At 42.9% G+C, this 72,089-nt stretch overlaps 1 protein-coding gene and 1 pseudogene across 2 annotated transcripts; both read left to right on the top strand.

Annotated features, from left to right (window-relative positions):
- Window positions 1–45,479: 45,479 nt before the first annotated feature.
- Window positions 45,480–51,964, top strand: LOC108524485 (protein FAM205A-like; annotated as a pseudogene). The gene is made up of 4 exons (XR_001884061.1): window positions 45,480–45,736; window positions 46,360–46,405; window positions 46,932–46,992; window positions 48,024–51,964. The product of XR_001884061.1 is annotated as a protein FAM205A-like (transcript).
- A 13,187-nt stretch (window positions 51,965–65,151) lies between these two features.
- Window positions 65,152–66,303, top strand: CCL21 (C-C motif chemokine ligand 21). The gene is made up of 4 exons (XM_017865573.1): window positions 65,152–65,314; window positions 65,417–65,537; window positions 65,634–65,807; window positions 65,881–66,303. Exons 1-4 carry the CDS (start codon window positions 65,248–65,250, stop codon window positions 65,912–65,914), a joined length of 396 nt encoding a protein of 131 aa, XP_017721062.1. The 5' UTR covers window positions 65,152–65,247; the 3' UTR covers window positions 65,915–66,303.
- The last annotated feature ends 5,786 nt before the right edge of the window (window positions 66,304–72,089 follow it).

Here is a 72,089-nt window from a genome sequence, read left to right as displayed (position 1 = left end):
CTTCTGCTCAAAATCCTCCAAAGGACCCCAGTGCCAATCATTCATCACCCATTGGTTTGATCATCTTATTCCTTGACTTTTTAGCAATTATGTATTGGATAACATGCCCTGTGCTAGAGGTTGGAGATACGGCAGTAAAGAAAATAAGTGTGGGAATCCCAGCATTCTTAGAGCTCACATCTTGTGTGAGGACAGAAATTAAGCTAATAATTTTAATATTGTAACACTATACAGATCTGTATTTTTCCTTGATATCTCATACACAATTATGTTTCCAATATCTAATTATGTTCCCCTGCAACCGTTCCACCAATGTAGTCCCAGGAAATGGGAATGATGAATGTCTCTTTAGAAAGAAACATATGATAAAAGGAAACCCTCTCCAGAAAGGAAGACAAAGTAAAAGGAAGCACATTTTATTAAAGGCTAAAGTATAAAGGTGGAAGGATGCAATAAAAATCTTCAGGTAGGGAAGATGGTGACCTGAACTTGGTGGCAGACTATAAGCCTAGAAGCTCCATATTTGATACGGGGGTGTATATTAGTTCCTATATCTATTGAAACAAATTACCACAAACTTAGTGGCTTAGAAAAACACAAATTTATTCCCTTACAGCCTTGCATTCCTAGGTTATTCTTCAGTTACTTGGAGACTTCAGAGGAGAAGATCTATTCTAGGTTGTACAAAAATTAATACTTTGGTAGTCTAAAATGTGTTTTTAAAAAATTGGTAGATGCTATGGTTTGAATGATTCCCCTCCAAAATTCATGTGTTGAAACTCAATCCATGTTATGGAGGTATTAAGAGTTTTGGACCCTTTGGGAAGTGATAAAGTCATGAAGGCTCTGCCCTCATGAACGGATTAATGTCCTTATGGAAGAAGCTTCAGAGAGAGAGTTTGTCTCTTTTTATTCATCTGCCTTCCCCTATGTGAGGACACAGCATTTGTCCCTTCTGGAGCACACAGCAAGATGCCATCTTGGATGCAGAAAGAACGGCAAACAACAAACACCACCAAATAGACACTAAACCTGCCAGCACCTTGATTTTAGACTTCCCAGCCTTCAGAACTGTAGGAAATAAATCTCTATTATTTATAAATTACCCAGTCTGTGGTATTTTGTTACAGGAAGGCAAGCAGACTAAGATAGTAGAGGACACATTTAAGTTTGTGTGCTGCTGTGTATTCACATTTTTAAAAGCTAAAATACATTTCAAAATTAAATTAAAACTAAACACTTGTGGAACAGCTGAAACATTTTAGCTAAATTTTACAGAAGACCACATTTTTAAAAAACTGGTTGACTCAATATAAACGATTCTTGGTGTAATTCAATTTCTAGTATTCTGGTATTTCTACAAAATTGGTCTTAATCCTTTCACTATCTTGAAACTAAGAAAATACTATGTCTAACAAGGAGGATATTTGCACTTAATAATCACTGAAAAGTTGGAAAGCATTCATTTGGTCTCATCATATTTGTCTTCTTTGCCACCTGTTAAAGATCTGGAGCACAAAAGCAGGATAGCGGAAGTCATCAGATAAGTTTATGTTAAGGAATAGCTGTGTATAACACTGTCCTGGTCATGGAAAATTAAAGGTCAGAAAACAGACACTTTCAGACTATGCGTGTGAACTATGTGTTAACAGTGCTATCACCCTGTGCCTACCATACCACCTTATGGTACCATTTGAGGCCGAACATTATTCAAATTGGAATAGGATAAGGATTTCCTTCACTCCTTACAAGATAAAAAGGTCATAGTATATTTAAAAATATTTTCCCCAGATATATTATGCAAATTCTGATATGGTAGAATAAGCAATCATTTCCTTCTCCCTGAAGCATGAACTCCTAGTTGAGAACATCACTAACAAGTCGGATGCATACCTGCCCACGCATGTCTTCTGCACTTTCACTTGTGCACATACAAAAACCATATAACTTCTTGTACAAGAAAACTTAATTACTAGGCAAGACGCCTCCACCAGCTCTAGCAGCAAGCCTATTTATGGAAACTCTTCCTTAGAGAATATCTTATATCAAAATGATATTGCCAGCCAGCCATGCAGGGAGATTACCTACAGAAGCTGCCCTGGCACTGACTCAAGCACAGAGGAAATAGCTGTCAAACCCACTAGCTGCGGGCTTCTTGGAGGCAGTGTTCAAAAACTATCTATGCTAAAAAACACAGGGCAGAAATTTCAGCAAGTAGATGGAGAGTTTCACTGGTCTAAGAAAAGTTTTAATGATGCCTAAAAATTACAAATGGGCTAGAACGGGAAAAGTAATATTATATATCAATTAAAAAGTTAAACTGGAGTTCAGGTTGTATTCCAGAAACTACTTTTCACTTTATTTGATATTCTTTATAAGGGAACCTTGAGGTTATTAAGTCACTGCCTCCCAATGCAGTATTACATTTTCTGGAATCTGTGGGAAATAATATCAGGAAATTGATCAAATTCGAAGTCTCTAAATATTACCAGAGCAACTTATTGATAAGAAAAAGATTATTTTATTTCTTACAGTGATATGGGAGACGTAATGTGATCGTTTCTTGGAGGAGGAAGAACAAGATCTGATTTATTCAGATTTTGAAGTCTAGTTCAAGGCAGGTCTGTCAGAGCCGGTGTGAGGGCAATAGAGAGGGCTTAATTAGGATAGGGTAAGGGCTATGATAGAATATTAGGATTGGCGAAAAAAGAAAAGTGGTCATTTTGAAGCTAGGAGTACAAAGTCTTGAGATGTGAAGACAATTGAAATTACAGTCATGTTAATGAGCTGTGTAGGAGTAGATGGTTTCAGTTCTCAATATTAAAAGTCCAGAGAAGGGAGGATCTATTTAATAAGTTATCAGGCCCTTTCATGAAATCCATGTGGATAAGATGGAGCAGTGTAACTTGCTTCCTTTCATGCTTATGACTAAACCTGGTGGTCCTGGTTGAAGCATCAGCCAAGTATATCACTCTTAGGATTTAAGTTCTAAGGACTGAACTGGGATGGGGCAGCAAGCAGCAGGAAGATCCAAAGTGAGTTTAAACAGAATTCTTAAGCAAAGCTGAGAGTCAAGCTGAAAAATGAGGATCAATCGGGAGTTCTGAAGGCTGGAGCAACGGTACAAATAAGAAAAAAAACAGATCAGAAACAGGTCAGAAACAAAATGCAACCTAGTTGAACATAGTTGGCAGCTAAATTAGGAAGGGCTTAATGAATGTTTCCTGGGATTGGAGTTCAAGTATGTGAGGCTTTTCTGATACCTGGTGCTTGGATAAGTCAGACTAGCTTAAAGGTACAGGTTTGGAGCAGGGATCCATCCCTCACCCTACCCCATCCCCAAACCCTACCACTGCTATTTAGGCCTCTCCCAATCAAACAGTAAGTTGGATGTGAAGCTTTCTCAAGTTTGTTTTGCATAAGACTTGGCATGTTTGGGAAGTTCTTCCAAACATGGAAGAAGAGCTACTTCCCATGAATTCATAATGCCTCTCTAAACCAGATCTGCCTCAGGGATTGGAGTAGTCTATATTGCTGTTGGAAGTCTAGTACTTCTACTTCATGCTCTTGCTCTCTACCTCTAGCGACAGGACGAGTCATTGGACTGGAAGGCAGATTGGATCTGTATTTTTAGCCACATGGCATTCAGATATCTCTGTGACCTTGAATCAGTCCAAGAAATAATCCTCAACTTTTCATAAGGGAGGTATGGGATTTGATGGGATGAAGGAGGCAAAACTGCTAGAAAATAGAGGAGCTGTGGATGGAGTGAACTAATGAATTTTTGAGAGTTGTGTCTCTACCAGAAAACAAACCACAAGTGGTTATTATTATAGGAAATTGCTGAGAAATCCTCCCCTGTCCCTCCTCTACCAGAATCACTGAGTCTTGCTCTTGTTTTCAGGCCTCTGACCTGTGACCTTCCACTGATTTGCTAACTGCCTCTGTGATCTCCACTAATAATTATCCACTGAGCACTTCAGTGAGTTTTGTAACCCAGCTCTCATGCAAGTTCAAGGACTTCATTTACTCCTTCAGTTTTCATCATTCCTCCTTCTTCAGGAAAGAATCTCACATTCCAGAGCTAGCTCATGTCCCAGTATGAGGTGAAGATTTGGACATTTTGCCTAGAACCCCTTATTTCAGGAGGTTCTTCTCTCCCATGTGGGGACAATGAATGTAATTTCAGCCATTCTGTTCTTCCTGTTCCTGGGAAATGTCACATTAATAGTAGAAAAAAATACAGAGTCTTGCAGATAACTGCTGTACTTACCAATCTATTGATTGCAAGAGTGGAATTCACTGGCACATGCATTGTGGCTGCTTTCTCCCCCTACAGAAAATGATGGGGTTGAACTAACAGATTTCCCAACTACTTCCTACAATTTTTTTTTTTCCTAACAGGCTTATTGAGATATAATCCACATACCATAATTTCAGCCATTTAAAGTGGACAATTCAAGGGGTTTTGCTGTATTATTCATTATTTTAAGTTGTGGTGATAATAGATAACATAAAATGTGCCATTATAACCGTTTTAAGTGTATAATTCAGTAATGTTAGTTACATTCACAATGTTATACAACCATCACATTATCTATTTCCAAGACTTTTTCACCAACCCAAACAAAAACTCTGTTTCCTTTAAGCAATAATTCCCCACGCTCCTTGCCTCCAAACCATTAGTTTATCGATTCTTTCTGTCTCTATGAATTTGCCTATTATAGGTACCTCATTCAAATGAAATCACATAATATTTGTCCTTTGTGTTTGACTTATTTCACTTAGTGTAATGTTTTCAAGGTTCGGAACTTCATTTTTTATGATTGAATAATATTTGATTGTATCTATATCCCACATGTTGTTTACTTATTCATCTGTTAATGGACCTTGGGGTGTTTCCATCTTCTGGTTATTGTTGAATTATGCTGTTAAAAACATTTATGCACAAATATCTGTTTGAATTCCTGTTTTCGGTTAGTTTGGGTGTTTATCTAGGAGTGGAATATAGTAATTCAATATTTAACTTTTAGAAAAATTGCCAAACTGCTTTACACAGTGGTAGCAGCATTATTTTACATTCCCACTGGCAATGTGCAAAGGTTCTAGTTTCTCCACATCCTCATTAATAATTGTTATTTTCTGTTGTTTTTGTTTTATTGTAGACATTCTAGTAGATGTGATAGTGGTATCTCATTGTGAAAGGGGTATCTTACTGTGGTTTTGATTTGCATCTCTGTAATGACTAATGGTGACGTTGAGCATCTTTTCATGTGCTTGCTGGCCATTTGTGTATCTTCTTTGGAAAAATGTCTATTCAAATCCTTTGCCCATTTTAAAAGTTGGGGTTTATTTTGCCATTGTAGTTGAGCTGTAGAATTTATTTGTATGTTCTGAATGCTGGGCTTTTGTCAAATGATTTTCACTCCCTTGATGGTGTCCTTTGATGCACAAAATGTTATAATTTCTATGACAACAAATTTACCTAATTTTCTTTGTTTCTTGTGCTTTTGTTGTAATATTTAAGAAACTATTGCCGGCTAGGTGCAGTGACTCATGCTTATAATCCCAACACTTTGGGAGGCTGAAGTGGGCAGATTGCTTGAGCCCAGGAATTCAAAACCAGCCTGGGCAACATGGCAAAACCCCTTCTCTACAAAATACAAAAATTAACCGGGTGTGGTGGTGTGCTTCCGTACTTGGGAAACTGAGGCAGGAAGATCACTTAAGTCCAGGAGATCGAGGCTGCAGTGAACTATGAAAATGCCACTGCACTCCAGGCAGGGCAACAGAGTAAGACTCTGTCTCAAAAAAAAAAAAAGAAAGAAAGAAAAAGAAGAGAAGAGGAGAGGAGAGGAGAGAAAGAAAAGGAAAGAAAAGAAAAAAGAAAAGAAAGGAAAAGAAAAGAAAAGAAAAGAAAACCACACCTGGTTAATTTTTGTATTTTGTAGAGAAGGGGCTTCGCCATGTTGCCCAGGCTGGTTTTGAACTCCTGGGTTCAAGCAATCTGCCCACTTCAGCCTTCCAAAGTGTTGAGATTATAAGCATAAGCCACTGCGCCTAGCTGGCAATAGTTTCTTAAATTCTACACTGCTTTTGCCAAATCTAAGGCTATGAAGATTTCTCGCCATGTTTTCTTCTAAGAGTTTTATAGTTTTAGCTTTTAAATTTAGGTTTTTGATACAGTTTGAATTACTTTTTGAACAGCATGTAAGTTAAGGGTCCAACTTCATTCTTTTGCATATGGAGATCCATTTTTCCCAGAACTATTTGTTGAAAGATTGTCCTTGAGTGGTCTTGGGGCCCTTATCAAAAATCAACTGACCAGCTGGGCACAGTGGCTCATGCCTGTAATCTCAGCACCTTGGCAAGGAGGCTGAGGCAGATGGATCGCCTGAGATCAGAAGTTTGAGAGACCAGCCTGACCAACATAGTGAAACCCTATCTCCACTAAAAATACAAAAATTAGCCAGGCATGGTGGCAGGCACCTGTCATCCCAGCTACTCAGGAGGCTGAGTCAGGAGAATCGCTTGAACCCAGGAGGTAAAAGTTGCAGTGAGCCAAGATTGTGCCATTGCACTCCAGCCTGGGCGACAAGAGTGAAACTCCATCTCAAAACAAAACAAAACAATTGACCATATATGTGAGAGTTTAGTTGTGGGCTCTCAATTCTATCCCATTTGTCTATATGCCTACTATGCCAGCAAAACAATATTTTGATTTCTGTAGAATTGTAGTAAGTATTGAAATTGTGAAATGTGATTCCTCCAACTTTGTTTTTCTTTTTCAATATTGTTTTGGCCATTGGGGGGTCTCTTAAAATTCCATCTAAATTTGAGGACTAGCCTGTCAATTTCTCCAACAAATTCAACTGAAATTTTTATAAGGATTGTGTTGAATATGTAGACTAATATAGGGAGCATTGCCGTCTTAACAAGGTTAAGTCTTCTGATCCTCAACATAGAAACACATAGGAAAGTTAAAGAAAACATAGCAGATTTTCTTCGCGGGAAGCTTTTTAATTACTAATTTAATCATTTCAAAGAATCAAGTTTTGAGTTTGTTGATTTTTCTATATTATTTTATTTTCTCTTTCATTTCTTGCTGCTCTAATCTTTACTATTTTCTTCCTTCTGCTTTCTTTGAATTTAGTTTGCTCTTCTTTTTCCAGTTCCACAGGGTGGAAAATTATGGATTTGAGATCTTATTTCTCTTTTAATATAGATGTTTATCACTATAACTCCCTTTCGGCACTGCTTTTGCTGCATTCGATATGTTTTGGTAGTTATCTTTACCTCAAAATATTTTGTAATGTCCCTTATGATTTTACTTTAACTCACTGTTTATTTAGCAGTATGCTGTTTAATCTCTACGTTTGTGAATTTTCCATATTTCCTTCTGATATTGATTTCTAATGTCATTCCATTGTAGTCAGAGAATATATTTTGTGTGATTTTGATCATTTTAATTTATTGAGTCCTTTTTTATGACCTAGCAAATGGTCTCTCCTGGAGACTGTTCCATGTGCACCGAGAAAGAATGTGTATTCTGCTGCTGTTGTGAGGGGTATTCTGCAGGGGTCTCTTAGGTCTGATTGATTCATAATGTTGTTCATGTCTTCTGTATCCTTGTTAATTTTATCTCTAGCTCTTCTATCCATTATTTGAAGTAGGTGAGTCTTTAACAGTTATTGTTGAAATGTCTATTTTTCTCTTAAGTTCTGTAAGGTTTATCTTCATGTATTTTGGGACTCTGTATAAGCACTCATACATTTATATGTGTTACATCTTCCTGAGGGATTTACCCTTTTATCATTATAAAAATGTCCATTATACCTAATGGCATTTTTATCTTAAAGTCTGTTTTGTTTGTGACGAGTATAACCCACTCTAGCTCTCCTATGGTTGCTAGTTGCATGGTATACGTTATTCTATCCTTTTATTTCCACCTATTTGTATCTTTGTCTATAATACATCTCCCTTAGACATGATAAGGTAGGATCTCATTTTTGTAACCCAATCTGACAATTTCTGCCTTTTGATTGAATTATTTAATCCATTTACTTGTTATGTTATTATTGATATGGTTGGATTTATGTCTGCCATTTTGCTTTTTGTTTTATACATGTCTCATGTCTTTCTTCTTCTGTTCCTCCTTACTGTGGCTGATGAGAGACATTTCACACTCACCTTATCCACTAAGAAGAACCAAAATAGTGAGTAGATAATCACACTTTGAATAGATCATCCAAGAGAGAACACTGGAATCCAATAGAAAAGTGACAGGTAATACCCAAAGCAAGGAAGAAAAACAAAGCATGGCAGCCTGCTTGGCCAGAATTAGCTAGAAGCCAATGTGGGGAAAGGATAAGTGAGAGACCTTCAGCAAGCCACATTACCACCACGGACTTCTGCAATCCTAGCCACTGGAGAGTTCAATGACTCTTGTGGGCCCTAAAACTAAAGTAGGAAGCTGTCAGGAGATTGTGAAATGACACTGCTCCAGGGAGGGAGCTCACACTGGGTCCCCTATGCTCCCTGAGACCTAAACAGCTACAGAAAATTGCCAGTACACTGTCCTGGAGCCCAGAAGTGCTGGGGCCGAGGAATGAGAGAAGCATGGGCTTCTGTCTCCAGGAATTAGGCACAAGCTACCATGGGCTACCACATCCCAGGCTGAGGGCTGAGGTACTTCCATTGGGGCTGAGGCATGAGCAAAGCACTACTTTGCTACTGCAGCAAGGGCTGAAGCACAAGTACCACCAGAATTGAAATGTGAGAGGCATGCACATTTTCTACCCACTGGCCTAGGCTGCCATCACTGAGGGCAGCACCACCCTCCCTAGCGGTAGGGCATCAGTATGGCCACTACCAAACTTCACTGCCCTCACCCTAGCCACAGTCTGGGGGCTAAGGGATCTCCCAGCCCAATCCACCACCATTGGCACCTGAACATTCCTCGCAGGCTACCTGTGGGCCTAGAGACTGGCCTGCCCAGACCATCACATTCACTACCAATGCCAGCACACACCAATCAGGGCCCAGAGAGTCGTCCCGCCACTGCCATCACCCTCACCATGCTGGCTTCCCAGGGTCCTGAGAATCTCCCCACCCACCCAGCCTACTGCTGCCACTACTGGCATCTGACTAAGACACATAGAGGCCCAAGAATCAGCCCACCAGGACCCTCTAAAACCAGTACAAGCATATACCACCCTGGGGCCCAAGAACAGACACACTCAGTCACTGTTGCCACCAATGGGGGCCAAATACTGCCCTACCTGGCATCCCCATCCCAGAAAATCTTCACTGCCTCCTCTCATAACTGCATCCGAAGCCACTGAGGAAATTACAGATACCACTGATGCTATTTACAGCCAAATAAATCCTACAAAGACTATGCTACTGCATGCAGAATCAAACCAACACCGTAGATACATCTTCAGGAAAAAGCCCTCCCCTATGAAAGTAAATTCAAATAATTGGAAGAGGGACCAATTGTGTTATCCCAATTGTGCAGACACCAGTGTAAGGACATAGGAAACATAAAAAAAAACAAGGAAATATTACACCTCCAAAGGAATTCAATAATTCACCAGCAACAGATCATGATTAAAAACAAATTCACAAGATCTCAGAAAAATAATTCAAATTATTGATTTAGATGAAGCTCAGTGAGATACAAGAGAATTCTGAAAAACAACACAGAGAAATGCGAAAACAATTCAGGATATGAATGAGAAATTTACTGAAGAGATAAATATAAACAAGAACCAACAAAAATTCTGGAACTCAAGAATTTATTTAATGAAATGCAAAATACATTCAAACACCTTAACAATAGACTAGGTCAAACAAAGAAAGAATCTCACAACTTGAAGATAAGTATTTTGAAATAATCCAGTCAGATAAATGAAAGAATATAATAGGATGAGCAAAGTCTTCATGACATATGGGACACCATGAAAGAGCTAAATTTATAAATTATTGGGGTTCCAGAGCAAAGTTCTGGGTAGAAAGAGTGGCATATAATCTTGGATTACTCCTCCAGTTGTGGAATTTCCATCCTAAAAGAAAGTTTTAAGAGTACAGTTAAAGTATACAATTCCATGATTTTTAGTATGTTCAGAATTTTGCAACCATCACCAACATTATTTTAGAATATTTTCTTTCCTCTAAGAGAAACCCACCAATGCCCATTGGCAATCACTCCTAAAAATTTCCTTCAAACACCCCAGCCTCTGGCAGCCACTAATCTATTTTCTATCCCACAGATTTGCCTATTCTGGACGTTTTATATAAGTGGAATCATATAGTATGTGGTCTTCTCTGACTGGCTCCTTTTACTTAGCACCTTTTCAAGGTTCATCCATGTGGCAACATATATAACTACTTCATTCCTTTTTATCACCAAATATATTTCAATATATGATATACAACAATGAATGGATATTCAGTGCTGGGCATTTAGGTTGGTTTCATTTGGAGGCTATTATAAATAATGCTGTCATCAGCATTTGTGTGCAAATTTTTGTGTGGACATGTTTTCATTTCTCTTGGGCAAATATCTAGGAATGGAATTGCTGAGTCCTGTGGTAACTGTGTTTAACCCTTTGGGAAACAAGGATTAATTTTTTAAAATAGACTTCATTTTAGATTTACTGAAAAAATGAGAAGATAGTACAGTTTCCATGTACTTGCATATATATTTTTATTGTAGTAAAATATACCAAACATAAAATTGGTCATTTTAATCATTGTTGAGTGTACAGTTCACTGGCATTAAGTACATTCCCACTGTTTTACAACCAGCACCACCATCCATACCCAGAAATTTTCATTATCCCAACCTGGACCTCTGTACACATTAAACAATTGCTCTCCATTACTCCCTTTTTCCAGTCCCTGCTAACAAGTATTCTTTCTGTCTCTATGAATTTGACTATTCTAGGTACCTTATATAAGTGGAATCATATAATATCCATCCTTTTGTGTCCTTATATCACTTAGCATAACATCTTCAAGGTTCATCCATGATGTAGCATGAATTGGAATTTCATCCCTCTTTAAGGCTGAATAATATTCTATTATATGTATATATATTGTTTATCTCTTCATCTGCTGAAGAACATTTGGATTGTTTCCACCTTTTGGTTATTGTAAATAATACTGCTACAAATGGGTGTACGAATATCTCTTCAAGTCCCCATTTTCAGTTATTCTTGGTATATTCCCAAAAGTAGAATTGCTGGATCATATGGTAATTCATTAATTTTTTGAGTGCTTCCCCCAACAACTGTAACATTTTACATTTCCAAAAGCAGTGCACCAGGGTTCCAATTTCTCCACATCCTCACCAACAATTATTATTATTATTATTAGCCATCCTAGTGGGTGTGAAGTGCAAATCACTGTGGTTTGGATTTGCATAATTTCCCTATTAATTCCTGATATCAAACATCTTTCAGTGTGGTTTGGTTTTTTTTGTTTGTTTGTTTGGTTGGTTTTTTTTTTTTTTGTGAGACGGAGTCTCACTCTTGTCACCTAGACTGGAGTGCAGTGGCAAGATTCTGCTCACTGCAACCTCTGCTTCCCAGGTTCAAGCGATTCTCCTGTCTCAGCCTCCCGGGTAGCTGGGATTGCAGGCGCCCACCACTGCTCCCAGCTAATTTTTTTGTATTCTTAGTGGAGACAGGATTTCACCGTGTTGGCCAGGCTGGTCTCAAACTCCTGACCTCAGGCAATCCACATGCCTCAGCTTCCCAAAGTACTGGGATTACAGGTGTGAGCCACCGCACTTGGCTGGTTTGACTTATTTCTGTATCTTCTTGAAAGAAATGCCTTCTCAAGTCTTTTTCCCATGTTCACATTGGATTGTTTGGATTTTTTTGTTGTTGTTGCAGTGTTGTAGGAGTTCTTCATATATTCTGGATAGCAATCCCTCATCAGATATATGATTTGCAAATATTTTATCCCGTTCTGTGGGTTGACTTTTCACTCTGTTGATAGTGTCTTTCGATGCACAAAAGTTTTTAATTTTGATGAAGTTCAAGTTACATCTTTATCTTTTGGTATCATCTGTGCTTTTGGTGTCATAGCCAAGAAATCATTGCCAAATCCAATGTCATGAAGTTTTTCCCTGATGTTTTCTGCCAAGTGTCTTATTTAGCTCTACATTTAGGTCTCTGACTCATTTTGATTTAATTTCTGTATATAGTATAAGGTAAAGGTCCAGCTGCATTTTTGCATGTGGTCACCTGTTGATGACATCTTACATTAGTATAGTACATTTGCTACCATTAATACACTGATATTGATATGTCATTATTCATTAGGTCCACATTTTATTCAAATTTCCTTAGTTTTTACCCAATGTCTCTTTTCCATCCCTGGATCCCATCCAGGACCCCATGTCACGTTTAGTTGTTATAAATCCTCAGGTTCCTCTTGCCTGTGACAGTTTATCAGATGTTCCTTGTTTTTTATGACGTTGACAGTTTTGAGAAATATTGGGCAAATATTTTGTAGGAGGCTCCTCTACTGGAATTTGTTTGATGTTTTCCTCATAGACTGGGGTTATGGGTTCTGGGGAGAAAAACTACAAATCTAAAGTGCCATTTTCATGATATCATATCAAGGGTACATACTCTTCTCTCCCATTTACTTATTTATTCTCCCCATTTATTTGTTTATTCAATCATTTATTTCAGTGTAGACTTGTGATATTTGTTTTATCCTTTGGATTGTAATCCAACATGGCTTTATTTATTTTGTTTCTCAAATTATTTCAGGCTTAGTCATTGGGAACTCTTGCAGTTGACTTCTGTATTCCTTTGGCATCTCCACCATTTTTTTTTTTTTTTCTTAGCACTTGTTTCTTTCTGGCACTAGAAGATGCTTCAAGCTCATCTTGCATGTTTTCTGACCCAGTCCTAAAACAGCCATTTCTCTAAGAAGCCCTGCTTCCTTTTATTGGAGGATGGTATTAAAACCCAAACTCTGGGCCGAGCACAGTGGCTCATGCCTGTAATCCCAGCACTTTGGGAGGCCAAGATAGGTGGATCACCTGAGGTTGGGAGTTCGAGACCAGCCTGACCAACATGGAGAAACCCCGTCTCTACTAAAATACAAAACTAGCTGGGCGTGGTGGCACATGCCTGTAATCCCAGCTACTCGGGAGGCTGAGGTGGGAGAATCACTTGAACCCACAAGGCGAAGGTTGCAGCGAGCTGAGATCGCACATTGCACTCCAGCCTGGGCAACAAGAGCAAAATTCCATCTCAAAACAACAAAACAAAACAAAGAACAAAACTCTGGGAGCTGGATATGCTCATTGCTACTGGTGCTCCTGGTCTTTTAGACCCTCTCAGCTGACAGAGCAAGGAAATCGGTACTTATACTGACCAGTATATATATACGTATTTGTAAATATTTCTACATATTTCTATTTGTAACCATATGTATCTATATTAAGCTAAACATGAGGTCATACTGGTATTGCCAACTGTAATCCACTACTACATGGATCATGCTAGCCTCCTCCCCTGCTCATCTGTAAGTTCCCACTCCAGTAGTAAGAAACCTGGCTCCACACTCCATCATCCACTTACTAAATTTAGTTCAGCAAGGATTCCTTTTTAATGTGTAATTTTAAATAGAATTTTGAGATTAAATGTGTATTTATGCATAGAAATAATATTTTCCATTTTATTTTCCTACTTATTTACCTACTTTTTTGTCATTCTTTAATCATTTTTAGTCATTCTTCTTTAATCATTTATTTTTTATATATCTTGTATGAATACACATAGCTAACTATTACTGTATAAAAGGTTTTTGTCCGACCTTCCGCTCTGCGAGTCCTCAGCCTTTTGGGTTCAAATCAGTCACTTAGGTTGTTTCCAGTTTTCCTCTCTTAAATCATTTGATGAACATACTAGGTAATCAATTTTTATACACACAATTATTTCCTTAGGAAAATTTCAAAAGTGAAATTATTGAGTCTAAAATTGGCATATTTTAAAGCCTTTGATATCTCTAAGGAAATTTCCCTCCAGAAGAGTTTTACAATTCACATTCCCATCAGCAAAACTCTTATGCATTGTTGACTGATCCTGGAATCAGTCTCTTGGGGAGTTTAATTTAATTCATTATAACCTGGGGAGTTTAATTTAATTCTTTATAACTGGTTCTTACGGTATAAAGATACTGAAAAGCTGAGCTGAAACCTCAGCTGAAACCTGAGTTGAAACCTTTGTAAGGCTGATTTAACGTTCAGAATTAAGAATCAGCTTTCAAATTAGCTTTCTTAATATTTAGCACCTGGTGTTATTTAATGGTTATTGCCTTGATGAATTTCCATAATAAAATGCAGCTTTTAATCTTAAATCCTAGCATGTCTCAGCCAATCTCAAAATGAGGAGGGGGACAGAGACATGTTATTGATCTATTTGACTGAAGCCTCTGCAACCTTACCCTTGGAGAAATGCACCACAAAATGTTTTCTTTAAAACAAATCATTCTGGGTTTGAGCCCTGGTTCAGACCTAAATTCCTAACACCACAGCTGTCAGCTTTCTCTCTAGCGTGTACAATCAAAATCTTTCTCCTGATTATTTATAATGATGGAATAGTTCTGTACCTTGATAGCAGTGGTGGTTACACACATCTACACATGTGGTAAAACGGCATAAAACTATCACATACATTATGTAAATGTAAGTTTCCTGGTTCTGACTATTTTACTATAGTTATATAAAATGTAACGATTGGGGAAAACCCAAGCAAAGGGCATATATATCCTCTCTGTACTATCTTTGTAATTTTCCATGAGTCTGTAATTATAGTCATGTACCACATAATAACTTTTTGGTTAATGATGGACTGCATACACAATGGTGGTCTCGTAAGATTAAACTGTATTTTTTCTGTACCTTTTCTATGTTTAGGCATACAAATACTTACCATTTCATTACAACTGCCTACAGTATTCAGTACAGTGACATGCTATATAGATTTATAGCCTAGCAGCAATAGACTACACAATATATAGCTTCAGCATATAGTAGGCTATACCATCTAGGTTTGTGTAAATATAGTCTATGATGCTGGCACAACAATGAAATTGTCCAGTGACTCATTTGTCAGAATGTATCCATGTCACTAAGTGACACATGACTGTATTTCACAATAGATTTTATTTATTTATTTAATTTGAGATAAAGTTTCGCTCTTGTCACCCAGGCTGGAGTGCAATGGCCCAATCTCGGCTCACTGCAACCTCTGCCTCCTGGGTTCAAGTGATTCTCCTTCCTCAGCCTCCTGAGTACCTGGGACTACACACGTGAGCCACCGCACTTGGCTAATTTTGTATTTTTAGTAGAGACGGGTTTTCACCATATTGGTCAGGCCAGTCTCGAACTCCTGACCTCAAATGATCCACCCACTTCAGCCTCCCAGAGTGCTGGGATTACAGGCGTGAGCCACCATGCCTGGCCACAGTAAATTTTAAAAATCTTTCTGCAAGAGTTACCTTAAGAGCCTTTAATATTTTTTTGCATAGGTAATACACTCACATGGTTTCCAAATTGTTGCCCTCTTCCCTTTCTCCACCTAACCCATACCACCACCCCATTTATATTGCTTCCCCTAACTTCTTTTCTCCTATATCTTTCTGGGTTTTTTTGTATAAATATAGGCAAATAGGAATATATTCTTATTTTTTCCACCTTTCACACACAAAGGGTATGTGTTAGTTCGGGTCCTCTGATAAACTGTTGTCAAGACAGACTTAAATGTGAGAATAATTATCAGAATTGGGATTATTGGGTCAAAAGGAAAATGTATTTGAAATTTATAATAAATACTTCTAAAATTGTTCTCCATAGGAACTGTACCATTTTGCACTCTCACCAACGAAGCATGAGATTGCAGTATCTCCTCATCTTGCCAAAAGAGTGTGCCGTGAAACTTTTGAATTTTGTCAGTCTGCTGTGAGAAAAAAGGTGTGATTTTAATTTGCATCTATTTTATAAGTTTGACTATCTTTTCATGTCTTTAGGGGTCATTAGTATTTCTTTTCCTGTGGACTGTTTATGTTGGTTGCCAAGCTTTCTGTTGGGTCATTGGGTACTCTTTACATATAAGGCAAATCAGTGTTTTGTCTAATAAGGTTTACAACTTTTTCAGGTTGTAGTTTGTCTTTTGGCTTTGCTTATGGTATGTTATACTATGCAGAATACACTATATTTATACTACATAGTAGAATAAATTAATTCTTTATTTTATAGTTTCATTGTCTTAACTAGAAAGTCTTTCCTCTCAATAAGGTTCTAAAAGAATCATTCCATGTATTCTTCTAGTATTTTCATGTATGCACTGCTTATATATGATTTTTTTCAAATTAAATCCTCTATTAATTGAATTTAACCCAAGTATATGATACAACCTATGAATTTGCCTATCTTTTTTAAGAAGGCTAGCCAGTTGTCCTAAAACCATTTACTCAAAAGATACATGCTTATTCTACTGATTTGAGATGCTACCTCTCTCATATACTAATATATACATGCTGTATTCCTGGACATTTTGTTCTGCTGTGTTTGTCTGTCAGCCTCTTTATGTATAACTACCATACCGTTTTAATTATTAAGACTATTAGTCTCTTGTTAACTGACAGCACTAATCTCAGTGCTATCATAGTTCTTTCTTTTAAGAGTTTTCCTGGATATTTTTGCTTACCTTCAACCATAAATTTAGAATCAGCTTGTCTAATTGGACCCTCTAACCAGAGAAATCTATTGGCATTTTTGTTGGGATCGCATTAGCATATAAATTAACTTGGGAAGAATTGTTGAGTCTTTCTATCCCTTAGAATATGGTATATATATTTGTTCAAGATTGCATTTATGGCCAGGCATGGTGGCTCACACCTGTAATCCCAGCACTTTGGGAGGCCGAGGCAGGCATATCACCTGAGATCAGGAGTTCAAGACCAGCCTGGCCAACATGGCGAAACCCTATCTCTACTAAAATACAAAAATTAGCCAGGCATGGTGGTGGGCGCCTGTAATCCCAGCTACTAGGGAGGCTGAGGCAGAAAAATAACTTGAACCCGGGAGGCGAAGTTGCAGTGAGCCAAAACTGCGCCACTGTACTCCAACCTGGGTGACAGAGCAAGATTCTGTCTCCAAAAAAAGAATTGTATTTACATATTTGAAAATGGTTTACCTTTTTTCTCAAAAAGGTTTTACATATTTTGTTTCTGGGTATTTATTCCTTGTGTTGCTATTGTAAAGGGGATTTTCTCCTCCAATATATCTTCTAATTGTCATTTGTATATACAAAAGTTTTTTATTTCTGCATATTAATTTTTGTATTCTGCTACCTGACTGAATTCTCTCTCGCGCGTGCGCGCTCTCGCTCTCTCCACCTACTAGTATTAGTAAATTTTAGCTGATTACCTTGGGTTTTTCGGGAATGCAGTCATACCACCTTCCAATAGTGACAGTTTTACTTTCATTTTACCATTTTTAATGCTTTCAATTTCTTCCTGTTCTCCAGTTGTGTTGCTCCCTCCACTCTCTACCAAACAAAGACAATGAAGAGCAAGATAAGCAGGTAGCGGGGCCAGAAGTCTTTAGTGAGGGTGTTCCTTAGGTTTGTGTTTTGCCATAACTTTTCTTCTATTATAGCCACCAACTTATGCCAGGTAAAGTGCCAAACTTAATTTACAACATCCCATTTAATCCTACAAACATGCTTTGACGTTTATATTACTATTGGCTCCATTTTACAGATTTTTTTAAAAGTCTGAAATGCAGAAAGGGAAAAAAAATTGCCCAAGGTCACAAAGAAAGCGGTAAAAGTAAGATTCAAATCTAAGTCTAATTCCAAAGAAACCACTCAACTACCATGCTAGTTGTGTACACCCCAGAATAGCATAAGGTGCCCTTTGCTGTAACTTCCCAGGAAAGAAGGACTCTGGTCTTGCTGAGGCCCATATTTGAGCTGTAGTCTGTGGTTTTGGCAGGATCCAGATTCAAGCTTCTTAAACAGCTTGCATGGGATAGCCCTACAATATCCCTGAATGGGTTTCCAGTTGCCCATAACCTCAGAAAGAGAACAAGCTCTGGGAGTGCAGAGTCTAATTTTGCCTTTGAACTTGTCATTTGTAAGCCATGTCCAGTGAAATAATGTAGTGTGCGCATGAGCAGAGGAGATACATGCAATATGTCTGTCGCCATTCATATATAGCATTTGCAATGCCCTATAAACACAGAATTCTGGTGGACCCATGTCTGAGTTCAGCAAGACTCAAAGTGAGTACAAGGTAAGCATACTATGGAAGCCACTGACTTCCACAGTGTCGGTAGATGTGCACAGATCCAGAATATGAATTCTGTAGTGTTGGTGATCCCGCATGAAAGTTAAGTACTCCGATATTTACATTGAAAACTAACACTGTGCAATATAAAGATGAACAGTAAAATTCATGCCAATTATTTAAAGTTTTAATTTTCCTTTATTTACAACAACATTAAATAACAAATAAAAAACACCAGAAGTTGAGAGAGGAGAGAAACTAAAATAAAAAGGGAAAAGAATTATATTTTAATAGTCCTAATGGCATATTTTCCCTACTTTTTGAACAAAGGGCCTACATTTTCATTTTACAAGCACCACATATTCTAAAGCTAGTCCTGTTTTTAACAAACCTCCCAGTGATTCTGATGTAAGGACAGGATTGAGAACCACTGGAGCAGATTACCTTCTCTCTTTTTTTTTTTTTTTTTTTTTTTTTTTTTGACACAGAGTTTCGCTCTGTCACTCAGGCTGGAGTGCAGTGGCGCGATCATGGCTCACTGCAGCCTCCACCTCCTGGGCTGAAGCAATCCTCCCACCTCAGCCTCCCATGTAGCTGGGACTACTGGCCCTCGCCACCACACCCGGCTAACTTTCGTAATTTTTGTAAAGACCAGTTTTCGCCAAGTTGCCCAGGCTGGTCTTGACCTTCTGGGCTGAATCAAGTCTCCCACCTCAGCCTCACAGAGTGTTGGGATTTCAGGTGTGAGCCACCGCGTTCGGCCCAGGACTCCTGGCGGGGCCGAGACGTCGCAGGACTATGAGTATTGGATGGGGGCGTGCTGCCCTCTAGTGTCTCTGGCTGAGGTCTACCGCTACTCGCCACGCTTCTGCACCGGGCGGTAACCGGCTTTGTGAGCTCCGGTGGTTTTGCTGCCTGACACTGCTCTGGGACTTCCTGCCCAACTCCTTGGAAATTCTAGCTCTTGGGCATTAACAAAGGTGCTCATCTATAAAAGTGTTGCCGCTGAGCCGCAGCAACTATGCATATCTGTCCCCGGCACCTTGGTATATTTGAGATGTTCACTAGTATTTTCTGAGTATGAGACACAGCGAAGCTCTTTCGTAAAGCTTGTGTGCAGGGACAAGTATCACATCAGTGGCATGTCAGTCACATTTTTCTTTACAAGGCGATAGGACTCATGGTACATATGAATTGGTAGCCATGAACAGTTCCTTGAAGAAATTCTATTGCAATCATTGTGGCTCTGCAGCATTTTAATGAAAGCAGAGTCTGGCTTAAAGCAAGTTTTCTAGAAACAAATGAAGAAGAATCCTTGATAGTTGTGCAGCCCTCCAGCGTCCGCAGAGGCTTTTCATGTACTTCATCTCCCTTGTTTGCTGTTCGCTCTCAACCACGAGGCAGGAAGGGCAAATGTGATGATCCACATCGTGAGAAATGCCAGGCTTAGCTGTGTTCATTACATGAATGTGCCCTTGTTTAGGAAGACACTGATCCCACCCACTGTCCTGTCCGCACAAGCACCCTTCATCAGTGAGTCCAAAACCAGTAAATAAATAATCTGCAAAAAGGCATGACACTATTTTTGGCTCAGCCATTGGCTGAGCTCTGAGGCAGAGGAGCAAAGACCAGGCGAGTTGCTGGAGAGGAGTTTGCAGCAGATGGTTTTAATGGCTTGGTGGGAGGGCAGTGGCTGCAGGTTATCTGTGAGGTGAGTAGTGCACTGGCAGGAGCAGGTGCAGGATTTGCAGAACATGGTGATTCTGCTGGGGGCAAGAGGTCAGGCTAATGGGTGATAGAACTGTTACAGCCCCATAGAGGGCGGCAGCAGGTGCAGGGAGCTGGAGCTGTTTGGATAGGTAATGTGGTGTTCTGCTCACCTCTTTTTCAACTTATTGGTGAGGAAGAGGGTCCCACTCTAGGATTCTGGGGATGGCTGAACACCCTACACCCAACACTGGACAGAAGAGATTGACAGCATTTTCTAGTCACATGTACATTCACCACTCACAGAAGGAGGACTCTGCACACTATGCAGGGCCACATGGGGTTGCACTCAGTAGAGTGAAAAAACAGGGGCCATAGGAGGCAGGTTTTATAATAACATGATGAGGTGTTGGTGCCTTAGGGAGGATGTGAATGGCTTGTTTGAATAATTCTGTGGGTTGGGTACAGCTGGTCCAGCTGATAGAGAAACTAGTGAGTGAGGACCCTTTCTCACGGGGTGGTGAACATATCTGGGCAGAGCTGGTGAATTCATGGTTAGGCCTTTGGAGTCCTTTAAGGTTCTAAGATATCAAGGCAGCACGTTTGAGGCCTAATAATACATACAGGGCAGCTCAGTGACAGCAGCAAGATGGCTGATTAGAAACACCTGGCATTTGTCTCCACTACAAAAAAGAACAAAGCAATGAATAAACAGCTAAGATTTGACTAGAGTATTGAGGGGAGAGCGGTGGAGTGCAGTGGGGGAGTGGAGATGCGCCTGTGGTGACGGGAGCAGTAAGGAGGCACCCAGCCTCTGAAGCCCCACCTCCCTCGCCCAGTTTGGATTGGCCTAGAATCAGGTAGGACTTCCCTTTGTGGGGAAAAGGTAAGCAGAAGATCCTCACCAGAGCCCACGGCCACTGCAAACACCCACAGTCCTTACTACAGGAGAATCCCACAGTCCTCACAAGTCCTGAGCCCAGTATAGAGAGCTGCCTAATATTCACACAGCGACACTGCCCTGCGTTAGAAGAGCAAGATGTGTACTGCCTATCCCCCACCAATCCCCTGTGAGCAAAGCTGCTGCAGCATGGTGCCATCTTGAGAGAAAAGCCACCTCTGAAGTGTACCCTGCTCTGGGGACCAGTAGCCACTGCACCTCCCTAGCACTGTGGCTCCATCTTCATTATGCCAAGCCCACAAGGGTTGCTGAATGCAGTAATCCCAGGTGCATAGAACCTGGGCCCAGGATCAGCTGTGACTTCGGCCCTGCACAGCAGGGAAAGCAACCCCTGTTGCCTATACTTCCAGCCAGAGGAACAGTCTGCCAGTTCACCCAGGGCAAACCCACTCCTAAGCTGGTGAACTCGCCCTTAAGCTAGCCAAGCCACTGTGTGTCCTGCCCCAAGCAGGAGAGGTCCCCAAACCAGCAAACAACTGATGGTTGTGGTGGAGTAGCTACACATCCACACCCAGGGCCTGAGAAACAGGCCCCATGTCCATTACCCTGGCCTCCCCAAGGCTCCATGCCTGCTATAAAGGTCTGAGAAACATTCCTGCAGGGCCACTCTTGGCAAAGATACACCCAGGCCAGCTGAGCAGCCTTGTGCCTATGCTCCCGGCCCAATGAATAGCCCCATGGGAGACTCTCAGCAAACATATCCCCAAACCAGCCAAGCAGACTTGCGATGTCATCTTGGACCTGAGAAACAGCCCTGTGGGCTGCCCTCAGCAGATGCACACCAAAACCAGCTAAGAAACCATATGGCTATGTCCCAGTCCTGAGAAATAACCCATGGACCACCCCTGCCAGGTACATCCCAAGGCAGACTGAGCAACCACACATGTTCTCTTAACCAGAGTAATAGCCCTATGGCCCTAACCCCAGCAAGCCAGACCCCAAACTGGCCAATGCACCATGTGCATATATATGCACCACTAACCTGAGAAACAGCCCAGCAAGTCTACCCCCAGCAAAGGAGCACCACCACTGCCATAAACTATTACAGCCTAGGCCACTGAGACACATGCAAACATCACTAGCATGGATTACAACTGACGAAACTATATAGAGACTACATTTTTGCATCCACCTAGAACCAAAGCCAATGCACTTTACCAAACCAACACCCCAGACCCATCCATATGAATAAGGCTTTCCCTGTGAAATCTAACCCATAAAATGGGAAAAGGTGTCTGTTCCACCAGATTCATAGAAATCAACATAGGGACAAATCAAACATGAAAAAGCAAGGAAATATGAAATCTCTAAAGGAGATTATCTCTGTTTGCACGTGGCATATTATACATAGAAAACCCCAAACTATATCCCCCCAAAATATTAGAGATGATAAACACATTCAGCAAAGTTGCAGGATACAAAATCAACATACAAAATCAGTAGCATTTCTATATGTGAACAACAAACTGGCTGAAAAAGAAATCAGGAAAGCTATCCCATTTACAAAAGTTACAAAAAAAAAAAAAAAAAAAAAAAAAACCAAAAAATAAATTTAACCGAGGTGTAAGACCTCTGCAAAGAAATCTATGAAAAACACTGATGGGCAGGGTGCAGTGTCTCATGCCTGTAATCCCAGCACTTTGGGAGGCCGAGGTGGGTGGATCATGATGTCAGGAGTTCGAGACCAGCCTGGCCAACATGGTGAAACCCCATCTCTACTAAAAATACAAAAATTACCCAGGTGCAGTGGCGGGAGCCCACAATCCCAGCTACTCAGGAGGCTAAGGCAGGAGAATAGCTTGAACCTGGGAGGTGGAGTTTGCAATGAGCCAAGATCACACCACTGCACTCCAGCCTGGGTGACAGAGCAAGACTCCATCTCAAAAAAAAAGAAAAGAAAAGAAAAAAAAAAGAAAACACTGATGAAGGAAACTGAAGAGGATAAAAACAAATAAAAGACATTCCATGCTCATGGATTGGATGAATTAATATTCTTAAAATGACCATAGTACCCAGAGTGATCTACAGATTCAATACAATCTGTATGAAAATACCAATGACATTCTTCACAAAAATAGAAAACAAATCTTAAAATTTATATGCAACCATAGAAGACCTTGAATAGCCAAATCAATCCTGAGCAAAAAGAACAAAGCTGGAGGCATCACACTACTTGACTTCAAAATATACTACAAAGCTCTAGTAGCCAAAACAGCATGGCACTATCATAAAGGTGACACATAGACCAATGGAACAGAATCGAGAACCAAGAAATAAATCCATGAATTTACAGCCAACCGATTTTCAGCAAAGGCACCAGGAACATACACTGGGGGGAAAACACTCTCTTCTTAAGTAGCAAAACTGAATATCCATATGCAGAAGAATGAATACTCACCATATAGAAAAATCGGGCGAGGCACAGTGGCTCACACCTGTAATCCCAGCACTTCGGGAGGCTGAGGTAGGTGGATCACCTGAGGTCAGGAGTTCGAGACCAGCCTGACCAACATGGCAAAACCCCGTCTCTACTAAAAATACAAAATTAGCCGGGCGTGGTGGCACACTGCTATAGTCCCAGCTACTCAGGAGGCTGAGGCACAAGAATCACTTGAACCCAGGAGGCAGAGGTTCCAGTGAGCCAAGATGGTGCCATTGAACTCCAGCCTGGGCAACAAGAGTGAAACTTCGAGAAAGTAAAAGAGAAAGAGATCAACTCAAAATTAATTACAGGGTGAAGTGTAAAATCCAAAACTTTAAAACTACCAGAAGAAAACATAAGAGAAATGCTTCAGGACATTGGTCTGGGAATACGTTTTATGAATAAGACCTCAAGAACACAGGCAACGAGAGCAAAAATAAACAAATGAGATTATACCAAACTGAAAAGCTACTGCACAGCAAGGAAATAATCAACAGAGTGAATAGACAACCAACGGAATGGGTAAAAATATTAACAAACTGTTCATCTAACAGGTGATTTATATCCAGATTATACAGGCTGAGCACAATGGCACACACCTGCAATCCCAGCTGCTATTGGGCAGCTGAGAAAGGAAGATTGCTTGAGTCCAGGAGTTCAAGGTTAGAGTGAGCTATGATTGCACCACCACACTCCAGCCTGGGCAACAGAGAAAGACTCTGTCTCTTAAAATAATAAAATTAAAATAGTAATAATGATTAAAATTAAAAACAACATACAAGGATCTCAACAGCAAACAACAACAATCCAATTAAAAATGAGCAAATGATCTGTAGAATAACTTTGGAAGTATTCACACCTCCTCTACTTTTCAGAATAGTTTGAGTAGGATTGGTATTAGTTCTTCTTTAAATGTTTGGTAAAATTCAGCAGTGAAGCTATCAGGTCCTGGGTTTTTCTTTGCTGGGAGACTTTTTATGATGGCTTTGATGTCATTACTTGTTACTGGTCTGTTCAGGTTTTGGATTTCTTCATGGTTTTCAGTGTTGGTAAGTTGTTTGTGTCTAGGAATTTATCCATTTCTCCTAGGTTTTCCAATTTATTGGCATATAGTTACTCATAGTAGCCTCTAATGATTCTTTGAATTTCTGCGGTGTTGGTTGAAATGTCTCCTTTTTCATCTCTGATTTTATGTGAGTCTTCTGTCTTTCTTAGTCTGGCTAAAGGTTTGTCAATTTTGTTTATCTTATCAAAAGGCAACTTTTATTTCATTGATCTTATGTATTTTTTACATTTCAAACAAACAAGGGGAAAACTCATAAAATAACTCTACATTTTAACTTCATACCCCCACTTATTTATTTATTTATTTTTGAGACAGAGTCTTGCTCTGTCACCCAGACTGGAGTGCAGTGGCATGGTCTTGGCCCACTGCAACCTCTGCCTCCTGGGTTCTAGCAATTATCATGCCACACCACTGTAGCCCCACACTGTAGCTGGGACTACAGGCATGCACCAGCCAGCCAAATTTTGTATTTTTAGTTGAGATGGGGTTTCACCATGACAGCCAGTCTGGTCTCAAACTCTTGGCCTCGAGTGATCCACCAATACCCTGCTTTTTAACTTTGTTGTTGTTTCTATTTCTTATTGTACTATGTCTTGAAAAGTTGTTGGAGTTATTATTTTTGCTTGTTTCATCTGTGTTTTTCTGTGTAGTTACAATTACCAGTGAGTTTTGTACCTTCGTATGAGTTCTTACTGCTCATTAATGTTCTTTTCTTTTAGACTGAAGCATTTCTTATAGGACAGGTCTGGTATTGATGAAATTCCTCAGCTTTTGTTTGCCTGGGAGAGTGTTTAAGTCTCCTTCATGTGTGAAGGATATTTTTGCTGGATATACTATCCTAGGGTAAAAGTTTTTTTCCTTCAGCACTTCAAATATGTCATATTACTCTCTCCTACCCTGTAAGGTTCCCACTGAAAAGTCTGCTGCCAGACATATTGGAACTCCATTGTATGTTGTTTCTTTTCTCTTGGTGTTTTAGGATGCTTTCCTTTTTATTTTAAAAATTGAGACACCAGGAGATGGTGGGTAAGGGGAGGGAGAGCATTAGGACAAATACCTAATGCATGTGGGGCTTAACAACTAGATAACAGGTTGATAGGTGCAGCAAGCCATCATGGCACGTGTATACCTATGTAACAAACCTGCACGTTCTGCACATGTATCCCAGAACTTGAAGCAAAATTAAAAAAAAAAAAAAAAAGAATGAATAACAGGAGAACAGAACAGGAAAAAAAAGAATTGAGACAGGATCTCGCTGTGTTGCCCAGGCTGGTCTTGAACTCCTGACCTCAAGCAAGCAATCCTCCCACCTTGGCCTTTCAAAGTGCTCAGATTAGAGGTGTGAGCCACCACACCTGGCTGGATCCTTTATATATCCTTGACTTTAAGGAGTTTGATTATTAAATGCCTTGAGGTGGTCTTCTTTGGGTTAAATCTGCTTGGTATTCTATAACCTTCCTGTACTTGAATATTGATGCCTTTTTCTAGGTTTGGGGAGTTCTTTGTTATTATTCCTTTGAAGAAACTTCTATATGTATCTCTCTATCACCTCTTTCAGACCAATAACCCTTAGATTTGCCCTTTTGAGGCTATTTTCTAGATCTTGTAGGCATGCTTCCTTGTTTTTTATTCTTTTTTCTTTTGTCTCCCCTGGCTATGTATTTTAAGTAGTCTGTTTTTAAGCTCACTAATTCTTTCTTCTGCTTGATCAATTCTGCAATTAAGAGACAGATGAATTCCTCAGTATGTCAATTACATTTTTCATCTTGAGAATTTCTACTTGATTCTTTTTAATTATGCCAATTTCTTTGTTACATTTATATGATAGAATTCTGAATTTTTTCTGTGTTATGTTGAATTTCTTTGAGTTTCCTCAAAACAGCTATTTTGAAATCTCTGTCTGAAAAGTCACATACTTCTGTCTCTCTGGGATTGGTCCCTGGTGCCTTATTTCATTCATTTGGTGAGGTCATGTTTTCCTGGACGGTCTTGATGGTTGTGAATGTTCACCAGTGCATTAGGTATTGAAGAGTTGGGTATTTATTGTAGTCTTCCCAGTTTGGGCTTGTCCATATCCATCCTTCTTGGGAAGACTTTCTAATTATCCAAAGGGATTTGGGTGTTGTGATACTATGTTTTTGATCACTGTAGCCATATCTGCATTAAGGGGCACCCCAAGCCCAGTAATGCTGTAGTTCTTGCAAACGCATAGAGTTACCACGTTGGTGGTCTTGGCTAAGATCCAGGACAATTATCTGGATTACCAGGCAGAAACTCTTGTTCTCTTCCTTTACTTTCTCCCAAACAGAGTCTCTCTGTGCTAAGTCATCTGAGGCTGGAGATGTGGTGAAACAAGCAAGCCTGTGGCTACCACAACTGGGGGCTGTGCTGAGTCAGACCGGATCTCATGAGAACTCACTCACTATTGTGAGGAAAGTACCAAGGGGATGACACTAAACCATTCATGAGAAATCTGCCCCCATGATCCAATCACCTCCCACCAGGTCCCACTTCTAACATTGGAGATTATAATTGAACATGAGATTTGGGTGGGAACACAGATCCAAACCATATCCAAGTATAACATACATACAGAAAAATATACAAATCTCAAGTGTACATCTTGATGAATTAGCACAAAGGGACCACACCAAAGTATCCACTTCCATGGTATTCAAGAAATATAATGTTACTGGCACCTCAAAACTATTGTATCCCCTCCTAATCACCTCCTACCCTCCCTTCTCCCCAAAGGTAATTTCCATTCTTTTAACATCCTTATTTTTGAACTGTAAATGGAATTATATAGTATATACTATTTTATTCAACATTATGTTTATGCAGTTACATGTAGGAGTAATTCATTCATTTTCATTGTTGTTTAGCATTTCATTATATGAATGTCACAATTTACTTATCCATTCTACTGCTGATGTATAATTTTTTTTGCTTCTGGTTTGAGATTATTATAAATGATGCCACTTTGAACTTTCAAATATATGTCTTTCGGTGAACACATGTGTGTGTTTCTCTTGAGTATAAATCTAGGAGTGGAATTTCTGGGTCATCAGGAAATACATATATTCAGCTTTACCAGATCCTGCCAAACAGTTTTCTGTAGTGGTTATTCCAATTTACACTGCCACCAGCTGTGTTTGGGAGTTTCAGTTGCTCCAGATCCTCATCATCTCTGGGCATTGTCAATCTTTCAAATTTTATATTTTCTGGTAGGCCTATATTAGTATCTCATTGTGGCTTTAATGCTTTATATATCTGAGGTTTCAAGTGAGTTTGCAAACCTTCTCATTTGTTGGCAATTTACTAATAGTTATCTTTTCCTGTAAAATGCTTGTTCTGGTCCCTTGCTGATTTGTCTATTGGGTTATCTGTCTGTTTCTTGTTGATTTGTAGAACTTTTTTTTCTTTTTACGAGACAAGGTCTTGCTCCATTACCCAGGCTGGAGTGCAGTGGTGTAATCATAGCTCACTGCAGCCTTGAGTTCCTGGGCTTAAGTGATCCATCCACTTCAGCCTCCCAAGTGGCTAAGACTATAGGCACAGGCCACTACACCCTGCTAACTTTTAACTTTTTTTGTAGAGACAGGGTCTTGCTGTGTTGCCCAGGCTGGTCTTGAACTGCTGGCCTCAAACAACCCCCACCCCCCCCAACCCACAGTCTCCCAAAGCGCTGGGATTATAGATGTGAGCCACTATGTCCTGCAGAATTTTATATATTCTGATGCAACTGCCTTGTTGGCTAAATATTTTGTATATATATTTTTCCTCTTCTGTAACTTACCTTTATACTCTCTTAAAGGTGTCTTTTGATAAATAAAAGATCTTGATTTTAATGTAGTGCAATGTGTCAATCTGTCTTTATGGTTAGTGCTTTTTGTGTCCTTTTAAAGAAATTTTTCCTAACCTCAAGGTAATGAAGATAGTCTTCTATGTTATATTCTAGAAGCTTTATGATTTGACCATCCTAAAGCAACAGGATGAACCCACACCCAAAATTTGGTTTGAATATCAAGACTGATGATGCCACACACAATAAGAGGGTATAAAAAGGTTTATTACTTACATAATCTCAGGTCTCAGGGAGCAGGGCATGCCTCCCAAGCTGCCAAATGGCTTTATTAAGCAAGGAAAGGAGACTGACTCACAGTTTTTAATGTTTGCTTAGTAAATATTCTTTATCAGATTTCATCCATTCCTTGTTTGAGAGAATGAATGAATGTGTAATATTATCAAAATATTTTTCTACATCTATCAATATGATCATATAATTTTTATTCCTAATTCTCTTAATGTGAATTGCAGTGATTGCTTTTTCAATCTTACACTTGCCTTGTACTCCTGAAATAAACCCAATTCAGTTGTAGTGTATTGCTGTTTTTATATATTACTGGATTTAGTTTGGTAATCTTTTGTTTGGGTTGCTAATATCTATATTCACAAACGAGATTAGCTTGTACTTTTCCTTTCTCTTACTATAGTTGTCAGGCTTTGGTATCTCATGGCTGGTAGCTAAGCTAGAGGCACTGGCAATCCCAGATCACCATAGTTCAATCAGAGACTGGGAGGATTTGCAGCAGATTCAATCCCTGTGAGGGTTTGTCTATTTCCAGTTCATACTTACTTCTACGGTACAGCTCTTCAGGGGTTGACCAAAAGCCTGTGGTTTTTACCAGAACCCCTCCTTCTTATCAAGCAAAATCCAAGTTTTGTTCCCTTTAACCTGTAAATCTCTCAAATGTTCTGCTCAGTTTTTCAGCCTGTTAGCGCTTGTCATTGACCTTAAGAGGAAGAACAGCCCCAAATTGTCAGGCTCACTTCAGTAAGCTTTCCCTCTCACTTGAATCTTGACCCCATAATTCCTCAGTGCTTTGGTAGTTTTACCAAAGTTTTTAAAGTCATCTTGGATAGTTTTATCAAAATTTGTTGAGGTTTTACAGTGCCTTTAAACATTATTTTAAAATATTTTGTCACTATTTTCTAATTGTTCTTGGCAGGAGAAATGGTCTGAATCAACTTAATCTATCATTGGATTGAAAGCACCCTAATTGTTTACTTTTGAAACGCTTTTTTTAAACTATAGAAGTACAGTGCATCTTCATTATTTGTTAGGGGGTAAAGTTGTTGGTATATTTTTCCATTTTCAGAATTCTGAATGGAAAATGGAACAATATATTCACAACTTTACCCCCCATAATAAATAATGCTATCAGTATGGGGTATTTCTGGTCTTTTTTCTCATGGACACATTTGTACATGGTTATATACTCTTAGTGCTCAAATAATTTCACATGCTGGTTTTTTTCCTTTAACATTATTCTCATCAGTATTTTACCTACCTACCTCTTATTGTAAATATCATTTCTTCTTGAAAAGCTAGTAAATTCTTTCCCCACTGCTTCTTTCATTCTCCTAAGAGAGTACCTATAGCTACTCCTCACACTCCAGTGAAGCAGCTAGCCTAAAAAGTGAAGCTGGCTGATAGATGGAAAATTGAGTAGCTCATTCTATTGGTCCTCTTGACCTTGGCTCACCAAGCTTGGCCAGTATAGCTGTGGATCCAAGAAGCCAGTGTGGAGAAGCAAGAATCGGGAGGCTGATCAGAATGAACAATACTCCAGCTGTGGGGACTTGGTAGTCAGCCTACTTCAGCTCCTTCCTGACCTCTCTGCTCTGAGTCATGGAGGATAGTCTGCCAGCTGGCTGCTCCTTGCTCTAATCCCTCCTCTGGTCCTGTGTACTCAGTACACCCCTGCCCTCCTTTAGCATCCATCCCAGCAAGGATAGCAGCTTTTGCCCAAGCCTTCTAGTTAGGAAATGACATTGTCTCTTCTGATTCTGTGCTAAAATATTTCTGTCAAGCTGTAACTAACCCCTGGCTTCCTGTTCAACCCCTGTCTGGCTGATGGAGCAGATGATTAATGAGTATGTCACGGACCTGAATTTTTTTTTTTTAATCTTGCCAAGTCATGACCGGTGATATTTCCGCCTCCATCCACTTGAAATGTTTCTGTACTAAAGATTACCTGATTTTGGCAAGACCTATTCTTTAGAGCAGCAGCTCCCAACCTTTTTTACACCCTGATATATTTGGCAAATGATATTCAAGTGCCCAGTGTTACCTAGTGCACAATTTCCAGCATATGTGCTGTAACTCTACCCCTTTCTCTCCCTCAGCAAAGCATTGTAGAATGAAAGTAAAAGTAGCATATTATAGAGATAAATTTAAGTTGCCTTTATTCTTTCATCATGTAAAACATTAAAATGTTTTGGCACAATATTTAGTGACAAATGAACAAGGTTGAAAACCACTGTTCTGGAGAAAAGTAGTGATTCACCTCCTCATCAGAAAGCAATCACTAGGAACCTTCTGAGTATGTAGCACCGAGCCAGGTTGCAACCTACTTTGTGGTTGGCCATAAGCAAGCCAATTTTGTTATAGCTTTTACCCCAAATTTGAACTTACAGCTCTATGATTTTGTGCATTACATCTTTCTCACTCTTAACATATAAGCAGTTTATTGGTTCTTCAAAATTCCGAGCCTATTTATTCTCCAGTGAAGCCATTGATATCACATATTCTGTTGAGCTTTGTTCCCCACTGACCACCACCCATGGTCCATTGTAATGTTCAGCCCCTAATCTTGAGTACTTTTGCCAGCTTGGAATTACAATTGCTTGGGAGAAATAGGGTGTTATGGTTTGAATGTACCTCCCAAAGTTCATGTGTTGGAAACCTGATCTCCAGTGCAAAGGTATTAAGAGATGAGGCCTAATAAAAGGTAATTAGGTCACGAGAGCAGAGCTGTCATGAAAGGATTAATGCCATTATCACAGAAGCAGGTTAGTTGTCATGAGAGTAAATTGTTATAAAGTGATTTCAGCCCCTAGTGCCTCCCTTTGTCTCATGCACTCACTTCTGCCTTCTGCCTTCCACCATGGGACGACTCACCAGATCCCAGCGTCATGTGCTTGGGCTTCCCAACCTCCAGAACTGTGAACTGAATAAATCTCTGTTCATTATAAATTATCCAGTCTCAAGTATTCTGTTACAGCAGCAAAAACAGACTAAGACATAGGGAAAGGGTGGGAAAGGGACCAATCATCTCCAAAAGGAGAAGATGGTACTGGTTATTAGACACCTATACAGGACCCACATGGTAATGTAAATTTTTTGCACAAACTCAAGAAGAGCTGTAAATATAAAAGTGATACTCCTAGGATATTGGAGGCATGCTCCCTGAAATTATAATGATGGCTAATATCATGAGTTCTTCCCCAAATCCCATGTAGTTAAAACAATTATTGGTCCTCATATTTCCAAGAGATAGATGTAGGTGAATTAGAAATAAATAGCCTAAAATAGTACTTTCTGCAGTTATCTGGAGAAGTGAATATGAACTTTAGGGTTTACTATGGTTGTAAATAATCCCCTGAAATGGAACAAGGCTCTCTAGAGGGGTTAACCCTTTCTGTGTTTGAAAGTCCAATTTTTCTCATTCTGTATTAAATTGTGTCCCCCTTCAGTGGAAAACTGGTCCTCACCTAAAGGTGCTTTATAGAGTTTACTACTTTGTCAAATTGTAACACCATGTATCAGGTAGGATAAGATTAAAATGTTTCTAAAAGACATGATTTTTTATAAAGGAAAAGCCTTTATACAGCATTTATATCTAGAGATAAAAGGTCTTTGAGCCTATAGCGCATGCTTGTACTAGGGCTTGGGGAAAATGTACAAGTGAGAGAATATACTGTTACTGAAACTATTTATCACAGGCTGCTTTTAACTACAGTGTTGTTGCAAGTCACATTGTGAGATAGTAAATATTTTAGAATGGCAGGCATCTGTTCCAAATGCCCAACTCTGCCATTGTAGTGAGAAAGCAGCCACAGACAATACATCAATAAATGGGCATGACTGTGTTCCAATAAAACTTTATTTACAAAAACAGGCAGTTCAATACCTGAACTATACTACATTTTCAAGAAGCATGACTTTGTTATAGGTAATTGTCATGTTAAAGTGTGACTATTTTAAAATGCAATTATAATGATGGCTAATATCATGAGTTCTTCCCCAAATCCCATGTAGTTAAAACAATTATTGATCCTCATATTTCCAAGAGATAGATGTAGGTGAATTAGAAATAAATAGCCTAAAATAGTCTATTTAATGCAAAGTTGTATAAATAAAGTGCATAATTTTTCACCCTATTTAAAAAAAAAAAAAAAAGAAGCCAGGCATGGTGGCTTACACCTGTCATCGCAGCACTTTGGGAGGCCAAGGCAGGAGGATATCTTGAGCCCAGGAGTTTGAGACTAGCCTGGGCAACATAGGGAGACCCTGTCTCTATAAAAATAAATAAATAATAACAATAAACTTTAAAAAAGAGTAGACATACCGCATTTGGTGAGGTAGCTGGCAGTTGTTTTTCTCTGTGATGGTGTGACAGTCGTACGTTAGCTGAGGCACAGTTCTTTGTTGGGGGCCTGCAGCAATGGTACTATAGTAGTGCCCAGAGGTATCTACTGTGAGGAAATGCTGAGAGTGAGCAAGGAGAGAGCTGCTCCAAGACTGGGCCATGGTCAGAGTCCAAGGTCATTGGTCCCCTCCCCATACTATCCAACAGCCCACTCTCACTCCCAGCTCTGCTCCTCTGAACTTGAGTCTGTGAGGGGACCTCTTTGGGAGACTTTAATCTACTTATTTTCCAAGTGAGTTTTTCTTCTACATTCCTGAAATTAAAAGCTGATTAATATTCCCTTCAGCCTGGGCATATTTGTGCTGTATCTTGCTGATATTTCACAAAATATAAGTGTCCTTCTAATACAGATACAGATGTTCTATTTTTATATTCTCTTGGGCATTTCAATTGTGATTTTGAAGAGAAACAAATTAAATGGAAAGGGAATCTCCAAAGGTTCAGTGCTCACTGGCAGATCTTTTATACCATGACTTCCATTCTCTCAGTACTTTCAAGAGTTTTCTCAACAAGCACATTGATAAGGAACACACTGAGAATTGCATATCTTGAGAGCACTTCCTGTTCTGTCCCCTCCCCCCCCCATTTAAAACTAGTATGATGAAATACTTAAGCTACACTGTTTGTCTTAGTTCCAGCTGCCTAGAAAACAGAGCCCAGGTAAAGCTTAAGTACTAATTCTTCACAGCGACAGTCAAGGAAAAGGGACATGAGACAGGAAAGGAAGGAAAGCAAATAGAAGGTGGTACATTAAACAGCCAGCCCAGCCGTCACTTGGCCATGCAGAACATCGCTGGACAGGCAATAAATACTGCCAGGCCGGATGAGGTGGCTCAGGCCTGTAATCCTAGTACTTTGGGAGGCCGAGGCAGGTGGATCACCTGAGGTCGGGAGTTCAAGGCCAGACTGACCAACATGGAGAAGCCCCATCTCTACTAAAAATACAAAATTAGCCAGGCATAGTGGCACATGCCTATAATCCCAGCAACTCTGGAGGCTGAGGCAGGACAATCACTTGAACCCGGGAGGCGGAGGTTGCGGTGAGCCAAGATCATACCATTGCACTCCAGCCTGGGCAACAAGAGTGAAACTCTGTCTCAAAAAAAAAAAAAAAAAAAAAAAAAGAAGAAGAAAAGAAAAGAAAGAAAAGAAGAGAAATACTGCCTTGTAACAATCTGTTAGAGGTGGAAAATAGAAAACTTATCTACCTGTCTAGTAGCCAGCCTTTAAGATAGCTCTTAATTATATGTATATATATATGTGTGTGTGTGTGCGTGTGTGTGTGTGTGTATGTGTGTCTGTGTGTGTGTGTGTGTTTCTAAACATTTTTTACAAAAATGAGAGGACACAGGCCGGGTGCAGTGGCTCATGCCTGTAATCCCAACACTTTGGGAGGCCAAGGCAGGGGGATCACCTGAGGTCAGGTGTTCAAGACCAGCCTGGCCAACATGGTGAAACCCCGTCTCTACTAATAATACAAAAATTAGCCGGGCATGGTGGCACAAATCCGTAATTCCAGCTACTCGGGAGGCTGAAGCAGGAGAATTGTTTGAATCTGGGAGGCAAAAGTTGCAGTGAGCTGAGATCACACTATTGCACTCCAGTCTGGGCAACAAGAGTGGAACTCCATCACCAAAAAAAAAAAGAGAGAGTGAGAAAGAGAGACAGGACACTATATACGCTTGTTTCACTTACATACGAGACCATATGTATCTACCTCGTCCTTTTTAATGGTAGCATAATATTCCATTGTATGGATATATAATAATTTATTTAATGATCCTCATGTTTAAGTTGTTTCCACTGCTTTGCTATTCTAAATAATGATGCAGTGAATACCCTTTCATATGTCTTTGTGCAAATATATGAGTTTATCTATTAGATAAATTCCCAGAAGGGGAACTGCTGGATCAAAAGCTTATGTGCATTTCACATTTCTATAAAATGGCACTCCAAACGTTTGTTCCACTTTATGTTCTAACCAGCATTATATAAGAGTGTCTCTTTTCCATACCTCTCCTAACATATTGTATAATCAAACATTATTTTTGTCAACCTGAAATGAAAATTGGGTCTTATTTTGTTTTAACTTGAACTTTCTTACTATGAATAAAGTTGATCAGTTTCAAGATAACGAATAAATAGGTTTCTTACTCCTTCTTAGAAAATCACCTCAAAACAACAAGAAAAATAGTAAACTGCACCTTGAATGAAAGTAGGAAACAGCTATCACCCAGAATCATGGTACATGAAAATGAAAAGTAGGTAGAGGAAATAGAAGTGTTCTGGCTCAGAAACAGTACTCAAACTCAGGAGGTTCCAGGATTCCTTTAGAGATTAATGTCATTGAACATCCTAACACTGTCCATTCTTCTCCATCATCCTCAGATACTGGTGTTTTAACCTCTGGCCTATCACCTCAGGACCATAAATGGCTGATCTAGGTATAAGCACGACGTCCGTACTTCTCATTCAAGGTCAGGAAGCAAGGGAGCATAAGCTGGGGAGCTGTAAGCAAGTTCTCCTATATCCTATCTCTTATATCAAAAAGAAACTCCTCTCCAGAAGTCCTCCCAGAAAATTTCCCTGTATATTCTTAGTCAGAACTGGGTCCCATGTCCATCCTTAGATGTAAAGAAGTCTAGGCAGGGTGTGGTGGCTCACGCCTGTAATCCCAGCACTTTGGGGGGCCGAGGCCGTTGGATCATGAGGTCAGGAGATCAAGACCATCCTGGCTAACACAGTGAAACCCCATCTCTACTAAAAATACAAAAAATTAACCGAGTGTGGTGGCACGTGCCTACTCGGGAGGTTGAGGCAGGAGAATTGCTTGAACCCAGGAGGCAGAGATTGCAGTGAGCTGAGATTACGCCACTGCACTCCAGCCTGAGCAACAGAGCGAGACTCTGTCTCAATTGAAAAAAAAAGAAGTCTAAAAATTGGGAATCTGACAAAGGGGACCAATTGCTTTGATATCTATTGTTGACTAATAAATCACCCCCAAGTGAGTGGCTTAAAAAACAATTATGATATTATTATCTCTCATTGTTTGTGGGACTGACTGGGATCAGCTAGGCAGTCTTGTTTGGGATCCGGCCACAGTGGTGGTCAGATGCTGGTGCTGGACCATCTGAAGACTCACTCATTCACATATCTGATGCCTGGGTTGAGAAGATAAACAGCTGAGGCTGTAACAACTAGGGGTCCTTGAACATCTCACTATATTTCTATGTAGTCTCTCTGCATAATCTTCTGGACTTCCTGTATGGATACTCAGGGATTCAAGGGCACATGTCCTGAGGGGAAAAAAAAGCTAGACAAAAGTCATATTGTCTTTTATGACACAGCAACGCTTACACTATCTTCTATTTGTTAAATGAGTCACAAAGATCTGTTCAATGTCAAGAGGAGAGGAAACAGACCATCTCATGATGATGAAGTGACAAGTTACAGTAAAAGCATGTCGGACTATAAATATCGTGGCCATTTTTGGAAAATATAATATGCCTCAGTTGGCTTTTAGAAATCACAATTCATCCTGAGGAACTGGGAATTGCAGTGTACTCAGGGTTCTGCAGCTCTAACTAAAAATTAGGGTTCGTCATACATTGTTGGTGAAAATGTAAAATGGTGGCCGGGCGCGGTGGCTCAAGCCTGTAATCCCAGCACTTTGGGAGGCTGAGACGGGCGGGTCACGAGGTCAGGAGATCGAGACCATCCTGGCTAATATGGTGAAACCCCGTCTCTACTAAAAAATACAAAAAACTAGCCGGGCGAGGTGGCGGGCGCCTGTAGTCCCAGCTACTCGGGAGGCTGAGGCAGGAGAATGGCATAAACCCGGGAGGCGGAGCTTGCAGTGAGCTGAGATCTGGCCACTGCACTCCAGCCTGGGCGACAGAGCGAAACTCCGTCTCAAAAAGAGAAAATGTAAAATGGTGCAGTTACTATTGAAAACAGTTTGATGGGTCCTCAAAAAGTTAAACATAGAATTACCACATGACCCAGCAATTCTACTCCTATGTATATACCCAAGAGAACTGAAAACAGGAACAAAACCTTGTATACAAATGTTCATAGCAGCATTATTCATAGTAGCCAAAAACTGGAAATAACCCAAATGTCAATCAAATGATGAATGGATAAACAAAATGTGGTACGTCCATATAATTGATTATTCTTCAGCCATAAAAAGAAATAAAGTAGTAATAGGTTCCACAACATGGGTGAACCTTAAAAACGTTGTGTTAGGTGAAAGAAGTCAGGTGCAAAAAGGTTACATATTCTATGATTCCATTTATATGAAATGTTCAGAATAGGAAATTCCATAGAGACACAAAGCAGAATCATGGTTGCTAGGGACTACGGAGAGGGTAGAATAGTAGTTGAATGCCTAATAGGTACAGGGTTTCTCTTTGAGAGTGACGAAAATGTTCTAGAATTAGTGGTGATGATTGCACAACATTGTGAATGTACTAAAACCTACTGAATTACACACTTTAAAATAGATAAATGGTGAATTTATGACATGTAAATTTTACCTTAATTTTTAAAATACAGGTTCAGGGCTGGGCACGGTAACTCACGCCTGTAATCCCAACACTTTGGGAGACCGAGGCGGGCAGATCACGAGGTCAGGAGATTGAGACCATCCTGGCTAACACAGTGAAACCCCGTCTCTACTAAAAATACAGAAACAAAACTAGCCGGGCGTGGTGGCGGGCGCGTAAGTCCCAGCAGTACTCTGGAAGGCCGTGAGGCAGAGAATGGCGTGAACCCCGGGAGGTGGAGCTTGTAAGTGAGCCAAGATCGTGCCCACTGCACATCCAAGCCTGGGCTAGCAGAATGAGACTCGTTTCAAAAGAAAAAAAAAAGAAAAATACAGGTTCAGTTAGCTAGGAGAGTAAAAGAATCAATGATTGGCCAGCCACTTTTTGAAGAAGAGTTGTATGAAGAAGAAACCCTTAGCGGCCTGAAAAACATATTTATTTCCTCATTTTTTGAAATATACATTTTGCGTCGGTACAAAACTATCCACGCTGACACATTTTTCTTCCAGTGCGGTTAAAGATGCACTCCACTGTCTTGCTAACTTACACATATTTGATCAGAATCTACTGTAATTCGTTATCGTTGTTACTCTTGATATAATGTTTCCTGGTTTCTCTCTGCGGCCTTTAGCATCTTTGTCTCCTTTTCTCAGCAGTTAAAATAACCATATGTCTAGGTCTGTTCTTCAATGTTCACCTGGTTAGGTATTCTCTAAGCTTCTTGGATTTTTAGCTTGGTATTTATCATTAATTTTGGAAAATTTCAGCCAGGCATGGGTGGCTTATGACTGTAATCCCAACATTTGGGAGGCCAAGGTGGGAAGATTACTTGAGCCCAGGAATTCAAGACCAGCCCTGGACAACATAGGGAAACCCCTATTCTACAAAGAAATAAAAAATTAACTGGGTGAGATGGTGGTGGTGGCCTATAGTCCCAGCTACTCAGGATGCTAAGATGGAAGGGTCTCTTGAGGCTGAGAGGGTCGAGGCTACAGTGAACCATTCATCGTGGCCACTGCACTCCAGTCCTGGGTGAGAAATGAGACCCTGTTTTTTTTAAATAAACCCTTGGCCATTAACTTCTTCAAATATTTCTTCTGTTCCATTGTCTTTCTTTTCTGCCTGGGATGTCCAAATTGCAGTATATGTGTGATTGTTTAATATTGTTGCAACAGCTCTTGGATGCTCTGTTCCTGGAATTGTTTTGCTTTTTTCACTTTTTCTTTCTGTTTCATGTTGGATAATTTCTATGGAATTATCTTCAGATTCACTTAATTTTTCCTCTACGGTGGAGGAAAAAAACTACCTACTGGGAGCCTGACAGAAAGCAACCCTTTTATAAACTATGTAACATTTTTCCTTACTTCTCAGAATTTCCATTTTATTCTTTCTGTAGAGGTTGCCATCTCTCTGATGAAATGTACCCATCTGAATGCAGGAAGGCTGTCCTTACCATTGTCACTAGATCCTTTAACATATTAAGAACATAGTTCCTTATTTCCTCTTCGTGATAATCTCCCAATATATGTATCATAATATCTAAAGTCTGGTTTATTAATTGCTTTGTCTAATTTTTTTTTTTTTTTTTTTTTTTTTTTGAGAGGGAGTCTCACTCCTGTCACCCAGGCTGGACTGCAGTAGCACAATCTCCCCCCCCCCAAAAGAGAGCCCTCACTGCAACCTCTGGCCCCCGGGTTCAAAGGATTCTCCTGTCCTCAGCTCCTGAGTAGCCGGGATTACAGGCATCTGCCACGCGCCAGCTAATTTTTGTATTTTTAGTAGAGACGGGTTCCACCATCTTGGGTCCAGGCCTGGTCTTGAACTCCTGACCTCATTATCCCACTGGCCAAGGCCTCCAAAAGGTGGCTGGGTTTTCAGGCGTGAGCCAACCGCGCCTGGCCTGCCTTTGGTCGCTTTATAGTTGGTGATTTCTCTTGCTTCTTCAATAGGCCTTGTACTAATATTTGTTGAAAACTGGACATCTGGGCAGGGCACGGTGGCTCAGCTTGTAATTCCAGCACTTTGGGAGGCTGAGGCGGGTGGAATCACGAGCAGGAGTTTGAGACCATAGCTTGGCCAATGTGGTGAAATCCCATCTCCCTACTAAAAATACAAAAAATTAGCTGGGCATGGTGCCAGGTGCCTGTAATCCCAGCTAAATTGGGAGGGCTGAGGCAGGAGATATCGCTTTGAACCCAGGAGGCGGAGGTTGCAAGTTGAGCTGAGGATCGCACCATTGCACTTCAGCCTGGCAACAGTGAGCTCCTCATCTCAAGAAAGAAAGAAGAGAAAGGAAGGAAGGAGGAAGGAAGGAAGGAAGGAAGGAAGGAAGGGAGGGAGGGAGGAGGGACGGAGGAAGGGAGGGAGGGAGGGAGGGAGGGAGGGAAGGGAAGGAAGGAAGGAAGGGGGACATCTATTGTAAGGGAGTAAAGACTGAGGTAAATCGTTTTTATACCTGACAATCATCACCCCTTTCCTTCTGCTTGGACTTTAGTATATGAGTCTAGTAGGGAGCTGAGCTGTGTTTGGTTTTTGTTCTTGCTATGCTACTGTCAGTGCATAACAGGCTCCAGGTTTCTCTAATATTACTTTGTGTTTATGGTTGAGGCTGGTTTGCCAGAGGTTTGTTCAATGTCATCCTCCATGCTCTTGATGCTATTTCAGCAGTAGACTGCAGTTGTTACTTAATGCTTATTAGCCTGGTTGGTCAGGGTGGGGAGATCCTGTTTTTCTGACTCAGCTTCAGTTTTAGACAGGCACTATGCCCCTGAGTCTCAGGGCAGGGCCTTCTCCCTGATCCTGTGCCACCCCCAGCTGGAATACTTCTGATGGTCTGGGGCCTACAGACCCTTTTTCCAGCTGCAATGGGTCTTAATCTACACGTGATTTATGGCCTAACGACAGGACTTACTGCCCTTTTGTTTCCATAAGGAAGAGAAGGGAGAAGAATCTGGGAAGGGCTTGGTGCCTTTCCCCTCAGCAGCTGCTCTTTCTTTACCCCAGGCCTGTACCACGAGGTATATTTTTTCAGGACTCTCACACTACCCCCAGTCTTTCTTGTGAATACACAGTAAGGTTCGTGGAAAGGACCCTGCAAGTGAGTGTGAATTCTCCCTGTACTTGTAAGTCCCAGCATTTCTGTATTCTCATGCTGGGCTACAGCTGGCCTTTAGCAATTCATTAAAACTTTTATCTGGATTCTTACAAGCTTGATGGGAGGGGAGTGGGGGAGTCAGCTCCGAATAAGCAAGTGCACCTGTGCCACGTCTCCGTCAAGATGTCTTCCTTAGATTAAGGTTAATTGGGTTGACCTAGAACTTCAGCTTGCAAGCAAATTCAAGAAAAGTTGTGAATTTGCAGAGTGTCTTGTGATTTCTTTTCTTCTTGTATGTGTGATTTCTTTTGTTGTAAGAGTGAAAGTAATGCTACTTCCAACTTTCCTTTCTCAGGAATCCAGAAGCCCGAGAAACCCTACTTTGTAGTTAAATCTCTGTTAGATGTACTTCAACGTAATTCTTAACTAACACAGGTTCTAACTTCATTCATTTATCAAAAATAATGAAACCACGAGTACCTGAAGAATTAGAACTTTTTTATAACTTCAGGAAGGGAAAAACCTTTCTTAGTGTGACTTAAAACACAGAAGCCATGGCCGGGCACAGTAGTACATGCCTGTAATAGCAGCACTTTGGAGGGCTGAGGCAGGAGGATAGCTTGAGACTAGGGGCTCAAAACCATCCTGGGTAACACAGGAGACCCCACCTCTACAAAATAAAATAAAATTAGCCAGGTATGGTGGCACGTGCCTGTGATCCCAGCTACTAGAGAGGCTGAGATGGGAAGATCGCTTGAGCCCAAGAGATCAAGGTTGCAGTGAGCCATAATGGCACCACTGAAATCCAGCATAGCAACAGAGTGAGACTCTGACTAAAAAAAAAAAAAAAAAAAAAAGACCCACAGAAACCATAAAATAAAAGACTAATAAATTCAACTACATAAAATCCAAAATTTATGTGTGGCAAAATTCATCACAAATATCAAATGACAAACTGAGAAAAGTATTTCTGATACATATATAGTTAATTTCTTAATGTTAAAAAACACTTATACATGCATAAGTGATTTTTGCCCAATAATCTGTGAGCTAAGAATAGGAAGAGATATTTCACAGAAAAGAAACAAAAAGGTGATTATTGTGCCTTCGAACAAATTTATAAATATATAAAATACAATTTTCACTTCTCATATCGACAAAGATCAAAAATTTGATAATATTGAGTCAACAAGCATAGGAAGAGAGGCACCCTTACAGAGTTTTGGTGAGAGTGCAAATTCATACAATCGATAGGCAATTATGCAATATCAACATTTAAAATATACACACCCTTTGACCCGTTAATTCAACTCTTAGGAATTTCTCCTAGTTATATACTCATACCAGTGTACAAGAACTTATACACATGAGGTGCATGTCAGTGTTACTTGGTAGAACAAAAAAACTTTAAAGAAATATCCACGGATATAGGATTGAAAATAAGTTATGTTATAGTTTTACCAAAGAAGACTGTACAAACATTAAAGAAAATTATATACAGGAGATATATTCATAATAATTAACAGTAAAACAAGAAAAGGGAAAACAGTATCTAGCATGTTTCTATTTATGAAGAAAATATATCAATTTATTTATGCTTCCCATGCTAAATTAATTCTGAAAGATACATGAGTATTGTGGAAACTCTCCAAGAAATTGGTCTGGGAGGCAAAGATTTCTTTGTAGAGTAATACCCCATAAGCACAGACAGCCAAAGCAGCAAAAATGGACAAATGGGATCATGTCAAGTTAAAAACCTTCTGCACAGCAAAGGAAATCAACAAAGTGAAGAGATAACCCCAGAATGGGAGAAAATATATTTACAAACTATTCATCTGGACAAGGAATTAATAACTAGAACATATAAGGAGCTCAAACAACTCATTAGGAAAAAAAATCTAATAATCCTATTGAAAAATGGGCAAAAGATCTGAAAAGACATTTCTCAAAAGAAGACATACAAATTGCAAACAGGTCTATGAAAAGGTGCTCAACATCAGTGATCATCAGAGAAATGCAAATCAAAACTACACTGACAGATCATCTCACCCTAGTTAAAATGATTTTTATCCAAAAGACAGGCAATAATGAATGCTGGCAAGGATGTGGAAAAAAAGAGAACCCTTGTACACTGTTGGTGGAAATGTAGATTAGTACAGCTACTATGGAGACCAGTAGGGAGGTTCCCCCCCTCCCAAAAAAAAAAAACTAAAAATAGACTCATGCCTGTAATCCCAACACTTTAGGAGGCTGCGGTGGGAGGATCACCTGAGCCTAAGAGTTCAAGACCAACCTGGGCAATAAAGTGAGACCTCGTCTCTACAAAAAAAAAAAAAAAAAATCCAAAAATTAGCTGACTATGGTAGTGCATTTCTGTGGTCCCAGCTACCTAGGAGGCTGAGGCAGGAAGATTGCTTGAGTTCAGGAGGCTGAGTCTCCAGTGAGCGATGATTACACCACTGCACTCCAGCCTGGGTAACAAAGCAAAAACCTGTCTTAAAAAAAGAAAAACAAAACTAAAAATATAACTACTATATGATCCAGCAATACCACTGCTAGGCATATAACCAAAAGAAAGGAAATCAGTATGTTGAAGAGATATCTGCACTCCTATGTTTACACAATAGCCAAGATTTGGAAGCAAACTAAATGTCCATCAACAGATGAACGGATAAAGGTACACATACACAATGCAGTGTTATCCAGCCATAAAAAAAGACTGAGATCCTGTCATTTGCAACAACATGGATGGAACTGAAGAACATTATGTTAAGTGAAATAAGCCAGGCATGGCAAAATAATTTTGCATGTTCTCATTCATTTATGGGAGCTAAAAATGAAAACAATTGAACTCATGCAGATAGTGAATAGAATGATGGTTTCCAGAGGCTGGGAAAGGTAGTGGGGTGGGGTTTGGGGGTTTGGGTGGGAGAAGGGCAAACAGTTAATGTATACAAAAATGTATACAAATGGTTAATGTAAACAAAAAAGAAGTTAGATAGAATAAATAGGACCTAGTATTTGATAGCACAACAGGGTGGTTACAGTCAACAATAATTATTGTACATTTTCAAATAACTAGAAGTATAATTGGAATGTTTGTAACACAAGAAACGATAAATGCTTGAGGTGAGGGATACCCCATTTACCCTGATGTGATTATTATGCATTGTATGCCTGTATCAAAATATCTCATGTACCCCATAAATATATACACTTACTATGTACCCATACAAAATAAAAATAAAACATTTTTTAAAAGAGAGACACATGATGAAGAAAAATAGGAGGAGATAAGGATGAGAAAGAGACAACTGTACACCTCTTCTGCCTTTTAAATTTTGTGCCATGTATAAGTATGCTTACTTTAAAAAAAAAAAAAAAGTCTTAGGGATTGAAATAAAATAGATACAAAGGCCCTCCCTCCATCAAGAGGCCTCTATCCCTGATCCTCCAATCTTTCCCACAATTGCTCTCCAGTCCACTCTTCTGCGTTCTGCTAGAGATATACTGCATTTCTTATTGCCAAATGAACTCTATGGCCCATTCCCTAGTTTCAGCATGAGCCGGTAAGTTTTTCTCCCACCAGGAAGAGTCTTTTTACCCACAGCCTGCAATGTTAAACTTAACTTCAACTACCCAGGAGCCCTCTCTGATGACCATGATCCTCACTGTGATTTCTCTTTTCTGAAATGGAATGTTTGTGGTCAGAGCCTTATAAATGAGTATAAAAGTCTATTTGTACTGATTGTTGGCTCTTGCTTTGTATGAATTAGTCTTGTCTTTGAACTACATTTTTAAGTATCTTGAGAGCAGAAAGCCAAGCTCAAATGTCTTTGTATTCTCAACACTCCCCAGCTTAGGGCTAAGCACATATTGGGTGCTTACCACATCTGCTGGGTGGGCTGAACACTGAGGAAGGACCAAATAGCCTCTTCAGAGATTTCAAGCCCAAAGGTTTCTTGGCCTGAGACCACCATTACCAGAGCAAGACTCTCTCAAGGAAATTCAGGAATACTGGGAATACTGAGGTATTGGAGGCATATCACAATATCTACAAAAGCTAAGCAGGTAAATCAATAGTCTGGCTATGAAAGTAATGAATCCTGAAGCGGAATTGGAAAACACATGCCCTGCCTAGAAATTTACGAAATCCAGATCTGAGAAAAATAAACAACAACGAAAAAGACCTCCTCAGGCAAACAGCATACATCCAACCATGAACAGCAACTAGTCACTTGTGACCCACAGTCAGAAGTGGCCGCCAACCCATCTCTGCCGGCGTTCATCTCCCTCAGCATGAATGTGCCTCCATGGAAGATAGCATTTACAACCTCTCCCAACCCATCTGCAAGCTTCAGACCACACAGACCAGATACATATGACCACTTTGGCCTCTCCCTACCACCCTACCACATCAGCCATGGTCCCCTTCCTGCTCCTGTGTTACTAATCGCCCATTGCCTGAAACAGCGAAGATCTCCATTTCCAAGCCATAACCAGACTCCACCCTCCCTAAATTCATGTGTGCTTCTCAGGTATATTTCCAAAACAAGTGGGAGAGTTAGTGGAGGTTCCTCTGGCCTAACCACCCCTTCTCATAAGGTGCCCCCTGTGCCAAAGCACTCAGTTCTCTGAGGACAGGTGACCATACAGTTGTGAAGGAGAGAGCCAAGCCATCAGGCTGGTATAGGGAGTGAAGAGTGAAGACGGACTAGGAAATAGACACTGCTTGTGGCACCTTCAGTCCCAGGCTCAAAACACCCTCATCTACAGACTGAATCACCACATGAGCTTCCCTACTACAGGTGCCTTATGAAATAGGAGGGCTTTGTGATGCAGTCTGGTGGCCTAGTTCCATCCTCTGTGAGGTGGACATGACAAGGCCTAGCACTGGGAGTCATTAGGCACCAGAACTCTGAATGCCCAGATATAGGGATGGCTGATCTCATGCTAATGAGGTTTAGACCATGTTGAGTCCTACTTTTGTTCTGTGGGATGTTGGATATCCCTTATACACCTATGGCTCCATCTTCATCATTATTCTAATCATCTGGCAAGTGAAAAGGAGCCGCCACCATGAATTGAGTTTGGAACCTAAAAGGAGCTGCTGCCGGGTAGGGCTATGATCCCAACTGAATTAAGCCTCAGATAAGAAGCTTATAGGTTCTTAGCGTCCCCCCTTGTAATCCCCACCCTACAATTTTTATAGCATACCTTCAGTTACTTTTGTGTAATACTTTTCTTCTCAGAGACTATAATTCCTTACCAGGCCCTTCCCACAACATACTCTGATTGAAAAGCCAAGAACCTCTCTATTTGGCTTGGGTTGAGAACTAGATAATATGGAGTCTATCTTGCTAGATCTCGGAAGATCTCTGAATATGGGGAATTTTTCTGGTTGGCAGGCTTCATAAGCAGAAGTCCTTTTGTTATTAGAACCATTTACCCTTTCGTCTGTTCTGCTTTTCCTCCTGTGTCATCCTCAGCATCCAGCAGGACTTCTCTGTGAATCAGATGGGAGATAGAGAATTTAGAAAAGCCTCCAAGTGAATCAGAAATAAGCAGAGAAGGAAAATGGGGTAAAAAGGTGGAATAGGCAAAGGAAATCCAGGACAGTGTATAAAATAGATAGATACATTGAAAGGGAGTGGAAAATGTATGTAAGTTTTGTCTCATTTTGGACATGAGAAAGAAAATGGTATCCCAGCTTCACATTCTAATGTTTTTGTCTTTTAAGTGTCACCAAAAAGTCAGGCAAAGAGCTAGAGATGCAGCATCAACAGGTAAAGTCCCAATCTCTCCTCTGACTCCCTTCCACTGTGAATGTTTCCCATCAATCCTGTCCCTTTATGACCCCTGGAGCCAAGAGCCAGGTGCTCTGCCACTGAAGACTCCAGTTCCCCAGACTGAAACTTCCATGAGTGGGAAATCATAACTCGAGAATGTTCCAAAATCCTGTACCTCAATGCCCTGGAAATGAAGAATTAAGAAAGTAGAGCAGATGTTCTTAATTGTGTAACTTACTAGTTTTATGACCCTGTGGAAGTCATTTCATCTCTCATTCTTATCCACAAAATGAGCAAAACACTGACAATCCTGCCTCATTCACATTGTGGTTGTAAAAATCAAACGAAATTAGATATGGGACATTGTGTTATAGTGATGCTGTACTCAGACATGCCTTAGAGTACTGACTTTTCAGGATTGTAGTCTTTTCTTGGTGAGAGTCAAAGGCCTTACTATTCAGCTTCCTATAGGATGTCTATGAAATTATCCCATGCCATGTAACACTGTCTCCTCGTTCCTCAGTTAGGAGACGTTCCCAGGAAGAAGCTGAGAAGCCACAGAAACTGCTCTCCATCATTAAAAGGTGATCTATTGCTCTTTGCACTCTGTCAACAACCAGCCTGGCCTATGATGATTTCTTGACTTGGCCTGGGGCAGGACTAAGGAGAAGGATAATGGCTGGGAGGGAGATGTACACAGTGGAAGCAGGGACACTGGTTGAGAGGGTTGCCAGGGAAGAGTGTGGATCACATGTCTCAGGAGGGATGAGCTGCCCAGTTCAGCTCTGTGCTAGGGTAACAGCAGTTCTACAATTCAGGATTTTACTAGTGCATAATTCATAAAACATATTACATGGAGGTGCACTCAGCCATGAGATAAGTTACCCAGCTAAGAGAATGGGTTTTGAAAAAGGAAGTCATCCTTGTCTTATTCTCTTTATACTCTTTCAAGGGAATAAAGCTATACCCTTTCAAGGGAAAATACCTGACACTGGCTAGACTCTGCTGACATGACCTCCTCTGGTTCTGTCTTTAGTGAGGCCAGTACTTGGGACACTCCTTAGACAGGAGTCTATTATTTTATCCTCTCCTTAAGAGCTCTAGAGAACAGGACTGGTTCCTTAGAGATGCTGGGTATCACATTAGGGGTACCAAATACCCCAGAATGCAGAAGTCCCACAAGGACCGCATTTCCCACAGCTTGGAAGTACTGAATACAGGCTTTGGATTTCCTAGCCTCAAATGAGAATGGTCTGGGTTCTAACTGGTGATGTTCCTGGTGATGCTCCATCAGCTAACCCCCTGGCTCCATTCTCCTAGTTCAGCTTTTCAACAAGGTCAACAGAGAACTGACTCCAGCTCCCAGCCCTCTCTGAGGGCCATGCCCTCCCATGGGTTGTCTGAAGCCTTGCCCAACAAGCTCCAGACCATCAGCCCAGCCCACCACAGCATGCCAAATGGCATTTTCTTAGAAAGGAAAGTAGAGAAGTAGACAAGAAGATGGTATAGGCCCCAGGATTTTCAGGACTTGGAAAGGAGAGTGCCAACTCCAGCCCACACTCTTCCAAGAAGGCAGATGTCACTCCATTGTTAATTTTGCTGTTTCCCTTCCCAGCCAGGGCTGGCTTCCTCCGGAGGGAAGTGTGCGGCGAATCCTGTGTGCAGATCCCTGCTGCCAAATCTGCAATTCTGTGGCTCTGGAGATTCAGCAATTGCTGGCGGGTGAGAACAACCAGATCTCCCTGACTTTATCAGGGCCATTGCAGGGCTCCTCTTGCCTAGAGATGTTGTCTATGTCTAGTATGTCTTTAGATGAGTGTCTGGAGTTTCGTTCCTGGCACACCAGAGAGCTTTCACTGGCATCTGTAACCCCAACACTGTCACAATTAACAGATCAAAAATCTTTAACTCAGTCAGCTGCCCAGTCAACGTATGCAGATGGCATACAAGATTACTGGGCTGATCATCTCCAGCTAGGGCAGGAATTTCAAGTGCCAGATGTGCTCCGGGGCCCAAACACGATGGCTTCTTTAAGACTTGAGGAGCCAAGGACTCCACTGAACCAGAAGGAGATGATGCAGAGCAACCCCAGCCTTGTCCAGGGAAACCAAGGCCAGCATCACTTGAATTCCCAGCTCTCCTTGCTGTCTCCGAACCCAGAAACCCTGAACCCGACGCATCCGATGGCCTTGCATATGGTCCTCCCTGCCCACCTGCCATTTCTCAGTCCTGAAGTGCTGAGGCTTCTTGAGGTACATGTTAAAAAATGGATGCATTTCCAGAGGTGGGGGCTCCCCAGACGTGTGGAGGAGTCTCTGAGGCAGCTTATGCCAAACCCACCATTGTATTACCAACCTGGAAATGACCAGCCAGTTTCTTTCAACCTGAATAATACTTCTCAGGTCTCTCTTCATAGATTTCAGACCATTTCCCTACAGACCTGGTATTCATGTGTGGCTGGCCAGCCCATCCAGACCTTCTGGGTTTCTGAATGGTCTACTATGAACCCAGAACAAAGACACCACTGTCAGCAAAGCCCAAACCCTATGGCTCTAGCCTTGCCCTCTCCAGCCCTTAAAGCTCTAAGTAGCCCCCATTCACTGTCTGGGACAAGATTAATGACTCAGGGAGTGATTCTCAGCCCAGAAATACAGCCAGCTATTCCTGTGGGCTCCCTTCTCTTGCACAGTGAGTCCTGGTTGCCCACTTTCATTGGGATCTCAAGGCCTCCCCAAGAATGAAAAAGTGCCCATAGCCCCCCTTGAAGGATCCTTTTCTCTCCAACAAGCTCTCCTCCCCCAAACGTCCCTAAGACTCCACCCCAGTCAGCCCCACACTCTTCCCCACTTTCCCCAAATTGGGTGTCTCCCATCTGGCCATCAACAAGCTCAGATCAATGTCCCCATTTTCTGCTATGGCCCGAGTGTGAAGCCTTGGAGTGGCACCTGCTACAGAGGCAACTCCAGGCTTCAGTGGGGGCTGGCCACTGCCCTCCAGAGGTCTTCAGCACACCCAGTGCTCATGAGCATGAGCCCTGTGGGGCAAAGCTCAGTCTCCTGAAGACCATGACAACTTCTCCGCCAGGGAAGTCCATCCCTCAGTGCTCACCAGGGAGCTACTCTCCTTCCTGGAGCATGCACCGGAAGCTGCTGGAATTCCCACATACAGAAACAGTTGATTCACCCGTCGCGGGGCCTAGCCTCAGAAGATCCAGCATCCATCCATTTTGCTCCTTACCTCCACTAACCAACAGACTTGTCCTTACAGCAGCCCAGCTCCTACCAATGTGAGCCATCCCAGCCCTGTAGCCCTAGAGGCCAATGGGGCTTGTGATGTGTATCACCCACTGTGGCCACAGTGTCCATCCTCATGCCCACACTTGTTAACCCAGGCCAAGAATATTGCGAACCACATAATTTCCAAATTGGACAGATCCACCAGGGCAAGATCCCATGCCTGTGTACATAGGTCCTGGGACTGCAGAAATTCCTGGGGTCCTGGCAGTGAGCTCCTTTACCCTGCATTCCAGAAAGCCAGGTCCTGGAACTGCAGGCAGCAAGTGACCAGACCACACCACAAAGTTATGCCCTGGATGCCAACGGCCTTGATCAGCAAGCCCAACAGGTCCTTACCAGGTACTGTCACTCAACACCCTAGAGCTGCTCCGAGTCTGTCCGTGGAAGACATCGAGAAACGGAGACAACTTTACGGCACAAGTATCTGGCCTCCTGTTGGGCTCCCTCCTCTGTATTATGTGGTGCCCTCCAGGCCCTGGTCCAGGCAGTCACTAGCCATCTGTCATCACAGAGATGGTTGGCCCTGCAACCTGTGGAATCCCAGCCAGAGCTGACTCAGATGTTTCATTTCTGAAGAACAGTGGTATAAGCCCTTGGGCCCATGCCCCTCAAGGCCAACAATGAGACTTGTACAGACGGTTGCAAAAGAATTCCCAGTCTGTAGTGCCGGTAAAGGAACAATGGAGATGCTGCCTCTAGAAGCCAGACACAATCTCTAGCCCCCACTCACTTCCAGACACATATCTTGACCCAACTAAACTTTCCACCTGAGAAAAAAGGTCCTAGAGATACAATGGGGAATTCCCATTAAGGCAAGGGAGTCCAGGGAACAACTGCTACAGCACCAGAGAACATATCCACAAAGAAGTCTCTTGAAAGTTAAACCACAAGGGGAGGCCATTGCTCCAAGAACTGCCCATCCCACCAGATCACTCTTCCTGCCCTAATCCAGAAGGGGTTTCACCTTAAGAACAGCTGGCCAATGACTTGAAGGCAGTGCGCAGAACCAAAAGAAATCTAGTTGCGAAAGCAATACCCATGGTTCTGCCCACTGGGTCTCCAAGATTTCACAACCAGTGGGGACATGACAGAGCCCCATGCTTTGGTGTTCGGGTGGAGGCCAGTGTGAACAAGCCGAGCATGGAGAAACCCTGGGGCCCTGAGCCCCAAAGCCCTGGCAAGAGCAAGGACCCAACACGTGTCCCCATGCTAGCAGGAAAGAGAGAGGACCCAGAGGAAATCAAAGCAGCCAGGCACCATAGAGAAGGGGATGCGGGGTTTGGGCACTCCTCTACCAGAGAAGAAAGATGCCCTGCTGAAGACCAGAGGCCAGCAGGGAGGCTTCCAAACCAGACACCCCGAGGCTTCTGGCGATGGAGCCGTAGCTTTCATCTTGCTGATCCCTGTCAACACAGCTCCCAGCATCACCCTCAGCTTAAGCTCCCACAGCTACCTCCACGAGTCCCTGGGGAGAAAGAATCTGACAATGACCTTCAAGACAATCAAACTGAGCTAAACGTCATCCTTGAACCAGAGATAATTCCTGAGAATGCCCAGACTGTGGTGCCCCAGGCTTCACAGGGTCAGCCTCTCCTGAGCCACCCAACTCAGTGTAAGCCCTTGCAGGGCCAAACTTTGCAAGGCCAGGTTTTACATGGGCAGGTGATGCCAGCCCATACACAAAAGAAGCCCAGCCTTCCAGAGTCTAGCTTGAAAAATAAAATTAAATCTTTTCTGCAGCATATTAACCCCAAGACAAAAAGCAAAGGGCATGAGGATTCCATGTTCTCAGCTGCAAAGGTGGCCAAAACCAGAAAAGAAAATGTTGCAAAGAGCCTGGCTCCAGCCAAGAGCCCTGTGGGGAGAAGTAAGACAGAGAAGCTGACAGGGTACTCCAAGGCCCAATCTCTTCCTGCTCAGAAGCTGGTGGGCCCAGCCTTCTTGGATGGTCCCCAGTCTCTAGACAACAAGCCGTGGCTACACTCCAGACAAGCTGGCTCTGCCTCAGCCCCGGGCCACCTCCGCCACTGCCCTCGTCACTGTCCTCGAGAGAGGCTTGTGCCACCAAACCAGGGTACCCACCCTAGCTCCTGACCCTCACCTGAGATAGAAACATTGGTCTGCTCAAGGAGAACATGCAGAGCCATGAAAAAGAGTTTATAGGCTCCCCAGCTGCTGCAGCCCTCCAGAGGACCAGTACTGTCGTTTCCATAAATGTGCTGGTGGGGCAGGGTGCCACCAGAAATACACTCTATATTTCTCAGCAATTCGTTGTCTGTCCGCTCCTTGTCTCTGCTGTATTGTATTAAGGGAAGGTGTGAGGGAGGCTAAAAAGTCCTTCCTGTCTGGGGAAGGAGCTTTAGCTTACCTTTCAGATGGGTCACCATTCCACATCAAAGAAGAAAAGCCCTTATCTAGAGTGCACTGAAGCTAAAGGTCATGCTTGATTTCTGAACATTTACCATCCATCCCACCAGAATATTTTCCACTGTCCCATAATTCCAGGGCCTAGGAGAGTGGTGAATGCATAGTAAGACCTTATATTAGTTGAATCCAAAGTCAGGGTTATGGAGACAGACAAAGCATTGATCATTGCAATGGGGCTATGAGGTGTGTGGTAGTGCCACAGGAGGAAGTAATCAGCTGATGAGGAGAAACCCACAATAAAAATTACTTTGAGAAGCATCTTGTTTTCAACAATTAAATATTTGAGTGCTTATTACATGCCAAGAACTATGCAAAACACAACCACGAACATGACACAGGCCTTGACCCAGTGGAGCTCATGATCTCATGGGGTCGACAGTCTATTACTCCCAAATTGTCCAGTCAAATTATAAACTTGGAAGTCCAATATTCATCTCAAACAATACAAAAATAAATGAACTGGTTTTCTGCCCTTCACCACCACTCAATCACGCATACCAAACCCACTCTATTCACAATATTTCTCACCTCAGTGAATGGTAGCTCCATCTTTCCAGTTATTTAGGACAAAAACAATGGTGTTATCCTTGATTTTTTTGTTAACCCACAGTAAATCCTATATCTCTACCTTCAAGCATTCATCGAGAAAACGCCCACTTCTCACCCTCTCTACTGCTACTATCACTCCAGTAGCATCATAACTAATCTCCCCATTTCATCCTGAGTCCATTCGACCAACAGTTTATCCTCAACACAGAAGCCTGATGGTCCTCAGGGAGGGTCCTGGCTTCAGATAATACACAGAGAGAGAGATAGAGAAAACCATGCAACTGGATAACACACCAAACAACTAAGTGTAAATGGAGACATCTAACGAGTGGGCCCTGAGACTCTTCTATGTTAAGAAACTGGAAAGTAAAGGAGGGACTAGTAAACAGAGGAAACTGACAAGCAGTAGCCAGTCAGATGGAAGGAAAACAAGATGAGTGTGTAATACTAGAAGCCAAACAAGAAAGTTTTTCAAGGAGAGATCAACTGCATGAAAAGTTGCCGGTCAGCCAACTAAGATGAGGAGTGTTAGATTTAGCCACACAGAGATCATTCATGACCTTAAGAGGAGCAGCCTCAGGTGAATGATGGAGATGAAGGTGTGACTGGAGTGGATTCAAGAGAGAGTGGATGGCTGGGCGCGGTGGCTCACACCTGTAATCCCGGCATTTTGGAAGGCTGAGGTGGGTGGATCACCTGAGGTCAGGAGTTCGAGATCAGCCTGGCCAACATGGTGAAACTCTGTCTCTACTAAAAATACAAAAATTATCTGGGCGTGGTGGTGTGCACCTGTAATCCCAGCTACTCAGGAGGCTGAGGCAGGAGAATCACTTGAACCCAGGAGGCAGAGGTTGCAGTGAGCCCAGATTGTGCCATTGCATTCCAGCCTGGGCGACAAGACCAAAACTCCATCTCAAAAAGAGAGAGAGAGAGAGGAGGAGGGAGAGAATGGAAAGACAGCAATTAGTGTCAGAAAGGGTAATATAAATTCCTCAAGGAGGTCTGTTCAAATAAAGATACAGAAATATAAGGCATTAGAACCCAAAATGACTTTTCCAAAAAGACTGGAGACGTAGCATGGTGGATGTTAATGGAAAACATCCAGTTGAGATGGATAAATTAACGACACAGGAGCTCAAGGGGAGAACTGCTGGAACAATGCTGTGGTGCAGAAGTGAAGGAATGGGATGGTCCTCAGGGAGGGTCCTGGCTTCAGTCCCCAAGTCCCTAAGTTGACAGGATGACTTTGGCTAAAAATACAGAACTTCACTGGTGGTAGAGAGAAGGTGGAGTTAATGAGGGAGGACTTCATGGATTAGAAGAAAGGATTCCTCCACATATAAGGGAGTGTGGGCAAAGACCCAGAGGGATGAGTGAGGAGCTGGGAAGGGACCACGTCTGTGGGAAGGGGGAACCATATGGAGAACCAAAGCTGGAAAGCTGGAGGTGGAGAAAGATTCTGGAAGTTACCATGGAAAGTTTCTGTTGGTCCCAAGTTCCTAAGCAGTTGGTTGTGAGTACATAGGTGGGTGAAAAAGTGGTCAAAGCTGCTGCTGATATCTGTGCAGCAGGTGCTCTTTGAACACTGTACCAGCAGGAGAGATCACAGAGAAAGCTCTAAATGCACAGAGCCTGGGCAAGAGCATGAGGCTGGAGATGGAGAAACAGGGCAGGGGTGGCATCCTAGTGCTCAGTGAGGTGAGGGACCAGGGAGGTTATATCGGTGGGATGAGAGGATTGGGAAGCAGGAAGACAAAGAAGCTGCCCTGAGAAGATGGAAGGGACATAGATTTTGTATAGCTATTATCCCTCAGGAGCTGGCACCTCTGCATTCCCCTTCTGACCTACCACAGAGGAGCCAAGAGCTGGGAAAAGGGCAGGAAGTACTGTGACTTCTTTATGACATGTTTTGAGGAACAGTGGGATGCCCCTGGTTCCTAAGGAAACCCAGGATCACTCACCATCTCATCACTAGGAGGAGGTGATGGCAGGACTTGTTTCCTCTGACAGGACCCCAGCATTTAGCACAATGCGTCCACTGCTTGGATACAGAAAAGCCAGGATAGAAAGAAGCATGGATGTGTCCCTGCTCTGAATGCTGATTCTGTGCCTAAGGGATGGGGGCCCAGCCCATATATGGGCCCAGGGCAGAGAAGCACAAGGTCCAAGCCTGCTGAACCAACATTCAAAAGGTGTTTTTCTAAAGCATCCCCAAAGATCAAAGGAGGTCTTGTGACAGGCACATCCTCCCTCCCTGGTGGGAGAAGCGCAGGCAGCCAGACAGCTAGAATAGAGGGAGGCCCAGAATGAAGGGAATGGACTCAGGAGGGTCACAGCAGCATCAGGTAGGAAGCCAGGGGTTAGCATGCACACATCCTGGTTTAGGGTGGAGCAGGTCCCTCCCATGGTTCCCTACAGGCTCCCACCTGCCTGAGGCCAGCATGGGCTCATGCTGCTAACCGAAGTCCCATGACATAGAACTGGGGGCAAAGATGAGCTGGAACTGATACCTTCAAGATTCTGAGTTCTCAGCAAAGTCGAGAGCTAAGCAAAGTCAGGGTCAGAGCCTATGATTCATGCAGGATGCTGATGGCGGATGAAGCTTTGCTTCATCCCATAACCCCAGCACAACCCCACCTTCTATCTTCCCCAGGGTGAAGAGAGGCAAGAAGCAAAATTCACACGTAGAGTACAAACTCAAGAATTTACTACTTCGGGCCAGGCACAGTGGCTCGCACCTGTAATCCCAGCACTTTGGGAGGCCGAGGCGGGTGGATCACTTGAGGTCAGAAGTTCAAGACCAACCTGGCCAATGTGGTGAAACCCCCGTTTCTACTAAAAATACAAAAATTAGCTGGGCATGATAGTGTGCGCCTGTAATCCCAGCTACCCAGGAGGCTGCAGGAGGAAAATCACTTGAATCCAGGAGGCAGAGGTTACAGTGCCCCGAGATCAAGATCATGCCACTGCACTCCAGCCTGGGTCATGGAGGCAGACTCTGTCTCAAAAAAGAAAAAAAAATTACTACTTCAGATTTGGTGGTACATGCTAGGAATACGTCAGTGCTTGCCTGAGGTCTTTGGTGAATGGTGAAGGGCCCTGACCTTCTAGAGCTCTTCTCTTGGGCTTTCCAGAGGGGCACTTCAGAATTGGCTAGAGGGAATTTCAGGAAACCGACCACCAGCAGTGGGAGGAGGGTGGCTTCTCCGCACATCACTTTTGTTCAACGCTGAGTTGTTGAAGGAAGGGACCGTGGCTGCTTCACTTCTGTACCTGCTCACTGCAGCCCAGGCAGGGAGGGCAAGGAACACAGGGTGAACACAGGAATAGACTCCACAGAGACACTGCTTCCTGCACCATGTGGGAAATGACTGGGCCTCTGCTGCTTAACCAGCCAACCAGGGCCGAATGCTCTGTCTGGCCTCTGGAGCCCATGGTCTAGGCCAGGCCTGCCACAGATGGAAGGGCCAGAATAGCCCCTGTGTCCACTGCAGGGACAGAAGAGAAGAAAGGACTTTCTTGAGCTCAGGTGGGAATATGAGAGGTAAGCACAATGCAGGCATGTAAAGTGCTTGGGGACACAAAGGACCAGATGCCTCACAGGGCTGACCAGTCTTACTGAGGTCTGTGCATTCTCATGCCTGGAGACAGTGAGGCCAGGACCCTGGGAAAGCATGGGGAGGGAGAGGGGGGCCTGGGAAGGGGCCAGTGAGATCGGTTTCCAGAAGGAGGGGTGGTTGCTGCCAACTGCCCCCCTTTCCTGCCTTGTCCCTCTCCTCCACTATAAACACTCAGCTAGTGGCTAGGCAAGTAGCATATTAGGGGATTTCCAGAATGTGTCACTTCCAAGGTCAGGTCTACTACAGAGGCCACAGGGCCAGGTCCCTGGGCAGGCAGACTGACCCATGGGAATTCAGACGGCGGGAAGGGAAGCCCTCCTTGCGGTAAATAGTGCTAGCAGCTGGAGTATGTCAGGGGAGGTGGAAGATACACTAAGGGGCCAGGGAAGAATCACAAACACACAGTCAAAGACACATGGACACAGACATCTCACCACACAGGTACATACAGAAAAAGACACAAGTCAACTGTGCCACTCAGAAACTGGTTCAGCGTAAGGACAAACATGTCAAGGAAGACAAACTCACATGGACTCATGAACGCCCTGCGTCAGACATGCCTGAGCAGACACGGGCACAAACACATATGCAGACACAAAGACAGGTTTGCACACAGAACACATCTCACAGATCCACAGGCACAAATGCAGTCCAAATCCATCCTGCAAAGCCCGTCTCCTCCGTATATCCTCTAGGCTACCTCACACCAGGCTCATCTCTCCCTTAAACTCTGGTTTGTCATTTCTGTCCCATTGCTTGTCCTTTAATAGGATAGTTTTGGATTCACGTGCATACCCCTGGTCTCAACAATGTGGCTGTGTGCTCTTAAAGAATGTCAGGGTCAGAAAGAGAGTCCACTGCCCTCTTCAGCAGCCTCATCCTTCGCCTACACACCCATCACCCCAAGGGCCCCCTATTTACTGCTGGTGCCATCCTTGAAGGGTGCTGACTCTCAGACTCTTTGACATAGCAAACACAAGGGAAGAACCACTTCCCTTGTAGACCAGGTAGACACACTTAGTCCAGGTTATCCTCGGGAAACCGTGAAGAACCAGGTCCCGGTTCCTCAGTTAGAAAACCCTTACACAAGACATGATCTCATATGTAGCCCTAGCCTAAACTTCATGTTAACCACAATCTCAACCTTATTGACCATAGCTCTAAACCCAACTCCAACCCCATTCCCAAAGAAAACTCTAAACTATAGTTTTTCAAGTAAGACTCTGGGAATAACTGTACCCAGACAGAAAATGCTGGTGGGTGTGATCCAAAAATGTTTACATGGCCAAATAAGTTTGAGATAGAAAACTGATCTGCCCTCTCCCCAGGAGCTGAATGCCTCCCTCCCCTAGTTGGATCATAGTTGCAGGGGCCACTCTGTACCCCTCAACTGTAGAGGTCCTAGAAAACAGCCAACAACTTGTCATCTATATCAGATCAATACCACACGTTATGCAGAAGCCTAAGTCCCTCTCCAGACTAGCTTGAAAGCTTACAACCAGGCTGGGTGCAGTGACTCGCACCTGTAATCCCAGTACTTTGGAAGGCTGAGGTGGGCAGATCGCTTTGAGCTCCAGATTCGAGACCAGCCTGGGCAATATGGTGAAACCCCCTTTCTACAAAAGATGTACAAAAATAAAATAAAATAAAATAGCTGGGCGTGGTGGCTCACATCAAAAGTCCCAGCTACTTAGGAGGCTGAGGCTGGAGAATAGCTTGAGTCTGGGAAGCGGAGGTTGCTGTGAACTGAGACTGCACCACTGCACTCCAGCCTGGGTGACAGAGTGAGACCCTGTCTCAACAAAACAAAACAAAGTAAAACAAAACAAACAAAAAAGGAGAGAGAGAGAGCTTAAAAGCAACCTCCACTGTAATCCCAGCACTTTGGGAGGCCGAGACGGGCGGATCACAAGGTCAGGAGATCGAGACCATCCTGGCGAACACAGTCTCTACTAAAAATACAAAAATCTAGCCAGGCGAGGTGGCGGGCGCCTGTAGTCCCAGCTACTTGGTAGGCTGAGGCAGGAGAATGGCGGGAACCCAGGAGGCGGAGCTTGCAGTGAGCTGAGATCTGGCCACTGCACTCCAGCCTGGGCGACAGAGCAAGACTCCGCCTCAAAAAAAAAAAAAGCAACCTCCAACACAAAATTTATCTCTTTGGATTAAGATCATTTAGGATTTAGGTTAAGATCTCCTCACTCTTAATCCAAATCCTAAATGCAAACAGTTCTCTACTCCAACCCTAACACAATCCTCATCTAAGACACACCTATTTCTATCAACAGGAACCACAAACCCAATTCCAAACCCTACTTTAACATCACCATGATTCCAGCCCTATCCAATTTGGAACCACAACATCAATGCTGTTCTAAGCATAATACTAACTCTAACCCTAACCCTTGGTAGAGCTACACATTGATGAATGCATGCAACTACACTAGACACACACATTTTGAACACTTATGATTCCCAGAAACTGAGAAGCTCCTTCAGTAACAGCTGCACAGTCCACAGGGCATCTTATTTCCAGAGGGGTCAATGCTCCACTGGGAACCCAGGAGCAGCAACGCACCCAGATCCTTTGACCCTTGTTGGATATACAGGCCCATGGGCCCCAGCCCACCCCAATCCTATTCCAGGACTTGCCTAGCCCTTGAGCTGAAATTCCCGCCATACCCCTCCCTGGCTCTTGCCTGCCAAGCTGGGAGCATCTGCTGCCCTGGAAACCCCACGAGGCAAGAGCAAACGGGCCTGAGACTGAAGGGAATGTGGCCCTTTCCAATTAGGGGATTTCCAGACTCTTGCAACACCCACACCTAGGATGTCTACTCCAGGTGCCTGTCCTAGAGAGGTAGTGGGCCTGCTGAGGTAGGTGTGAATAAGCACAGTTCCTCTCCCGCTCCCAGGATCTCAGTCTGGTGATAGAGTGTGTTAGAGCTGAATTCATCATCACAGGTAGGGCTGAAGTCAGCCATGTGTACCTCCCTTATCCTTCACCCCAGGTGCCAGTGAAGCATTCCTCTGCACCTAGGCCACCCCAGAGGTTGTCACACAGTACCCAAGTTCTCTCAGGAGCTCACCAAGCCAATATCTTCACCCAGAGGACTGGAACTGTAGGTGGAGACCCATATCGTGGATGTGCTGCCATGTGAGTCTTTGTGTCCCCTTCCCCAGGCTCTGCATCCAGCCTGGTCTGAGGACTGAGAGGAGCTTGGGTCAAAGCTGCAGGCTCCAAACCCCCCAAACCCAGCTTAGAGTTCAAGTGGGGCTGTGGGGTACAATGAGCCCAGACCAGCAGCTGAGGGCAGAGGAATGGCTCGGAAGACTTGGGGTCCCAGAAAAGGGTAATGGCTGTCTCATCATCCGAGCTCCTCACTCTCTTCTACCCTGCTTCAGTGCCTCCCTCTCACCATCCCCGTTACCAGGTCCACTCACAGACTGGAGGCAGGGTAAGGGCTCGCTATCCCATCCTCATTCTCAGGGCAGCTGTTTTCTGCCCTGGATTTTGTTCAGCCAGGTTTCCACCTCCAGAAAAGCCCCTACTTCTTCCTTCATTTCCCTTAGGGCCCCTAACCTTGATTCTAAGCTCCAGGACCAAGCAGACAGACCTCAGTATCTCCAGGATGGAACATCTCCCTGAAACTGCCCTACCACTGCGGGCTCAAGTTCACAGGTAGGGGCTTAGGGTTGTTGCCTAATAAACCTAGATTCCTGCATCTAGGAAGACCAGGCAGAGCTGGAACCTAGGGGGCTATGCACACCATCTGACACAACAAGAAGCTTCTTTGATGGCATGAATAAGGGTAAGGGAGACAGGCAGGTATCTTGGAGAAAGAGCAAGCCTGAGCTTTTAGGAAATAAAAGGTACAGCCCCTCCTCTTCCCTGCCATCTCCCCTTTTTTTCTACAATCTGTGCCAGGCCAGAAGGTCTCCTCCTCCAGGGGAGGTAGGGGGCATCACTCCAGCTTTCCTTTCCCCAGACCAACTTTGTTCCCTTTCACTGGTTCTGTGTCAATCTAGAGTGTGAGATGGGGAGTAGAATAGGCCCAACTGGCTCTCCCAACCCCACCTCACCAAATGCTTAGAATTACCTGCAGAACTTGGTAAAAATACACATTCTTTGGCTCTATTCTGAGATTCTATTTAAGGAGGTCTGGCGTGTTGCTTCTAATTCTGTGTTTTTAACAAGTTGCCCAGGTGATTCTGAAGTGCAGCCAAGTTTGGAAGCAAACTAATACAATATGACTTCGGAATTAGCTACATGCCCACCTCTCAAGCCCATGCTATTCTATCTGTCTGAGAATTCTTCAGAGATAGGCTGCTCACTTTCTTAGTCACTTCCATGTAGGCAGGTGGGGAAACCAGGGAGCTGGGAATTTAAAACTTTCTGGTGCCAGGATCTGCCACTAGACCAGGTAAAAGATCCAAGAAATCTTACCTCCTTGTTTTTGCCTTGTCTTGTTCCAGGAACACCAGCTTCTTGCCAACAGAGTCACTCCTTGCCCTGCTTAAGGTCTCAGCCTTAAGGTCTCTTGAGTCTGAAAACCTCAGACTCAAGAGCTCAATTATCTCTCCTCTAGGCCACCAAATTCCAGCCTCTCTACTCTGTGGACCTTGGAATGAAACACCACCTCTTTATCCCCCTCCCAACAGTACCTCCATCTTCAACCCCATGCCCTCTGCATCCCATCCTTCCCCAAAAGCAACCCAATATTTCTGTCTCTGGCCATCACTGTCCTGACTACATCTCTCCCGACACTCATCTCCTCCTCTTCCTATGGTTTCCCTATCCTGTCATAAGCCATCCTTCAAAAAACAAGATGTAAGGAGCTTGCTGCTGGGTTTAGCACTCTGGAAACCAGATGGATTCTCCAGCTCTGACGTGAGGATTACAACTCTAAGGTCCAAATCCAGTTTTAAACATAGATTCTAAGTTATGACCCAATAATCCTCACATATCATATACCACAATAAACTCCAAATGGATAAAAGATTTTAAAATGTCAAAAATTAAACTACAGAAACAACATCATACAAAATGGCAGAGTAAGAAGTTACAGGGGTTGGTCCCTCCACAAAAGCAACCATTGAGGTGGAAAGAGCAATTGGAATTGACTCTTTCAGAAGTCTAGAGCCTGATTGGACACATATAACAAACGGGGGAGGGTGGTGCTTGATGAAGGGAGAGGTTGCTGCTCTTTCAGAAGAGAGCATAATGCATGCACTAGCTACCAACCAACAGAGTGGGGATAGCAGCCCACATTCCCGAAGTGGCTGGGGGGTCACCGAGTGGACAGGGGGAACCCTGTCCTCCAAAAATGAGGGGTTTTGCATTTGGGTTTGTCTTCTGGTTCCCTAAGGGACAGGCTTGCTTGGTTTCAGCCCTCTTGGGCTGCAGCATCTTACCGAGCCACATATATCAGAAGATTTAAAGGGATAGAATCTTTTTACGGAAAAGGAAGAGAACCCTTTGCCAGGTCATAAACAGAAATTTCAGTAACCCCACAAAACAAAGAATACACACTTTGCAAAAGTGGTTTGAAAACTCACCACAAATTGATGGCACAGTTCTCAACAAGTATATATCAGCAACCCCTAAGGAGTGAAAAAATTGAATTTCCAGAGATACCACACTGTAATACTCAGAATGCCCAGTTATCAACAAAAAATTACTAATACAAAGAAACAGGAAAGTATGGCCCATTCACAGGAAGAAAGGAATTTGACAGAGACTATCCCTAAGGAAGCCCAGATACTGGACATAGAATATGAAGACTTTAACTGTCTTACTGTAAATGCTCAATAAATATTGATGATGGGAGGCTTGATGATAAGGGTGAGTGGCTGAAATCTCAAATACTGTTTTGTTGCTTGTTTTATTATGACCTCCAATTAAATTGGGAAATAATGGCCCTTTTGGAAAACAAAAAAAAAAAAAAACTGTCTTAGATGTGCTCAAAGAGCTGAAGGAAACCATGGGCAAAGAGTTAAGGGAAATCTGAAAAATGGTGTATGAACAAAATGAACCTATCAATAAAGAGATAGAAATTAGTAAAAAGAAAAAAGGACTCAAGCAGAAATTCTGGAGGCAAAAATACAATAACTGAAATGTACAATTCACTAGGGGCAATCAACAACAGATTTAAGCAGGAAAAAAAAAAGGATCAGTATTCTTGATGATAAGACAATTACAATTATCAAGTATGAGAAGAAAACTAAACAAGCCTCAGGGATACCATCAAATGTACCTCATCAAAGGAGTCTCAGGAGGAGAACAGAAAGAACAGGGCGTTAAAAAAGTTGAAGAAATAATGACAAAACATCTGAAATCTGATGAAAAGCATGAATATACCTACCCAAGAAGTTCACAAACTCTAAGAAGGATAAACTCAGAGATCCACACCAAGACAAATTATAGTCAAATTGTTGAAACCCAAAGACAAAGGGATGATTTTAAAAGCAGCAAGAGAGAAGTAACTCATTATGTACAAGAGATTCTCAATAAGATTACCAGCTGATTTCAGAAACCATGGAAGGCCAAAAGACAATGGGGGATATATTTAAAGACTTAAGACAGCCGGGCGTGGTGGCTCAAGCCTGTAATCCCGCACTGTCTTGGGAGGCCGAGACGGGCAGATCACCGAGGTCAGGAAATCTAAGACCGTATCCTGGCCTAATATGGGTGAAACCCCTGCCTCTTACTAAAAATACAAAAAACTAGCGGCGAGTAGCGGCGCCTGTTAGCCCAGCTACTCGGGAGGCTGAGGCAGGATAATGGCGTGAACCCGGGAGGCGGAGCTTGCAATGAGCTGAGATCCGGCCACTGCACTCCAGGCCCAGGCGCAGAGCGAGACTCCGTCTCCAAAAAAAAAAAAAAAAGAAGACTTAAGACAAAAAAAAAAAAAAAAATCAAAAAAAGAATTCTATATAGCCAGCAAAACTATCCTGCAAGAATTAAGGAGAAATAAGACATTTCCAGATAAACAAAACTTAGGAAGTTCATTAATAATAGACCTGCCCACAAGAAAAGCTAAAGGGAGAAAGAAAAAACACAAAAACAAAGAAAGAAATGCTAAAGGGACACCTTCAGAATGAAACAAAAGGATAAAAAATAATAACTCACAGCCACACAAAGAAACAAAGATCTCTGATAAACATAACCACATAGCAGGCCGGACGCAGTGGCTCACGCCTGTAATCCCAGCACTTTGAGAGGCCAAGGTGAGCGGATCACTTGAGGTCAGGAGTTTGAGACCAACCTGGCCAACATGGTGAAATCCCATGTCTACAAAAAACAGAAAAATTAGCTGGATGTGGTGGCAGGTGCCCATAATCCCAGCTACTCAGGAGGCTGAGGCAGGAGAATGGCTTGAACCCGGAGGGTGGCGGTTGCAGTGAGCCAAGATCACACCACTGCACTCCAGCCTGGGCAAAAAAGTGAGACTGTGTCTCAAAAAACAAAAAACAAAACAAACAAACAAACAAACAAAAAGTAACAACACAGCCAGGTGTGGTGGTTCACACTTGTAATCCCATTACTTTGGGAGGCCAAGGTGGGTGGATCACTTGAGGTCAGGTGTTTGAGACTAGCCTGGGCAACATAGTGAGACCTTGTGTCTACAAAAAATACAAAAATTAGCCAGGCATGGTGGCCCACTACTCAGGAGGCGAGGTGGAAAGATCACTTTAGCCCAAGAGGTTGAGGCTGCTATGAGCTGAGATTGTGCTACCGCACTCTAGCCTGGGTGACAAAGCCAGACCCTGTGTCAAAAAAAAAAAGATAAAAGCTAGTATTGTATTTTTAGTTTGTAGCTCCATTTTTTTCTATATAATTTAAAAGGCAAATGCATTAAACAATAATTATAAATCTATGTCAATGGGAACACAATGTATAAAGATATGTGACAATAACAATATAAAGAAGAAGGGACTAAAATGTATAGGAGCAAAGTGTTTATACACTATTGAAACTAAGTTAGTATTATTCAAACTAGGTTGTTATCAGTTTAGAATGTTAATTATAATCACCAAGGTATCCATTAGGAAAATAACTACAAAATATATAGAAGAGGAAAGCAAAGGGGAATCAAAATGGTTATGCTACAGACCAGGTGCAGTCGCTCATACCTATAATTCCAGCACTTTGGGAGGCCAAGGCAGGAGGATCGCTTGAGCCCAGGAGTTCAAGACCAGACTGGGCAACATAGCAAGACCTCATCTATGGAAAAAACAAAAATTAAAAATTAAAACAGTAGCCGGACGTGGTGGCATGTGCCTGTGGTCCCAGCTCCTCAAGAGGCTAAGGCAGGCAGATCGTTTGAGCCCAGGAGTTCGAGACTAGCCTGGGCTACACATGGTGAAACCTCGTCTCTACAAAAAGTAGAAAAATCAGCCAGGCGCGGTGGTGCTTGCCTGTAGTCCCAGCTCCTGGGGAGGTTGAGGTGGGAGGATCACGAGCCCAGGAGGCGGAGATTTCAGTGAGCCAAGATCACACCATTGCACTCCAGCCTGGGTGACAGAGTTAGACCCTGTCTCAAAAAAAAAAGAACTCTTACAATTTAATAATCAGATTTGCTGGAAGGAGGGGAAGGGTATGGATCCTGGAGCGTAGTGAGGAGACAGTCCTGGTGTACCAGGAGAGAGGTGGTGAGGCCTGCATGAAAGCAGTAGCTGGGAATAGAAGGAAGGCTCAGGCCCGACATATTCAACTGATGAGGACATAAAATTTGGCAACTGAGGACAGTCCATTTAGTTTGAGATAAGTGGGGCTGAGTGCCAGCGGATCCAGCTTTCAGGAAGGAAAAGGAGTGGGGATAAGAGAAGGGAAGTGAAAGTGTCTGGCTACATAAATAGCAGGCCAATCCCAGCCCACGCACAGACCCCCAACTTGCAGCTGCCCACCTCACCCTCAGCTCTGGCCTCTTACTCACCCTTTACCACAGACATGGCTCAGTCACTGGCTCTGAGCCTCCTTATCCTGGTTCTGGCCTTTGGCATCCCCGGGACCCAAGGTACCAAGGCAGGGAGGGGCCTTGGATGGGGCTAAGGGGACGAAGAGGCCAGGGTAGGAGCTTGCAAGCAGCCCCTGGCTCCCTGTGAATCCCACCCTGCAGGCAGTGATGGAGGGGCTCAGGACTGTTGCCTCAAGTACAGCCAAAGGAAGATTCCCGCCAAGGTTGTCCGCAGCTACCGGAAGCAGGAACCAAGCTTAGGCTGCTCCATCCCAGCTATCCTGTGAGTGGACACAAAGGGGTGGGTACAGGCTGGTGACGGGGCGGGGAGGGCATGGTGGGCAAGACTTAGAAGGCTTACTAGACCCCCCACCCGCAGGTTCTTACCCCGAAAGCGCTCTCAGGCAGAGCTATGTGCAGACCCAAAGGAGCTCTGGGTGCAGCAGCTGATGCAGCATCTGGACAAGACACCAGCCCCACGGAAACCAGCCCAGGGCTGCAGGAAGGACAGGGGGGTCCCCAAGAACGGCAAAAAGGGAAAGGGCTGCAAGAGGTGAGGAATCTGAAGGGACGTGGGTAAAGGGGAGCCTCAGTCAGCCCCTCACACCCCTCTTCTGCCCTCACAGGACTGAGCAGTCACAGACCCCTAAAGGGCCATAGCCCAGTGAGCAGCCTGGAGCCCTGGAGACCCCACCAGCCTCACCAGGGCTTGAAGCCTGAACCCAAAAGGCAAGAAGGAGGCTATGCTCAGGGGCCCTGGAGCAGTCACCCCATGCTGGCATTACCACACTCTTTCTCCTGCTTTAACCACTCCATCTGCATTCCCAGCTCTACCCTGCATGGCTGAGCTGCCCACACCAGGCCAGGCCCAGAGAGGCCGAGGAGGGAGAATCTCCCAGGGAGCATGAGAGGAGGCAGCAGGACTGTCCCCTCGAAGGAGAATCACCAGGACCCTGGACCTGATACTGCTCCCCAGTGTACCCCATCTCTTCCTTGTAAATATGACTTATACCTAACTGAATAAAAAGCTGTTCCGGCCTCCCACCCAAGTACCTGTTCCCATGTGTTTATGTCCACTGGGATGCCAAAGCCCCTACAGGGTGGGGTCACACACTCTGAGTTGAAAGCTCAGGCTGACAAATGCTATATTCCCATCTACCCCAAGAGTTTCCTTGCCTCTCAGGTGCCCACACCCCTAGGCAGTTAAAGGGAGGTTGATGGACAGGGTAGGACCCGGTCTTCTGAGGAATTCTGCCAATGGAGAGATGGTGGACATGGAGCACACATCCCCCACAGCTCTGCAGGCCTCTGAGACCCTGAATCTGTTCAGCACTAACTCCAGGAGTGACCTTCAGATCTTTTCCATGACCTTCAGACCTTTTCCCAGATATCCCAGAGACTTCCCCTCCTTTCCCTGGGAACTAGTCAATGAGACCCTCCAAGTAGTTCTTTGGAAGGGTCCCTAGGAGGGAAGCTGTGGCTTGGGCCCATCTATAACACAGACAAACACAAGTTATATTGAAACCTACCCTAGCACAGTTCCAGCCCTGAGAGAGCCCATGGAAGGCAAAGACCCAAGGGGACTTGCTTCAGCCCTATTCAGTGAAGCTCGGGCCTCGACCTCTCCTCTTTGTTTAATGGGGCTGTTGTGCTCTCCTTCTGTTCCTATCTGGGCCCCTGAACTTGCTCAGCCTCCTTCCAGATGGAAAAACCTCCTCCCTTTTTTTCCTCCCTTTCTTTCCTGGCTGAGATCCAGACTACTTTAGCCCCTTAAACCCCTTGAAGTCAAGGAATAAGTCTCCTGGATCAGGTTTTCAGAACCCCAGGATTCAGTGTGAATCAGTCTCCTCTCCTGGAAGGCCCCAGATGGCTCTCCTCTACCTCTTCCTCCCCAGAGTGAAGACCCTTCTATATCCCCACTCACTTCTAGGCAGGGAGAGAAGAGGCCATCAGATTGGGCCAGGCAACGTGAGAAAGAAGGGAATAGATCCTGGGGAAGGGCAAGAAAGGTAGGAACCTCGAGACTGGGCACAGTGGCTCATGCCTGTAATCCCAGCACTTTGGGAGGCCAAGGCAGGCAGATCACGAGGTCAGGAGTTCGAGACCAGCCTGGCCAACATGGTGAAACCCCGTCTCTACTAAAAATACAAAAATTAGCCGGGCATTGTGGCAGGCGCCTGTAATCCCAGCTACTCGGGAGGTTGAGTCAGGAGAAATACATGAACCTGGGAGGTGGAGCTTGCAGTGAGCTGAGATCATGCCATTGCACTCCAGTCTGGGTGACAAGAGCAAGACTCCGTCTCAGGAAAAAAAAAAAAGAAGAAGAAGAACAAGAAGAAGGAGGAGGAGGAGAAGAAAGGTAGGAACTTCAGAAGCTAGAAGTGGCTGCTCCGTCACTTTTTCCTTTTGTAGGCACCTGAGTATGCCACAGCACTTACCACCTATCTTAACATCTGCAAGTATTGGCTTGTCTGCTCCTCTTGCAGCAGGTGAAGACAGGGCCTCTCCCCTACCTGTCCTAGGGCAGCAGGTGTTAAATTAATCTATAAACTCAGATATGCAAGAAATACTACATTTCGAAATGTTCCTTAAATGAACTTAATTCCTACTCCAAGCTACTGCACTAGAGTGCTGATGAGAAACTCAACACCAGGCACTCTTGGGGGATCCCATCTGCCAAGGGTTATGCAAAGGTCACAGAAACCTCAAGGCCCACGGGAGGCCTACCTGCCTCCCACGCCATCCCATAATTGGACATCATTCTCACCAGTGAGTGTTCTGACCCCTGTGGGTCCAGCAGGTATATTTCTTGAAGTCCTAGACTCCACATTTGAGACATAAGAATTCAGATATGATAACCTCTGGGCTTGAACTTGGCCTCCCCAGGTACCCCCTGAAGCCATCTACTCAACAGTCCTGTCACTTGCCCCATCACAGCCAGAAATTAGAGCCCAGTGCCCACTCTGGCTGGATGTACACACTAATCCCTTTGCAGTCCTAAAGAATTCTCTCCCTCTCCTCAGCCCCTCCAGGGCATAACCTCTTCCCCAAGTTTACTTTCTTTCTTTTTTTTTTTTTTTTTAAGACATCGGGCTTGCTCTGTGGTCCAGGCTGGAGTGCAAAGGTAGGATCATAGCTCACTGTAACCTCAAACTCCTGAGCTCAAGGGATCCTCCTGCCTCAGGCTCCAAGTTGCTGGGATTACAGGTGTGAGCCTCTATGCCTGGCATTTTCCCCTGGTTTAAGACATTTACAAAAGGCCTTTGACATCAGGCTCACTTTGACATCAGGACTTCACTCCCAGCCCTGCCAAAACTCTTGCCTACTCTATAGTGAAAAGAAAAGGCAGACAAAACAAAATTCCCTATTTCACTAAATTCTCCTGCCACACCTGCATGCCTGGTATTTGCCTCAAGCCCTGCTCTGAGAGGCATGCAATATATTATTTATTCCATCAGATCATGAGTGGCCACTCTCCTTGTCTGCCTTCATCTTTGACAACATTGTCCTGTTCTTTCTCTTTTCTCTCTTATTCTCTTGATGCATAACTCAAAAAATAACGCATAATACACACTCACAGTTAAAAAATACATCCAAAAGTACCAAAAGGTTTATTCTGAACATCATTTCCTACAATTTTAACTCTTATGCTATTTCTTAGTGCCATATGTCTAAGTACTTTGCCTATACCTCTGTTTCGTGATTTACCTATTTTAAACATTACCAGATGACTTCCTACTACAAAAAGTGAAGATTTAACTCTCTTGCCAACTCTCCTGTCACTGTATCCTCTAAATATAGTCACACCATGATATTTAGATCATGATTATATTATCATATTTAGATCATAATTACAGTTTATATTATTGTGGATTATTATTACGTAATATGTATTAACACATATTACATTATTTTGACTATATAAATGTTCTCTGCAGACCAAAGTAGTTCACTTTTCCTTTGTCCCCCAGCTTTTTTTTTTTTTTTTTTTTTTTTTTTTGGAGACGGAGTCTCGCTCTATTGCCCGGGCTGGAGTGCAGTGGCCGGATCTCAGCTCATCGCAAGCTCCGCCTCCCGGGTTTACGCCATTCTCCTGCCTCAGCCTCCCAAGTAGCTGGGACTACAGGCGCCCGCCACCTCGCCCGGCTAGTTTTTTGTATTTTTTAGTAGAGACGGGGTTTCACCATGTTAGCCAGGATGGTCTCGATCTCCTGACCTCGTGATCCGCCTGTCTCGGCCTCCCAAAGTGCTGGGATTACAGGCTTGAGCCACCGCGCCCGGCAGCTTTTTGTTTTTCTTAAAGGTTCTAATGCCCTTCCCTTTTTAAAATACCTCTATCTTGACATTACCTTTCAAATTCTTCATCATATGAGATGGATTCAAAACATCATGTTTAAGATATACATAGAAGAAAATATAGGTGAATGTGTTTATAACTTCGAGGTATAAAATAACTTTTTTTTTTAATGAAATGGAGACCGGGTCTCACTATGTTGCCCAAGCTGGTCTTGAACTCCTGAGCTCAAGCGATCCATCCACCTCAGCCTCCCAAAGTGCTGGGATTACAGGCATGAACCACTCTGCTTGGCCAAAAAGAGTTTCTTAAACAAAACATAAAACCATAAAACATAAATCATTAAAGATCAACACCATTAAATTTTAAAACAAGTGGGAGTTCAGGGTAGGGATGGAAAATTAATTACATGCCTTTATTTTCACTTCTCGCTGAGCCCCGACTAAAACTACAGTAAATTTTTTTGATGCATGTATGCATATAAAGGCATAAACCAAGGCCAGGCGCGGTGGCTTACGTCTGTAATCCCAACACTTTGGGAAGCTAAGATGGTCACTTCAGCTCAGGAGTTTGAGACCAATCTGGACAGCACAGTGAGACCTCATCTGTACAAAAAATCAAAAAAGTAGCTGGTGTGGTGGTGTGCGCCTGTGGTACCAGCTACTCAGAAGGCTGAGGTAGGAGGACCACTTGAGCCTAGGAGCCATGTAGCCTGGGCTAAAAAGTGAGAGACCCTGTCTCAAAGTAAATAAATTAATTTAAAACATAAAATAAAGGCATAAACCCACAAGGGCCCAAATGGGAGAGGAGATAAGGGTAACTTTCCAAAAGCCTACTGCTGAGACACATAAATATTTCAATTAAAATAGATACAAAGCATAAAATAAAATTATAAATATGAAGGATTTCTAATGTCTTATGAATACAGTAAAAATTCATATTTACTGAATATTCATATGCCAGTGTCCAACAGGGAAACAATTAATGACTTCTACTAGAAATGTAAAAGACAAAAAATCCTAAAGATGAATTATCTCTAAAATCTACAAAATCTTCATTCCTTAAGCATGAAAACTCATTGTAATCCCTGGAATCCTGACTTTTCTTCATCACAGAACCACAGAAGCACTTTATTGCTTTAAAAGTGAGTTATCACTATTTTCTAACAATGAGTACTCCTCAGTGTCATCCAGAAAATTATTAATACCTTGTATTTTTGTTGTTTTTATTTGCTCCTTTTTTGAGATAGGGTCTTGCTCTGTCACCCAGGCTGACCTGAGTGGTGCAATCTCAGCTCACTGCAGCCTCAACCTCCTGGACTCAAGCAATCCTCCTACCTCAGCCTCCTGAATAGATAGGACTACAGGCACACACCACCACGCCCAGCTAATTTTGTTCATTTTTTGTAGAGATGAGGTCTTGCTGTGTTGCCCACGTTGGTCTTAAAACTCCTGAGCTCAAGGGATCCTCCTACCTTGGCCTCCCAAAGTGCTGGGATTACAGGCGTGAGCCACTGTGCCTGGCCATACCATGTTTTTAAATGATTTCACCACTATCTCTTCCATGAAATAATAACATACACACACACTAATGAAATAATGGGCTGACTCCTACTTGCCAGTGTTGCCTCAGAATCTCTTCCTGCTTCTCCCAGTTCACTCCTTCCTTGTCAATATTTTAAGGCTTCTTTGATACAAATATAGAGGATAGGTGGGACTAGTAAAGCATTAGAGCTAGCTGGGCATGGCAGTTCACGCCTATAATCCCAGCACTTTGGAATGCTGAGGTGGGCAGATGGCTTGAAGCCAGGAGTTTGAGACCAGCCTGGGCAGTGAAGCAAGACCCTGTCTCTACAAAAAAAGAAAAAGAAAAGAAAAAATTAGCCAGGCACGGTGGCACATGCCTATTGTCCTAGCGACTTGGAGGCTGAGGTGGGAGGATCACTTGATTGCCCAGGAGTTTGAGGTTGCAGTGAGCTATGATCACACCACTGCAGCCTGGGTGACACAGCAATACCCCATCTTTAAAAAAACAAAAAAGTAGAAGTACATCAGGGGGGCACCCAAGATGGCTGAATAGGAACAGCTCCAGCCTCCAGCTCCCAGTGTGAGTGACACAGAAGACAGGTGATTTTTGCATTTTCAACTGAGGTACCAGGTTCATCTCACTGGAGCGTGTCGGACAGTCAATGCTGGTCCACGGGTGCAGCCCGACCAGCAAGAGCTGAAGCAGGGCAAGGCATCACCTCACCTGGGAAGCACAAGGGGGAAGGGAATTCCTTGTCCTAGCCAAGGGAAATTGAGACACACAACACCTGGAAAATTGGGTAACTCCCACCCTAATACTGTGCTTTACCAAGGGTCTTAGCAAATGGCACACCAGGAGATTATATCTCACACCTGGCCCGGAGGATCCCATGCCCACAGAGCCTCTCTCATTGCTAGCACAGCAGTCTGAGATCTAACTGCAAGGCAACAGTGAGTCTGGGGGAGGGGCCCCTGCCATTGCTGAGGCTTAAGTAGGTAAACAAAGCCTCCGGGA

This window comes from Rhinopithecus bieti, unplaced genomic scaffold (genome assembly GCF_001698545.2).
Source record: "Rhinopithecus bieti isolate Rb0 unplaced genomic scaffold, ASM169854v2 scaffold_82876, whole genome shotgun sequence".
NCBI classification, from domain to species: Eukaryota; Metazoa; Chordata; class Mammalia; order Primates; family Cercopithecidae; genus Rhinopithecus; species Rhinopithecus bieti.
This window is presented reverse-complemented; position numbering and strand designations above follow the sequence as displayed.

What these genes read in the sequence shown, in the direction of transcription:
- CCL21 (XM_017865573.1), top strand. Translation starts at nt 65,248, where the DNA reads ATGGCTCAGTCACTGGCTCTGAGCCTCCTTATCCTGGTTCTGGCCTTT. An exon ending in TGCTCCATCCCAGCTATCCT is followed by an intron (nt 65,538 to 65,633) that starts GTGAGTGGACAC and finishes CCCCACCCGCAG; the next exon opens with GTTCTTACCCCGAAAGCGCT. An exon ending in AAGGGAAAGGGCTGCAAGAG is followed by an intron (nt 65,808 to 65,880) that starts GTGAGGAATCTG and finishes CTGCCCTCACAG; the next exon opens with GACTGAGCAGTCACAGACCC.